The 72,089-nt window shown below is 30.7% G+C and overlaps 3 protein-coding genes and 1 long non-coding RNA gene across 4 annotated transcripts in view; 1 reads left to right on the top strand and 3 right to left on the bottom strand.

Moving 5' to 3' along the window:
• Positions 1-35,028: 35,028 nt before the first annotated feature.
• LOC145329540 (uncharacterized) lies at positions 35,029-36,674 on the bottom strand. Its single transcript, XR_013882959.1, has 3 exons — positions 36,601-36,674; positions 35,723-35,848; positions 35,029-35,166 (listed from the first exon to the last, which is right to left on the bottom strand). It is a non-coding gene; the product is annotated as an uncharacterized LOC145329540 (long non-coding RNA).
• Positions 36,675-46,920: 10,246 nt separating this feature from the next.
• LOC145330495 (uncharacterized) lies at positions 46,921-53,946 on the top strand. The gene is made up of 12 exons (XM_080175123.1): positions 46,921-47,092; positions 47,676-47,819; positions 48,410-48,502; positions 49,260-49,433; positions 49,592-49,725; positions 50,374-50,566; positions 51,643-51,746; positions 51,962-52,061; positions 52,382-52,449; positions 52,808-52,883; positions 53,334-53,441; positions 53,792-53,946. The coding sequence occupies exons 1-12, from the start codon at positions 47,045-47,047 to the stop codon at positions 53,891-53,893; spliced, it is 1,344 nt and encodes a 447-aa protein (XP_080031249.1). The 5' UTR covers positions 46,921-47,044; the 3' UTR covers positions 53,894-53,946.
• A 5,200-nt stretch (positions 53,947-59,146) lies between these two features.
• Positions 59,147-63,120, bottom strand: LOC145330494 (uncharacterized). Its single transcript, XM_080175122.1, has 3 exons — positions 60,601-63,120; positions 60,247-60,413; positions 59,147-59,979 (listed from the first exon to the last, which is right to left on the bottom strand). Exons 1-3 carry the CDS (start codon positions 61,201-61,203, stop codon positions 59,721-59,723), a joined length of 1,029 nt encoding a protein of 342 aa, XP_080031248.1. The 5' UTR covers positions 61,204-63,120; the 3' UTR covers positions 59,147-59,720.
• A 7,803-nt stretch (positions 63,121-70,923) lies between these two features.
• LOC145330493 (uncharacterized) overlaps positions 70,924-72,089 on the bottom strand; it is a 6,878-nt gene continuing 5,712 nt past the window's right edge. Inside the window, exons 11-12 of the mRNA XM_080175121.1 lie at positions 71,665-71,772; positions 70,924-71,078 (exon numbers count right to left, since the gene is read on the bottom strand). Coding sequence (XP_080031247.1) covers positions 70,977-71,078; positions 71,665-71,772 — 210 coding nt within the window. The 3' untranslated portion in view covers positions 70,924-70,976. The remainder of the gene's footprint in view (positions 71,079-71,664; positions 71,773-72,089) is intronic.

Genomic DNA, 72,089 nt, shown 5'->3' with positions numbered 1-72,089 from the left:
TAATAGCTTTATTCATTATAGTATTACATTTGGGTAGAAAAAGGGATAGTTAAATTATGCTTTAAATTTAAATACTTAAAATATTCAACAACAAAAAATTATATTAATTAAGATGCTAACAAGCCTTAATATATCATTTGGCTAATCTGCATCAAAATCAAGTAATCATTAACTGTTTTATCAAAAATTTATTATTTTATTTATCCCATTATTTAAAAACCTAAGTTTTATTACTTTAAAATATCAAAAATAACATGTGAAATATTTGGTTTCACTATTTTAGATACAGACATGTTTATTAGATATTTTAATTATATGATAATTTAAATATCCATTTTAAAGACATTTTTATGTGACCATATAGAATTTGAATTGATATAATCTTATAAATATCTTCATTTCCCTTTCCGCGGTCTATAAAAATGTAAGTTTTAAATTAATAAGAGGATTTTAACATACCTTGTGTTACGAAAAGTTCTATCCGTTAAAGCTTCTCATCTAGAATTCCGTTAATTAATGTAAAAAAATAAATGAAAATAATTATAAAAATCAGCATGATATTCTACAATAAATAAAAGATTCGATACATAAAACACTATTAATATTATTATTGAAAACTATTAAAAAGAAAAAAAACTAAAACTATTTAATCATAACTTTATATTTATATTAAAGATTTCAAATCAAGGTAAAAATTTAAAATTTATTTATAAAACTGAAAATAATCTTTTGAATTAACAAAGGAACTTATTAAGTTAATGATATTTCATAAATCATTTTCATGACATTTTTCCATTTTTGTTCATTAGTTTCCATTACAATTTACGCTGTTGGTCAAATGGTGTTTTCTGAAACTCGCACAAAATTCTTAATAAAAAAGCGAATATTCATGTCAGCCGTAGCCTCTCAGAGTGGAGGGGGACAGTGGGGAAATAGCTTAAAACCACCTGATTTCTTGTATTTTCTATATAATAAATGTTCTCTTGTGTTTGTGTCATATTAAGATCTCTACAATTGCAATGATAAGACTGACAATTTTTATTTTTTTTCGAAAAGCTTTAAGGTCTGGTCATGCATTAAAAGTTAGAAGAGCAGACAATAACTTTGTAATAAAGTGAAATATATTTATTTGGCGGATTGGGAAAATGTTTTGAATTAGGTTTTAAAAAGGGAAGCACAAATTGGCATACCAATTTCATTACCATAGACATATATTTTCTAAAAAATAATACAATACATTCAAATATCTTTATTAATTTAAATATGATACATTTGTTCAGATTTTTAATTTGTATTTGTATATTGGGCTTTTTAAGGAAGCTTAATCATTTTATGACAACAAATATTCTTTTTTGTTAAAATTATAAATCAAACACCCACCCAAAAAATAATAAATAGAAATTTTTTTTAACAAATATAAAACATTAACAACTATTAAATAGTAAACTTCCCGTTATGAAAGAAAGTTTTTTTTATAATAAAAAACTTTACCATCATATTTTTCTTTATAATGATCCCTTTTACAACTAATAAATTTGTCGTAAAAGACCCTTTATCCAGTTGTGAATAAATGGATAATTAAATACAGTAAACATGGACAATTACGTCCAGTATTAAAGTAAAAGAATAGAGGGGATACGAGCTATATGTAACTCTACCAACAAGGTGGGGACCCTGTCCAGATTTTGATTGGGGTCTTTGAAATCATCGTTGGAAACATAAACACAGACTAGTCCTTACAAAAGAACAGAAAGCAATTTGCTAGCAGACGTAAAGGGTATTCGCGACTTGGGCCAGGCAGTTGTCTGGATTTTAAATCTATAATTACAACGTATTAATAAACAGATGAAATGGTCAAAAATATTAAATATAATCAGAAAATCCATGATTAATATTTAAGAGCAGGAAGGGAAGGGATGGAGAACTTGCACAAAACAAAAAAAAGGTGAGAGAAAGGGATATTTAATAACATAAAAAAAATAAAAAATAAAGGAGGAAATGAATTTGAATGAATAGAATAATTATGAAAAGACATGATATACAATAGCTATTACAGACAGACTGACAAACACAGTTGAATTGTATTAAAGATTTGCATTCCAATTTATTTTTATTTTTGAAACTAATTTTATCTTTTTTACTTTGAACTTAATTCCTGTGTTCAACTATAAAACCGTGGACTGAAAAAAATAAAGTAATGAAAAGCTCGTTATGTTTGTAATTAAAATTGATAAAATCTAGTGTAGTTCATTTAGTAAGTATATAAATAAGTATTAAGTAATATTTATGTTTTATTCGTCATTGGAAAATAAAATTTATTTTGTATTTTGTACAGTTTAATTTCAGGAGCAGATATAAAGCGATTTGAATCGGGGATCTAAAGGAATACGACAATGGTCAATAAATTAATGTGCAAGCCGCGCACTCTTCCCGCACTCTTTGGTTACTGGATATATTTTTCAGAAAATTTGTAGGCCTTCTTATGGCGGTAGCATATACTTTCAGCGTTTAGTCGCCATACTATAGGCTTTTAAAAATTACTCGTTCTTATAATATTTTTTTTGCCATCTGCAGTAATCGAATAATGAATTTGATTTTTTAAATTTTATCTTATATTGACGTTGATAAAACGTCCAACATTATTTTTTTCTATGAAACTAAAGCTATAATATTGTGCTGTTTAAAAGACTGCAAATAATCTATAATACAAAGTAGCTTGATGTCTGTCTGTCCGTCCGTCCGTCCGTCTGAAGCTTAAGATCTCGGTAAACACTAAACCGATCGGATTCTACTCTTCAGGGTAAATACCTATTGGTCCTGTGGTGGTTTTAAGCAAAAACAAGAAAATCCCCCCCCCCCCATTTTTTTTCTGAAGATTTCCTTGTTCCTTTATGTTTTGTAGAATCTTTTCTTGGTCCTTTAACGAATTTCGCCTTAATTTTTTTATCACCTCTTAAGGCAAAGCCCCTTGAGGCTAGGGGCGAAGCCGCTAGTATTACTATAAACAATAAGAAAATCAAGTAATATTTTACCATGTTTCTCGTATTAATGATAAACTAGCTTTGTCAGTTTAAAAGTTTTTTATTATTATTTGTATGTTACCATTACTTTTTCTTAACAAAGATTTTACACTCAAAGTTTAGATAATTTTAATAAATATGATAATTATGAATATCCTAAAATATAATTCTAGTTACAATAGATACTATAAGTAGGTAATCTTCATAACAAAAATAAATATTGTTATTTTAATTTAAGGATTTAGTGTTTTTAAAATACAGTCAGTAATATGATTAGCAAATGGTTGCTTTTTAAAATAAAATTAAAAAAACAGGCTATATTTTAGGAACATTAATAGTAAAACAAAAGGAATAAGTAAACAGACTAAAGGATCTTGGCCAAGGCATTCCCCCTACTCTTAACGCAATTTAGGCAGAGATTAAAACCCGACGCCAAACGGCCAAACGCCGACTCCAGTCCCGTTTCATAATGAAATTATTTGTATTATTTGGCTCTCAGGCTACCCCAATGTTTAACTTCATTGTAAAAACGTTAATATATTTTTTAAAATTGTGGAACAAGAGCGGGTTCAATCAAAGAAAGGATGATAATGAGTAATAAATCATTTTGGGAGACTTTAACACAAAATGAGGTAAAAAGAGGAGGGGATAAGGACATTAGTGTTTTTAAAAAACAACTAAATATAATGCTATATGAAACATTTATTAGTTATTTTTGTTATTTGTTGCTTCAAGGAGAACTTTTTTCTTATCCATTTTTAACTTTTACCTTTTGTCTAAAATCTGGCTACGACTCATACTAGGCTTCCCACAGTTGTTATTATTCTTTTTTAGATCTTGTAATGAATTTTATGATAAACGGCTTTTATGTAAACGAGGGGTTGAGGGGTATAAAATTATTCTAAAACAATCCCAAGAATTAAATATTTGTAAAATTGACAATTCAAGAACCGATGAGAATCAGATCATTAAAGGAATCCAAAAAATACTACTTTTTTAATAGAAAGATAACCTAAATTATTGACAAAAAAACTTACTACTTTACATAATAGGAGACATAAACAAACACTTTTAAACGCCATAAAATCGGAAAACATAGATGTTAACAAGCATAAATTTTCAAAATTTTACTGTTTTTAAGTACTTAAATTTAAATATTAATAAACATAATAAAAAAAAGGTAAGAAGAGGGAAATAGGTAAGCTTAAATGGGAGAAGAGAGGTTGGACCCAGATAAAAGGGGTAGGTAATGATGGGGAAGGGGAAAGATGACCGCTGGGTTGATAAAAAGATGGCTATATCTACTATTTTAAACATTCATACAATTCTGTAATTTTAATTTTATAACAGGTTAAAATTTGTTATTAGAATCAAATTGTTGTAAAACAACGCTTTCTTATTTCAATAAAGTTTTTAAAAAATACCTTAATTAAGAAAGATATTCAAGATTTTTTAATTTAAAAGATTTTAGTAAGAAAAAAGCATTATACAGATAAACATATATGATGTTATTATTACTAGTAACTCTTGTAAATGGTTTGTTTTAATATAGCTATATTTCAATAGAAAAAAAATATTTATAACGTAAATGAACTTGATATCATCTAAATCTAGACACCAATCAATCAGAATTGTCAAAACCTGACTCCAGATGACAAAATTAAATTGGTTGTGACTTCAATACCGCGTATCATCACATTATCGCATTTTAAAGACAGCTTTCCGCGGATATTCAATTAAAAAAGATTAAAATTTGTATTAATTTTATGCTGTTTATTTCAATATTCGTGGAAAATTGTCTGTAATACGACTTTTTAGTATGCCTGAGAACCAGTTTTAATCTATCGGATATTGATCAGTTTTAAAGCAATACTGGAAAATAAATTGCAGGTGCTATTTAATTATAAAATTAAAGTAAACTTGCGCGAAGAGGTAGTTCTTGCTGGAAGAAAATGCGATTCTGATGATTGAATAAAGTGAAACAAGTGCGGAATTAGAAACACACCATTTACAAATATACTTAAATAGAGTAGCTGCGCTATTAAACTGTAGAAACTATCAGGGAGGGAGGGGACATTGGGCTGTTTATTAAACTAGTCCCCAAAGTTTTATATTAATGTTTTCTAATTCATTAGCTTAACAACTTTGGTGACTTTTATTTTTATTGGTTGGTTCATTAAAATAAAGTGTCCCAACGTTTCAACCACCAATTGTAATTTAAAGAAGGGATTAATTTGTTTTTCATCATTCGGGATGTACATAAATTTATGAACAATCGTCTTATCCCTTTAGATCCCAGAGAAACTATTTATAACTTGACCATGAAGATTGAATTTAAAATCTCTCAATCAGTGTCATAGTGTTATCCCCCCCCCCCCCATCCTCATACAGAAAACAAGGATGAAAACATCTTACCTAATTGTTATTAGAATCATCATGCGAAGTTTAAAATCGATTTTACAATTCTAACCTGTTTAAAATAACTAAAAGAGCTAACCGTTCCACGAAAAAAGCTGAGTGTCCGTGACGAACGGACCGACCCTTGTTAAATAAAAGCTTCGCTTGTAAAACATCGGAGAAAAAGAATGCGTGGTTCCAATTCCCCCTCCTAATTTTTTTTTCTTTTTTAGCAGAGGGAGGGGGGGATGTATTTACCTTCATTACGGACGACATTGGACGTTATGAGATAGTTTGTTAAATTCAAAATTAAGTAAGTCTTTAATATTTTGATTAGCGAATACAGAAAGTAAGGGAGGAGACATTTACCTACAGTTTATAAACACGTTCTCTCATTCGTTGGTTTCAATTCAAAACTTTTCCTTTAATACTTTTAATCTAAAGAAGGTTATATTTTGTTTTATCGTAATTGGTTATGAGCATTAATTTATCCTCCTTTGTCTTATCCCTGTAGATCCCGGAATATTGACTCACTGTTTATAACTCTAGAAAAGTTTTGCTTTTGACAGTTTGAACTCTAAAATAAACAAGGATGACAACATCCATAAAAGCGAAGCTCTGAAACGGTAGGATAAACGGACATTAACACTTGTATAATGTCAGAACTGAATAATCAGAATGCGAATGTATAAGAGTCAAAGCAAAATTGTAAGTAAAGTTGTTGAAAAACTGCTTGATACAGGATAATGATTAAGGACATACTTACATTTTAGGACTTGATTAAAGAGTTGCTTTGCTTATTACATTATACTTTGTTGTCCTAGGAATCAACATATCAAAAATCAGATCAATCGGATGATAAGATCACATAAAAATTTGTTGTTAAAAAAAGTAAAAAAATCAACATGTTTAAAATGGACGTACGGACATTTTGGTGATGATTATAGAGTTGCTACGCTTTTTACATCGTACCTTACTACTAAAGAAATCGCCATGCAAAATTTGAAATCGATAGGACAATTATAACATGCCTAAATTAACGAAAAAAGCTATCCGTTACGGACGGAAGTACGGACGGACCGACCCTAATTATAGAAAAGCTTCGCTTTTAAAAATGTATGAGGTGAAGAGGTTTCGCGTTTTTATATCAATTAATTAATTCTACATTTTGATATCTATAAATAGTTACAATTAATAGCTAAGCAGTAAGTAACACAGTATTTAAGCAGTCTATGCAGTTTTCTGTGTATGCTTTTTTACACTCTCATTAAGACATTATACTACACGTTATATATATGATGTTAGGAGAAATCCCTATCCTACACCTAACTAATTTTTATTTAATAAAAAGTTCATATTATTACTAAATTAAAGTTTATATAGGAATCAGGGTAACGTTGTTTTTTTATTTAAAACTTGCAGCTGCGCCCCTATTCGAAAGGGTAGATGTTAGGAGAAATCCTTATCTTACACCTAACTAAATTTTATTTAATAAAAAGTTCATATTATTACTGAATTAAAGTTTATATAGGTATCAGGTTAACGTTGTTTTTTTAATTAAAACTTGCGGATGCGCCCCTATTCGAAGGGGTACAGAGGAACTAGAAAAATAGCTTAAAACAATCCCAAGACTTAAATCTGAAAATAAGACAGCCTAAAACTATCACAGGACCTATGATAAACCTTCCTAAAATAGATAACACTATCGGGTTTGTGACAATTACAAAAAACCTTACTACTTTATATAATAGAATTGTTGTTGAGTTTACAATTGAATGAATATTGGCGTTCTTGTTAAATTATTGATTACAAAAAGGTAGATGAATAATTTGTCCGCGGTAAAGGAAGCACCTGGCCTATAAGTGTAAAATAATAGGATGTGTGCATGCATGTGTGTTCATACAATACACAAACTAGAAAAATCTATATAAAAAAAAACAGCATAGCTTTGAAAACGATTAGAATCCGCACCCATACTGAAAATCATTTATAGAATCGTAAAAATGGCAAATTTCCACAGATATAAAAATAAAGATCCTTGGTTCTAACAGAACTGGTTTTGATCTTTCATTTTAATATCCGCGGAAGCTGTCTATAATACGAAGTGATGAATAACTATTATAGATAAAAAGGACATTAAGTTTAGGTTATAAGGTACATATCAATTACAGATCAGATTTTGTATTAAGATATCAATAAAAAGGAAAAGACATAAATCAACAACAATTTTAAGAAAAAAACTATAAAACGTTATACAATCAAGAAAGCTATCAAAGATTTGTTTACATTGTGCTAATGTTTTAAATTTTGTTTGTTTTGCATAAACAAGCACAAGTGTAATAAAGGAAGGATGAATAGGGCAAAGGTATTAATCATTTAATACTTTGTTGTTTTTATATAAAATCATAATTTCATTAGGAAGTTATCTATCTATCCAGTGGTATGCACAGGGTTTTCGCTAGGGGTCATTTGATAGGATAAATTTTTCACACACATTTAAATTTCAGGGAAGAATGACTTTTTAAACTCTGTCAAGGGGGTATAGAGGGGTGTAGTGCTTCTGTGTCTATCTAACTATCAATCTAATAGTAGATAAAAGATAACAGTAAACTGTATTACAGGAAAATGTCGGAAATCTAATGGTAGATTCACATAATCAAGAAAATGACCCTATTAACTTCCTAAAACCTTGAAAAAAACAATGTACTAATTTTTTGACATGAATAAATATTCTTTATGAATTTTAGGTAAATGTAACAAAATATAAATACAATATGTTAACACACAAACAAAAATAGTTAAAATCCACCCATTATATGTTTATACAATGTTACAAATTATCATATACCCGATAAAGTTTTATAAAACATATAAAATTGCTAAGTATAACCATGCCTGACCGCTAATGTAAAGCTTAATATCTTCATTTGACTTGTAAGGGGATACCTTATTAATACCCCTCTCTCCCCCTAATACTTTAATTTTATGCAGATCTCAAAAGATATTAGAAAAAGAAAATTAAAATAGTTGGTTAAAAAACTGAATCAACCAATCAATAATTTCAAAATTACCCGAAGTTTTTAAAACAGCTAATTAATTTATAAAACTTTGGGTACCAGTGTAATTTCAAGTAAAATGTCCCCTGACCACTTTACAACTTTTCCTAAAATTACAGGTTTAAATTGCAGTGAACGAGTCTGATTGTTATTTTGTATGGACGCCCCAAGAACTCTGTCCTAATTAACCTTGAGAAAGCCTTTCAGACATTAGGGGATTGGAAATGGTAACTTTACTAATATCTAACATACTCGCGCCCCTAGATACTTTTGAGAATGCCTGAATAAATATGGATGGAAGTTATTGATATATTAGCACTTGAAATAATTAAATATTTTATTTCTATAAATTCAAAATAGATAAAAAAAATCTTCTAAGGACATATATAAAGTTTACCCTTTAAGGAGAACCTAATCTTCTTAGGGATAACTTTAGGTAGAAACACTATATACAAAAATAAACTTATAGACATTCTATTACTTTGTATATAAGATTAAAAGCTGTGCATCCTTTTTTTATAGTGACTTTGCACATCTGTCTGTCAGTCTGCCTTAATACTATGATAGCAATGGAATTTCTTCAACATGAAAACCCATAAACTGTATGCAATGCATATATTGCATTGTTGCTCCGCTTTTTTGATTATACCTAATTGTTACTGGTAAAGCAAGGATTGAAAATTACAGGACAATTCTGTAAAAATCCAAGTAGACAGATTTACAGTCAACATTCTACTTTTTGTAGCACAAAACAGGAAAGTAAGCAAGTGATTATTATCTTTTTAGTTGTAAGGATATGGAAATTGCATGATGTTTCTATTATTATCAGGAAGGGAGGGGACATTAGACTCAAAATTAGACAAAATATTCTTCGTTGGCTTAAGAATTTTGGGTACTCTTATTCAATCTTGATTAGTTGGCTTATAATACCAGTGATCAAATTTTATAATTCTAATCTACAGAAGGGGTAATATTGTTTCTTATCATTAGAGAGTAAATAAAGGAATCGTTCATTAACTTGTCACTTAAAATCCTTGATCAAAACTATAACTTTTAAGAATAAAGGAAATAATAAAATTTTAAAATATTCAAAAAATGATATAAAAAAAATTCCCGATAGGCAATTTATACCCCTCAAATTGGAACATATAGCAAATTCAGTTTCTCAATTTTTAAATCCATTCATTAACAAGGAGGATTTAGGCCATTTTCATAACATGCCCAATCGTAGAGATGATAAAGGATAAACAAAGAATTAATGATGATATTTTTTCAAAAATGTAAATATTTGAGAGAAAAAATTCAAGCCTAAGCCCTAAGATTTAATAAAGAATAAAGAAAAAGTGACGCCTGAAGATGGGTTTTATGTTTGTACAATACAGTTACTTTTTAATGTCCGACCGACTTACCTTTAACCGATACGTTAGGTAATATATTTATATGGTGATTATTTCAGGGAGAAAGGGGACATTGGGCTGTTTATTACATTTGTCCCCAAAGTGTTATTATACCGTTTTCTTATTCGTTGGCATAACAAGTTTGGGGACTTTTATTATTAAGTTGAGTTTCCAAACAATTCAACCGCTCATTGTAATGTACAGGGGTAATGTAATGTAAAGGGGTAATTTTTAAAATCATCATTGGCGATGAACATCAATATATCTGCCTTATCTGCCCATTGATGTTATAGCTGTGTTTATATTACTACTTTTTTATTGATAGGTTCTGTCCTACGTTTATTTCGAACATGCTGATTTCCAACTTTTTTACATCTATTTTTTGTATGATATAATTATCCTATTTTCTCAATTTTGGAACTATAATTCCTCGGACAACAAGGTACAATATTATAATTGAAGTCATAAAAATGTAAGTAAGTCCTTAAACAGAATTCTGTATTTACGGACTATATGTTGTCATCCTTGTTTTTATACTTTTACTATTTATCATTATTAGTAGTTTTGTAAGATATAACAAATGAATAAGGGGAGGAGAAAAGGTGAATAAATTATGTAAATAAGACATTTTTTAGTAATATCATATTGTATTTTAACTAAGTTTTAAACAGCTACTAGTATTAAACAAGCCTTTAATACATTAAAAAAATAACATCCAGAGGCGTGCAATACTAAGAGTGGAGAAGGGGGGGGGGGGGGTTAAGATGGTTGAAGACAATATCCAATAGATCGACACTTATTACAAAATAAATACTTTGATTAAAGCTACTTTGTAAGATACTATCGGCTGCGCTCCTAGCATCTAAGAGGTCTATATTCAAAGGTGTTTAGTAAGAAGGAGGCTTAAATCTAGAAATGAAAAGCCTAAAACCATTCCTTACTTTGCTATGTCAGGTAGCTCTCACGCAGACCTGTGTGGTGGAAAGTGGGAAAGAAAAAGAGATGGATTTTGACGGATTTTTCATGACGTCACAATGATACTTTAAGTATCTCCATACTATATCGAGTAAAAAATGAATGTAATTGTAAATAAATAATAAAAAAGGTCCAAAAGTTGTTTCCATTGATTTATATATAATTGTTATAAATGATTATAATTCATATTTATTGTTTCTAGCACAAACAGAACAATGAAACGTTTATTTGTTGTTTTGTTAATTTTGTTTAATGTACTATGAAGGCTTATCATTTCAACGTACATAATACTATTGTATGATTTTTCTCGTGTTTAAAGACAATTATTATGACTATCAAAAATTGTGTATGTTAGTCCATTTAGATCTACCCTCTAAAAAAGCTAAGAAGGGGGTCAAATTATAAAAGTCACACCTTCCTTAAAAATAAGACTGTGCAATCAATGGGTTGCTTGTCTGTTAAGCCTTACCTTACCTTATAACCCGGTTGTATGCAAAAAAAAAGAGAGACATTGCCCCCCTTAGTTATTCTTGGTTGCTGGACCTGACGTTACAGTAAATAACACACTGTACAAAACCCAACTATGACTATAGACAATCATGAGAAAGGAAGCAAAAATAATATATTATATTTTGCCCAATTTAATCTTTCTTTCTACAATACAGTCGATGTTTGAAACCAACCAATCAAAATTTATTAACAGTACCCAAAAATTTTTATCTAATGAATGTGGTTTTAAAAAAATTTGGGTATTAGAGCAATTCACAGTCATTCGACTTTAGGATCATTAAAGGGCTATAATTTTACATGACGTTGTCATGTCTTCTAGCACCTGGGCCTACTAGATAAATGTGTGTACGTCCAGTAAAATCTCTAAAAGAAAACAATAAGTTATTGGCGCCGCTACTATTTGTATAAACACTAAATATCAGTAAATTTTGCTGGGCAATTTCTTTTCTATGGCAAAGATGGCTATAAAATAACAAGAACAATTACTAGTTACTGTTTATGAGTAGCGAAGCTTTTTAAAACGTTAAACATGGTTTTCAATCATTGTAAATTATAAAATACAATGCAATTTCTTGGCTTTTAAACAGGTCCAAAAAATCTGGCTTGATATCAAGCACGTCTAGTAAAAGATTTAGATTATGAAACTGGTAATTGATTTAACTTGTTAACTGGGGGTGTAATATTAACCTGAATACAAAGTAATTGTAAATAGAGTTGCTGCGCTGATGTCAATAAAATAGTGCTTAATGTTATTGTTGTGGTTTAACTATAATAAATGACCAATTAATCAATAAGACTCCGTGGTTTTAACACAAGAAAGTTGGTATTTTCCATGAGTAATAAATAAAGAGGCTGCTTGCACTCACCTTTAATTTTTAGTCCCCTTACGCCAATGATGCATGATCAGTGACCTAAATTATACAGGTATCCAAAGTTTTATACACATTCTCAAATCTTTGACTTTAAAAATATAGTAACTCTTATTAGTTGGTTTTATCCATGAGTAATAAGTACAAGAGCTTATTTACTCCAATGAGGATTAGAAAAGGAAAAGCGTTTGAACTGTAATTTATACTGGTACCCTAAGTTTTACAGACAACTTTTAAAATTCTTTGGCTTATATAACGTGGTACAAACTAGCAGTGTCCAAACTTTTTAACTCTTAGGATCCCTAAGAATAATTCAAAATGTAGTTGGTTCAATAGCTGGTAGTATTTTCCCCCAGTTTTGCTCAGCCACAAGCTTCAAGAATGCATTACCTACCTACTTTAATTTCTCTGTGGCATTGTCCTTTAAATTTATTTTATCAAAATTAATGATTTCTAAAATTGCAAGTTGATAAAAGTTACATTTTGCATCGTATTTTAAACAGCTTTCCGCGGATATAAAATGTACAATTATAAGATTAAAACCTTTGTTTTGAGCCCCGAGATGCCGAAGGCACAGGCCAAAAAACTGGTTTTAATCTTATAATTGTACATTTTTATATTTGTATAAAACTGGATATAATACGATGCTAGACATAACTTTTTCGTATGGATGAGAACCGGTTGTGATCCACCGGATAGTAATCGGTTTCGAATAAATATGAAATTCTTTAATATCATAGCTTTATTGTTTGGTTGATAATAGGCCCTTGGTTGTATCCATACAAAGTAAACATTACTTATAGTTATTTATTGCATCAAATTATAGACTGCTTTCCGCAGATAATAAAATAAAAAAAACTATAGGCTCACATGAAGTAGACTAGCACCGAAATCGAAGAATGAAGAAAGCTAGCACCAAATGTCTTAAAGTGAAGAAAGCTAGCACCTAATGTTTTGACCCTTCTTAATTGTATTATGAATTAATCCTATTATATAAAGTATTATTATATGTATAAACACTTTTAATTTTTTAACTATTTATTGGTGGAATACATATGTTTCTCTATAAAAATAGATCATCAGTTCCAATTAAGATGTATAAAAAATAAGAGTTAAAAAGATATATGTCCATGCATTTTGAATCCTTTTTAAAGACTAAATGAGAAAGAAGTGTTAGAAAATTGTGCCCCCTGCGGGTTTTTTTACTGCCTATATCCTCTTGGGGTTGGGGGGGAATTAGCATCTTTATATAAAAAGGGGGAGGTGTTTAAAGGGAATCTTTAAATAGACAAAAATAGGTCATATTTATCATTTGCAGTTTTACAAATTAATACATATTATATAAAAAAAATACTGCTTTGAATATGTTTCACGTCATGCACTTTGAAAGAAGGAACTTTTCTCTGGCGTTTATTGTCTGTCTCGAAGGATCTCGCTAACCGCTGAACCGATATTGTTCTCCTTTACAGTAAAGCTTCTTATAGGTCCTGGGAAGGGTTTAAACTATTTTTCGAGAGGGTGTCTTAACCCCCCTCTCCCCCAAAAAATAATTTTTATAACTCTTTGGAAACTCAAATTTAAACTAGGATGAGGTTGACTTTTCCTTCTCCTACCAGTGCAGTGCCCCTAGAGGCTTCTAGGGGCGTAACCGCTAGTAATGCATAAATTGCTCCTCCCTCTTTCTCACACAAAATATGTCCTGGCCCTTTTACACCTAAAATCTTGTAAATCTTAAGGATGAAGAACGCTAGCACCAAATGGTGTAGAATGAAGGAAACTAGCACCGGTGCTAGTCTCCTTCATGTGAGCCAAACTATAAAATCAGTTTTTAATTTAAGTGGCTGTAGGCCTGGCCGGGCCAACTAAACTACTATTGATTTTATTATTTTTATTTATTAGTAGTTGAAAAATGTCTATAATACGATACATGATGCTCAGAGCCGGTTCTAATCCAGTGGATACTAATCGGTTTCGGAGCCATGCTGGAAATTTATGTTATTGTATTTATATAAACATTTGTTGACTGGTTTTAGATGAAATTAGGTTTTGAGTAGATAATCATTTTCTGTTTCAACTGAGACATCGGATATGAATACAGAAAACAAGGATGACAACATTCATAAGTAGCGAAGCACGCAAGAATCAGTGCACGACTTTTGTATAGAAGTCCTAACTGTGCATGGTTTTGAATTTTGCAGCAACCCAATATACAATCAACACTTTGATTGCACGACTTTTGCCTGTGCACGTAATGCGTTGCGCCTGTTTATTCTAAACTCCTACTATTAGTTCATGCTGCGCAGTAGTTACCATTTTTAACGTCTCTAGTATGAGGCGCCACAGAATCAAACCTGAAACCTGCCCAAAGACAAGTAGGCACGCTACCATTTAATCTACTGCTAAAAGTTAATAATTCCTAAGAATGTTTGATCCTGCTTGTGTGCTTTGAAATTGACAAACAGGAAATACACATGAAAACTTGGGAAATGAACCATTCCTCACAGAGTATTTGTTTCAAGAGCATCTATTTATAATCATTAGGTTTGATTCTTTGTTTGTATATTACTTTAGGTAATTTAGGTTAGGTTATATTGGGTAAAGGGTAGTAATTTGACATTACTAACATTCTAGTATAAGATAAAACTCATTAAAATGATTTTTAAAAGAAAACGTCTGTATTATGCTTATGAAGCTTAAGATATCTCTAACTGCCAGGTTGATTGGTATATTCTTTTCATGGAACATACCAGCTGGTCACACGAACGTTTTAGGCTATTTTCATGGGGCAGGAGTCATCTAAATAAAGTTTACTTTCTTCTGTGGAAAAATAGGATAGTTTTGTATAACAATAGTTTCCATTACTGAGTTTAATCATTAATTTAATAATTTTATAATATTGTCTACTCTTCAAGACATTAATTCTTTTGGTAAAACTTTATTTCTACTAAATTTATTTCTCATATATGATAGATGAATTACTAACTTATATCTAACTTACTTGATATATAATTTGCTATAGTCTACCTACAAATAAGCAAAACAATCAGAATTAAAAAGCAAAATTAAGAAACACTAATATTTTATAGATATAAATCTGAAAGAATAAAAGCATCTATTGAAGAAAACTTATCTTAGTGAAAATATTTGTAACAAAACAGAATTGTTCTTAAAACTTATTGATTTTAAATTATTATTATTATCTAGTTATGTTATGATATTGTTTAATTTTTATTTAATGATATAAACTTTATTCTATACAAAAGTAACCAATGAGTTTTTTTCTGCAAAAAGAGGAATGAAATGAAGAAGAGGACTGGATAATATTCTTATATGTCACAAAGTCACTTTATTATGAGCAGGTTGTCTGTAATGTCTGAACACCCCCAATTTGTAACAAACAGGATGTCAGATGTTGGGGAGGGGGGGGGGGAGTTGAATCAATAATAAATATCAAGAAAATATATCTTTAGATAAGTTAGGGGTTTGAAAAACTTTATGGTAAAAGTTAAAAAATATAAGTCATAATGGAAATAAAATTCCTACATTTTAATTTACTATCAAGCAGCTAAAAAGGCGACTGGAAGTTTTTTTTATATTAATTTAAAAAATCTACTAAAAAGTCAGTCATAGCCTTGACTAGATAAATGTTATTCACAATCAAAATATGATCTTTATATCATCTGTTATTTATTATTTCATACTAAATAATAACATCATTATTTGTATAGCACAAAATAAGTTAATCACTATTTAGAAAGTAAAAATCTAACATTAAAAAGGATGACAACATCCATAAAAACGAAGCTCTAAAATGGAAAGAAACAAACATTAATACTTGTGGTAGAACTATATAAGCAGAATATAAATTTATAAGTAGAAACAAAATTGTAAGTAAATTTGTTGCAAAACTGCTTAAATACGGGATAATGTTTAAGGACAAACTAACTTTTTTAGGACTTGATACCATGTTGTAATAGGAATTTTTCATCCAAAATATTCTAATGGACGTACAGACATTCTGATAACGATTATAGTACCTAAATGTTAAAGAAATCATAATGCAAAGTTTGAAATCGATAAGACAATTCGAACATGTCTAATTTTGCGAAAATTGCTAACCGTATAGAAACTAAATTATAGAAAAACCTTAGCTATCAAAAAGTATGACAATATCCATAATCCTCTAGGACTGACAAACGAACATTGATATTTATAGGCAAGTAATGTATGATGGTAATGTGGAAATGCTACCATTAAAATATTTGTTCATATTCATTAAAAGCTTTATCGCATCATATTATAGACAGCTTTTCGCGGATAATAAAAAGTTTGGCTAAGAACCTGTTCTGATCTAGCGGATATTTATAAGTTTCAAAGCCATGCTGAAACTATACGGACGGACACGCCCTAACTATAAGTAAAAGCTAAAGTGTGTGTACTGTAAAATCTTTGCAAAATCAATATTTAGAATGCAAAAAAATCATATTAAGTGTCTACTTTAGGTTTCCTTTTATGATCCAAAATGTTTATACAATACAAACAAAATTTTATGGAAAATACAGCTTCTTTAAATTCTATAAATCAGTCAATTAATAAGTAGTGTAGATTTATTTATATAACAGATTCTACAGTAAAGTAGTTAGGAGAATGATGTACATGAGGACAAACAGAATAATAGAGTAGATGCAAAGAAAATAATCCAAATTTTCAATGTTTAAATATAATTATTGATATTTTTGCTAATTTTCGAGATTTGTAAATATTTAGGAACCTATTTATGGTAAATTGGTCGGAAATTGTAAAAGTGGCTTACATTGAAAAATAAAGAAAGGTAATATAAGAAAATGGAAGAGAGAGAGAGGGAGATAGAGAGAGAGATAGAGAGAGAGAGAGAGAGAGAGAGAGAGAGAGAGAGAGAGAGAGAGAGAGAGAGAGAGAGAGAGAGATAGAAAGTGAGAGAGAGGATGAGAGAGAGAGAGAGATAGAAAGTGAGAGAGAGAGAGAGAGAGAGAGAAGGTAAGAATGAGAGGAAATTGGGTAGTAAAAATCTTTTTTGAAGCAACTTTCTAGCAATTGCGTCACAAGGCCTGTCCATTTGAAAATTCTTGATGTTTTAAAACTAGATGAGATTTTTTAAATTTTGTGAGCCAACGAATGAGAGAACGTATCCATAAAACCATTAAAGAAAGTTCTTTAAAAGGTATAATGTAAATGTTTATATTAATATCGAACTTTGGTTAAAATCTATTAGGGCAGTCCTTCCAAAGGGCCTATGAATGATCTATGATTGTTTTGCTTTAAAAAGATACTAGTCGGTTCGCCCTTACCCTATAGGGAGGCACGGGGCTGTTTAGAAAAATAGCATAAAACCAACCGCAATACAATTTTAGGAGTATAACCAAATCGGACCGGGAATTAAGTTTCAAACAAATTTATCATGATTACAAAAAAATGGGTTTGTATCAGAACCATTTTCAAAAGCAGATTTTTTTATGAATCTTCTAGTTTGTATGCTATAGTCATTTATAACAAAGTTATCAAATTCTAGTTGGTTTAGATAATATATTCAGGGAAACATTTTATTTGAATAAAGCTAGAGTACAAGTTCACTATGTTGGTCTGTCTGTCGGTAGGTAAGTCGTTCATGCTTTTCTCACGAAGTGATTGTATGTTTTGTGGTGTAATAGTTTCCTTATTTTCATTAAAAACAACGATGATTACATTCATAAAAGCGAAGCACAATAGGCCAAAATGAGCATAATCCCTCTCTTTCACCAAAAATCAGTCTTTCTTTCTAAATGTTTTCATCATTTTCTTATCTTTCTCTCTTTCTTTTCCTTTACTTTCACTTTCTCTTTCTCTCTCTCTCCCTCTCTCTCTCTTTCTCTCTCTCTCTCTCGCTTTCTCTCTCTCTCTCTCTATCTATCTATCTATTTATCTATCTATGTATCTCTTTATCTCTCTATCTTTCTTTCTCTCTCTCTCTCTCTCTCTCTCTCTCTCTCTCTCTCTCTCTCTCTCTCTCTCTCTCTCTCTCTCTCTCTCTCTCTCTCTCTCTCTCTCTCTCTCTCTCTCTCTCTCTCTCTCTCTCTCTCTCTCTCTCTCTCTCTCTCTCTCCCTCTATCTATCTATGTATCTCTTTATCTTTCTTTCTCTTTCTCTCACCTACTCCCTCTCTCTCTCTCTCTCTCACACACACACACACACACACACTCACTCACTTAATCTCTTTCTTAATCTTGGTGAAAATCTTTCTTCCTTTCCAAATGTTTATCAAATGTTATCTTTTCTTTCCATATAACATTCTTGAATCTATTCCCATTCACTGGAAAAGTGTTCTTGCAATATAGTTAAACTATTGGCTTTGCTTTTAGCCTTACAGCCCAACTTTAACATCACAAAAACTTTATATTTTTAATTTAAACCTAAATTTGTGACAACTTTTACAACACATAAACTGTAAATTTTTAACAATTACAAAAGTTCCAATAATTATTTTGTAAAGAGTAGAGCCCAATCGGTTCAGCGGTTACCGAGATCTTAAGCTTCAGACAGGCGAAAAGATGAACAGACATCATCTACTTTGTATTATAGGTTTTTGTTTATTGTTGCTCAAGGATTTACCAAAAAAAATTATAGGTCTCTAGCTGTAATAGAAGCCACGATATTCATGATATATGTCTATAGTAAAAGCCGGACAAAAAAAATCGGTCATAAAGTCGGTCAGGGAGCGGTCAAACACCACTTTTCTCAGAAGGTCATTGATATTTAAGTATTCACCAAAAAAAATTTCGGTTTCTACCTTATACACAAAAGTCATAATGTAGAAATTAATATTTATTTAGAATGTTTTCTAATTTTGGTGCTACCCAACCGACTTTGACCGGACACAACGACCGACACAGACCAGATATCCTAATAAAATCAACTCTTGCCGACGTATAACTACTAAACTTAAAATGTCATGAAGTCACAGCTCTCCATCTTACCTACCAAAAAAAATGAGATTAAAAAACTAGAGGGGGGGGGGGGCCGATCTGTAAGGGTTAAGATCTCGCCAACCACTGAACAGGTCGAGTTCTTAATATAAGAAAGGTTTCACGTGGCTCCAAGGATGGTTCTAGGCCACCTTTGGAACTTTGGGAATTTTATCTGACAGTAAAATCTCGCTAAGTACTGAACTTTTTAAGCTCTCCATTTAATAGAACCTTTGCATAACCGGGATGGTTTTATGCTATTTATCTGCCACCTTCCTTAACCTTTGAATACATAGCATCGTGAAATGCTATGCTAGTGGCTAAGTCTAAAAATAAAATTATATTTTTAATGGTTTTAAGAAATACTAAATACTTTTACTTTCTCACTGAAGAAAGTAAAGGATATGTATTATATGTAGGCTCAGATTAAAATTAGATAAACAGATTTAACATGTTTATACAATACTGTCAAAAATATAATTACTTACATTAGCAACAGATATATAAATCTGGAATCATAATATTACCTACCCTATATTAAGAGTAAGTCCGTCTTTCAATCCTTTAATCTGTCTAGCTAAAGCCTTTTGGCTCTAACTTGCATTAAGAATTCATGCACCCTTAAGGGGCTCTAAAACCAGACGATGGAAAAATAGCCTAAAACTTTCTTAAGAAGCTTACCTGTAAAGGAAGAAATATAGTCAGTCAATTAGGAGATCATTTAAAAAAAGAATCTTACTACTTAATATTACATTAGAAGCTGCGGCTCTACAATCTAGACACTCTGAAAGGGGGCAGAAAATAGCCTAAAATCATCCCAAGGCTTAAATCTAAGATTTAAATAGCCTAAAACATCCCTAAACCTATGTGGAGGTGCCCTGTAAAGGAGAACCAATCAGTTCAGCAGTTATCAAAATCTTACGCTTTAGACAAAGAAAACTTACTTCTTTATACAAAAGGATACCGCCTTCGCTCCTAGCCTTTTGCCTAACTGTTCTAGTGAGATTTTAAAAAAAAATCTTGATTGCCAGACAGACGGACAAACATCGTTCTATTTTGTATTATAGATGATGTAAGTGTATATGATTATGCTAAAGATTTTATTTGCTGGTTTTATGAAACGTCTCCTTAGATATGACAAACGATTAGTTTGATAGGACAAATCATTGGTTTTCACAACAAGACTGAGAGGCTCAACACACAAAATTTTACCGGGAAGAAAAGGGACATTCGGCTGTTTATTACACTAGTCTCAAAAGTTTTATAATAACGTTTTTTTATTCGATGGCTTTACAACTTTGGGGACATTAGTGAATTTTGATTGATGTTTCATTAAGTTGAGAGTTCAAACGTTTTATCCACTAATTTTAATCTACAGTTGTGGAAGTTTTGTGTTTCATCATTGGGATATACATCAATTGGCATCGACCTTCCATTCTAAATTTTAGTTGTTATTTATTCAACGGGCTATTTCTCTTATGATAATGGGGTTTACCTCCCTAAAATTTTTTAAACCTTCCTGGGACCTAATAGAATCTTCAATAAGGTCCATATCAGTTGAGCAGTTGGCGAGATAGTTCGGCACAAACACACAGACAGAATCATAGACAAACACCCATCCTAATACGGTTACAATTCTGTTTGTAACTAGAGCTCTGATGTTCTTGATTTTTACTTTACACATTTTTGCATTGATTGCTGTGCTACGTATGGGTATTATTGTCCTTGCATTATTTGTAACCAGGTGGTCGCATTTAAGAATTTTTATCAAATTTGGTTCAGTAATGAATAAAAGCTTCTCACGGCTTACTTTCACATAAAGATAACTCAAAGATAACCAAACCAATATGAACCCATACTTTTCACTTATCAATCCATCCACATATCTATCTATCCAAATATCTATCTATCCAAATATCTATATATCCATATATCTATCTATCCACATATCTATATATCCACATATTAATCTATCCACATCATATTTATCTATCCACATATCTATCTATCCACATATCTACCTATCCGCATATCTATCTATCCATATATCTATCTATCCACATATCTATCTATCCACATATCTATCTATCCACATATTTATCTATCCACATATTTATCTATCCACATATTTATCTATCCACACATATATCTATCCACATATCTATCTATCCACATATCTATATATCAACATATCTATCTATCCATATATCTATCTATCCACATATTTATCTATCCACATATCTATCAGGGATAAGGGATAGGAAACCTGGCCATTAATTAGGTCCTGGCCTAGATTCTAAAGGGATATTGCAACTATTACAAATTACTATCAAACTGGCGGACGCTCCCAATTAGATATTGCTCTAAACCAATAAGAATCGGCCTGTCTTTAACAACCAATCACCAATTGGCAAAAATTTTAGAAGCAGACAATTCTGGAAAAAATAATGATTTCGTCTGCTACGAAAAAATAAATATAAATGGTGTTAGATCACATTAGCTTAATTATTAAATCTGCTTAGAGTTAAACATTAAAAAAGGGCCATACAGAAAAAAACAAAAATAACGGGATTAGTTTTTGGAAAGAAGGTAGCTACGAATTTTCATTTGGTAGTTTATAAATTAGATGTTGTATTTTAAATTTTAAAAATTTAATACGGAATTGATAAAACACCTAAACCCTAATATATGTACAATACAACACAGTACAAATCTATCACTAATTAATAGTATCCAAAGAACTTGATAGAATGTTACCCAAGTGCATATTAATTTATTTATTTTGAATTTTAATTAGCAATGAAATTTTCAAATAAAATTTTTACTCATTAATAAAAATGCAAATAATACAAACTAAAATCTGTCTGAGGGAAACCCAACGATAGCTTTCTGACAGTTCAAATTACCAAAGTAAAAGATAAAAAAATTTTGGGAGAGAAAAAACTTCATTTTAACAAAAGCCATTAATATATAGGTTTATAAAAAGTTATGTTTTTTACTTTAAACTAGCTACCTGAATTTGATTCTATACTTTATCTACACACAGCTTTTTTATTAGCGTTTTATACGAACCAATGCGCCATCCCAAAACTGGTTTATTAGGCTAGAAATAGGCCTAGGCTTGAAATAGGCCTGAATTAATATTTTCCTACGTTTCCCATCCCTTATCCCTGATATCTATCTATCCATATATCTATCTATCCACATATTTATCTATCCACATATCTATCTATCCACATATCTATCTATCCACTTATCAATCTATCCACATCATATTTATCTATCCACATATCTATCTATCTATTGTATTGGGGGAAATTATTGTAAATATTTAATTGGGGTTTCTTTTATAATTTAATTGTACAATTTTCTGAGAAACCAATACACTTTCTACTCACTTTACTCTCTCTTTTTTATTACATGTATTATCTCTTTTATTCTCTATCTCTCCCTATCTCTCTCTTCCTCTCTGTTTTTCTCTTTACCAATAAGAGCGACTAAAAATTAGCAGTATAACGTTATTGAAAACAAAAACTTTCAAAAAATAATCTATTAAAAGGACAATGCATTAATAGCGTGTAGAACGATGTAGGTCTGTCCATCTAAAGCTAAATATTTGGGTAACCCGCTAAAGCAATTAAAATGTGCTTTAAACTTAAATGTAAACGGTTTTAAGCTATTTATCTGTGGTTGGGACATCCCTTCTATTAATAAAGTTGTAAGGTTATTGTTTGTCTGTAAAGATATCGCTGATACTTTTCGTCAGTCTTCTCTAAGACAAAGAACGTCCAAGCTTTTATTTTAAGACGGTAAAATGAGGGGTTTCAAAGTTTGAGGGTACACCACATTAGCCCCAACCTTCGACGTCTATGTCTTAGTTTTTTAACAGTTGCCAATTTTTAGAAGCTCCCCTGAAAAGATGATAGGCACAATAAAAAGTTTTCTTGATCAATAAAATGTAATTGCTAAATTGCAACTCATTTTACGGAATAGGAACATAATTTCTAAAAAATAAACTTGAAATTTTATTTAATTTTTAAAATCACTCTCCCCCCCCCCCTTGGCTAATACTTTAGAATGCTGTTTCTTTAACCAAGACAAAGCTTTCCTGTCTAGCAGAGTTTAGAGAGCTTGAGACATAGAGCGACATCGTAAATATTTTCTAGGATCATTTTTGAATAAAAGTTGTCATTGCTGACATAATATCGACATTCTAATAACAATATAACGACATAATTAGTTTAATACAACTACAGATTTGACAGAGGAAGAATAGTTGTATCCAACAAGTAGCAGGTAACTGCCATACGGTTGATACCATAGGCTTTATACCCCATAGCTTAGCAAATTATTTTATTGATATGTTCTTAAAAAACAGTAAATTAAATCTTTGAATAACTTTAAATTAAAGTCCTAACTGTAATGTCACTATTAAACGTAACGCGCCTGATATTGCAGTAATTGGTATAGTAACGTTTCATTATCATATGTTTGGCGTGTACTAGACCTAACATTCTAAAAACTTTTCAAAATATCAAACATAATGTTTGCTATTTTGTAATATTCTCTGTATTACATAAACCTTTTAATTTTATTATATTGTTTGTCATTAAAGATCAGCCAAGAGTTATTTTACAATCACCTTTAACAATTGGAAAGTTGAAATATAACAGTTATTTATCGCATCGTATTATAGACAGCTTTCCGATGATATTAAAATAATAAGGCCCGTACTAAGAAAAGTGGTTTTAATTTTATGATTTTTATTTAGATATTCGTAGAAAATTGAAAAAAATGCGATAGTATGACTGAAAACTGCTTCTAATCCAGCAGATATTCATCGGTTCCCAAGCTCAAGTCTTCGTAAATATTGTAAATATTGCCACAACAACTTTTTATCAAAGCCTTGATCGATAAATTGATGTAAATCCCTTCTGTATATTACAATTAATGGACCAACCCATCAAAAGTCAACGAATGAGAAAACGTTTTTATAAAATTTTGGGGGCCAGTGTAATAAACATTCCAATTAGAGTGGTATATAGACTCGTGTAAAGGGTTGTGTAAAGGGGTGGTCTACAAGGAGGACATATCACCCCCACTCCGGTAAGTTTGCCATGGGATTAAATAAATCCTATTTTGCACGCCTCTGGGAGCACTTACTATTCATATACTTTATTGTATAAACATATATTTTACGACGGAGACACACACATATACAGATTATTTGGTTTTATAATGGTATTTATACAATAAACAAAAAAAGGGTGCTTTACATCAAAGAGCCTTTCGAGCAAAGAATTCTCATTATTCTAAGAAATTGAAAATAAGGAAGAGGGAGCCATAGCCCTGAGCCCAATATAACTAATCTAAAATAAAAGGAAAACTGTCAAAAAGCTATTTAAAACCAAACTGATTTTAAAATATAGTCTATAAAAGTCTATAATTAAATATAAATGAAATTGTTTCACTAATTATGCTTAAAAAACATACACAAACAAATGATGAATATCTGAAAATATCTTGTAGTTTTGAAAGGACACTATTTTTATTAGCTTGTTTGCAGGGGAAATATATAATCATCTTATTGTCCAGGGGTTACCTAACCTTTTAGGGTTGCCACATAAACATTTAATATTAAGATATATGAGAAAATATTTATTTGGAGAACCCTATTTTTCACTTCCCTGTAAAATTTACTTTTTTAACATTTATGGCACGCTTAAATAAGCTATAATCTTGGACTCTACAATTTTATTAGAAACAGTGCTACCATTTAAACTTGTTGATATCTAATATTTTTGAGAAGACAAATTTGGATATTTTAGAATCATCCTATTTAAAAATATACTTTAATATCAGAAAATAAATGTTGTTGTTTGACTTTGCTGAGGTTTGCTTCGTGGATATTGTTATTCTTGTTTCCATTGGATGAAATTTTATCAAACCTTCAACTTTGGCATCTCTGAATTAAGAAGTATTAAGGCCTTATGCTTTTATATTGTGGTGAGTCTTCAATGACGTAATATTATTACAACAACACTTTTAACAAAATCTCATCATTAAACAACCCCTCTTGCATTTGCTATAACCCGCGACTTTCAATGGATCTGCTCATTCATTAACATTCACACTTTCTAACAAATGTCGTGTAATCAAAGTGTTAGTTGTCTGTGGGGCATCATAATTTAGCTCATTTTAAGACTCGCCATTGTGAATTACATGCGGACATAATGTTATGCGGAATGTAGGACTCACCTTATATTAGACACATCGACAATCATATATTCGTTAATTAACGGATGAAAAAACAGTTTAGTAAAAGGCATATCAAGGCTAAATCTTTACTGTGACACCATTGCAGACAGTTTTCACAGGAATCGTATTTTACCTGTTGTTAAAAACTGTCAATTGTAAAATAGAGATATAAAATAATTTAAGACATTCATGGACGAGGGATACTGGTATTAAATATACAGTGGTCATGGCTGACATATCTTTAACATAGGGATTTTCTAATGACCACTGGAAATTGAATAAAGCTCCAGTCCAAGCCATTTTTTGGATGGAAAGATGGGGGTTTAAAAGTCTCAATAGAAGGGCAAAAATCTTCCCCTCTACCTCTCCCCCCCCTCCATATTTTCTTTTTTTCGGAATATAATTTATAGAAGGGGTATATTTATTACCCCGATAAATTTATTTATTTTTTTGGGAGGGGGGGGGGGAGGAAATTGTATAAATCAAAATTATGATTAATTAAATGTCTTTAATGAACCTGATTTGTAAAAACTAAAGGCATTGAGCCATAGTCGAGGCGTTTACAATATTGACGAATTATCCTATATTATTTGTGCCTTAATCAGATGGATTGAATTAAAAAGGTAGAGTAAAAGTTAAGGGTCTCTTGTCCCTGATTTTGTGGACATCAGATGGCATATACAGATTATGTGTGTCTTTAAAACTAAAATTTAATAAAACTAAAACTAACTAGTATCCTTTGTTCTAACTAATACGAGATTAAAGTAATTTTTTAGAGTTTAGCTCTATGGTTATGAATATTGAGTTAACCAAATACAAAAATTATAATTATGACAAACCTGATGTACTGCCTCTAAATAAGAAATCATTTGCTTTAACTGCTACAAATTTTATAATTATTTGCAACTTTTATGAAAAATGATATTCATTTATTTTATATTTACATTTAAATTTAATCCTTAACATATTTAAAATCTTCCCCCCTATTCAAAAATTGTAAATAAAAGAAACTTTTTTTCTCCCTTTCAAATGTTTGATCTATTTCTCCGGCAGGATACAGGGATATGTCAATGCAATATAAATTTAACTCAACCACAATAAATTTAAGAAAAATGCCTTGGCATTGCTATATCATATCATTTTTGTTATTTTGAATTCAATGAACTACCAGTACAACTGTGGCCTAAAAAAGCGCAAAAAAAATTTCAAAACATTAAAGCAGCGAACGAAAAACTGCAATCCTAAAATACCAATCCTTATTTAAAAGTAACAGGATGTCTTTTGATGGAACTGTTTGTACCGTAGGATCTAGCTAACCGCTGAACTAATTGATTCGTCTTTAAAGTGTTTGTTGTCATAGGTCCTGAAAAGGTTTATACTATTTTGGGGCAGGGTATCTAGGGGCTGATGTTTAACGTTAATCTTCGCTATGAATTTGGTATTTTTGAATTGCCTTTTTACCTAACGTACTCTAACGCATTCTCTATGTAATTCCATACTGACATATGGGTACACCATAGATATAAAGTTGCTGCGCTAAAAAATGAAATATTTGTTTATCTGCATTAATCTAACCCTATATCCCTGCTAAACCCGCAAGAGTCTATTCAACAAGGTATTTTATAAAAATTTTGTAAAGAAACAGGGAGATATCTTCTGAGAATAAAAATGCAATTTTAACACAAAAGGCAAAATGATTACCTAGTAGATTCAATTTCTGTATTTTATTAATCATTTTTAGTTTTATATAACAAAAAATTATGAATTTTATAGCGCATAAGCTACTAACTATGTTTGGCATAATGTCTTACATTTTCTCATATTCATATACTTAAAATGTTTGTTAAAAGAAAAGTAATTCTTATAATAAAGTAACAGGATGTCTGTCTATTTGTTTGTATTGAAGGATCTCGCTAACCGCTGAACCGCTATGGTTCCTTTACCCCACCCTTCTCCAAATTTGTATTTTTTTATTCTTTTTATTTTTAAATCTAAAATAAAAAATTGGGTTATCAATTTCACCTCCCCCTTCTTAAGTGCACCTAGAGGCATCTAGGGGCATAGCCGCTAGTTTATACATAATATACAACATTTTATATAAAACTTTTAAGTATCTATGTTGGAAGGTTTCGTGATTTTATTGAAAATTTAATATAATTTGTTTTCTTCAGCTTAAGCGACCCTTCGCAACTATTATCAATTGCGCAACTTTTAAGGAGAGACAGCAGCATCAACACGCAGCCGCGCGGTTTAGAGAAAATATAAGGCACTTTTTATGTGAAGTTGCTGAAGACCTAACTTTTCTGACGCTTCAAATGATTCAGTACTTTTGATGGTCCATCTAATACAACAAGGATGACAACATCCATAAAAGCGAAGCATTGAAACCGTAGGACAAACGGACATTAACACTTATATAGTGTCAGAAATTAATAATCAGAATATAAATGTATGAGAGTCGAAGCAAAATTGTAAGTAAATTTGTTGAAAAACTGTTTGATACAGGATAATGTTTATGGACATACTTACATTTTTAGGACTTGATTATAAAGTTGCTTCGCTTATAACATTATACTTTGTTGTCTCAGAAATCAACATACCAAAAATCAGATTAATCGAATGATTAGATCACATAGAAATTTGTTGCTAAAAAAGTAAAAGAAATCAACATGTTTAACATGTAAGTAAATTTGTTGAAAAACTGCTTGATAGAGGATAATGTTTATGGACATACTTACATTTTCAGGACTGATTATAGAGTTGCTTCGCTTATAACATTATACTTTGTTGTCCCAGAAATCAACATACCAAAAATCAGATCAATCGGATGATTAGATCACATAGAAATTTGTTGTGAAACAAGTAAAAAAAATCAACATGTTTAAAATGGACCTACGGACATCCTTGTAATGATTATAGAGTTGCTACGCTTTCTAAAACTACTAAAGGAATCACCATGCAAAGTTTGAAATCGATAGGACAATTCTAACATGCCTAAACTAACGAAAAAAGCTATCTCTCTGTGACGGACGGACGGACCGACCCTAATTATAGAAAAGCTTCGCTTTTAAACAGGAACATCTAATAGACAAAGTTTTTTTATGTTTAGTCACATATAATTCTTTACAATAATATGTCCCAAAAAAATTAACAAATGGATAAAATGGAAAAAATATTGCCCTTTCGTACCAAAAAAAAAATTTAATAACAATGTGGTTGAATTGTTAATTCATCGTGATCCTTATTGGTCTAATTAAGAAATTTATAATCTATTTTTTTCTAGATCTATTACATAACCCTAAAATAAAAAAAATCATCCAACAAAAAAAAATGTATAGATCAAATAAAATTATATTAAATGAATCATCAATTTTTTTAGATGAATAATTGGATAGATATCAATAAATCAAAATTAGGAATTTAAAAAAAAATATAAAAATGTTCATATCATTGTAAATTTAAATTTTTAACATGAAATATAAGGCTTAAATATTAAGAATTGCTTTTGATTAGAAAATAATAATATTCTATTAATTTAAACATATTTGTAGTTCTCTGATCTTCATGTTTTGCATTATTATATCTTCAAACTGAGGTGGATTCATAAGAAAATAGAATCTAAATAATAAATTTATCGAACAATTAATGACTTGGAATTTATGCTAAATTTTGTAGTAAATTTATTAATTATATATTCTACACAGACTTTATGTGATATTAAATAGTATTCTTTTTCTTCATGGTCTTTATATATACTATTGAAATATTCCGCGGCATGACACGCATTTTGTATCAAATTGGCGGGAACGGTGTTTATACAATAATATACCAAAATAGAACATCATGGCTAAACCTAAATTATTGTTGAATAAAAATTGTTTGTTTGGTGTTTGATATGAAAAAGACTTACACTGAGAGGACTTGTACCTGTTTAAGAGTCAAAGCATTTTTTATATCAAAATTTAAATGGCTAAATTAATTAAAAAGAAGTATAATGCATCGAAATTGTATATCTTATATTTAATGATTAATTTGAGAGGTTTATAATGCTGCTTTTTAGAATATTTGTAGTCACATTTTCATATGAATGGCTGGAACATATGGATGCTCCAAGAGGTATTTATACAATATTGATAGCAAAATATCTAATGATAAAAACAATCAATATCCAAAACTAGGGCAGCAATAACAAACAAATAGGATTAGATTTTTTGAAATCGGTCAATTTACAAAACTTCACGAAATAATCCTAAAAAGGATGATATTAAGCTTATGTAAAACATTTGAAATTTTAAAGTAATACTCTTCTTAATAGATAAAGGAAATTTCTAAGGATACAACAATCATTATTATATCAGCTTTTACTAAATATAACAGAATATAAATTTATAGTTATACCACTACATATATTTTTTAAGAAACCAACTAATTTCTATCAGATGATTTAGCAGTATTTATATTTTCTATCAATTACAATTAATGAATTTTATTATCCTTACAAAATGCTGGATATTTTATTTTGTGGGGGGTCGTTTGTTTGATTTGATCAAAGAATTTTTTAGTATCTACAATTCTCTTTTTTTCGTAAGTCCGTCAGTCTGTCTTTACGTCAGAAACGTTTTAAGATAAATTCAGAGATCTTAAGGTCAGTGGCGTGCAAACCTATTAACAAGGGAGGTGTGAAACCGTTGAGGCCAAAAAAGGAAAAGGTAGGCCTTAAAAATTTTAATTTTAAGGGGGGTTTAACACCCACCTAAACCCCTCTACTGCACGCAATCAAGATTTTTTAAAAGCCAAACCCAACAAATGGCAAAACTAGTTTATGATTTTTTAGGACAAGAAAAATTTGAAGTGGAGAAATAAGCATCATGTGGCTGCTATTTTGAGAGAAAATTATGAGGGTTACCATAACAAGAACAAGAACAAAGCAACTCTTATATTTGTAAATGTGCTTTAGCTGGGATAAGAAAAGCACGATTTGTTACTAGAATGATTGCCACTTGTTACTACACAGTGTTAAAAATTTGAAATGGGTTATTATTTATTATTATAAATGGGTATTTATCGCATCGTATTATACACAGCTTTTTTTCTCTTTTAATTCTCTTTCTTTGCTTATAGTTTGACGTTTACATCATTGGTAACTATGAAACATGTTGGCAAATAAAAATTTTATATAAAAAAACTAAATGGTCTAATGAAAATTATGTCTTATTATGGCATTTTATAATATTATTAATAATTTATTCTTCTTCTATAAATATATAATATATGAATAAAATTATGTTTTCCTTTACAATAATTTTCCCTCGAAAAACAAGTTACAACCACCCCTTATTAGGTTTGTATTTATACATTATAGACAATTCTACACATAAGTAAAATTAGTAAAAAAAATCAATTATGAAGTATCTTACATTAGAGAGTGTGTTTGATATTATAAAAATTTAGATCTTTTTCAATTTTAAAACTGCAGTTATCCTTTAAAAAATCAGGACAATGGATGTAAAATATACATGGAAATTATGACTAGGGGGAAAAAACGTCTTCAATTTAGGTTGCTATTTCCCATGTCATTTTTTAATTGACATTTAAAAAAAACTTTTTGTTACTTTTGATAACCCTTAAAACCTTTGGTGTGTTTTGCTATTTTTGGAACTTTATAATAAAACAACCCATTATTAGATTTAAAATGCACTGTGATTATGATTTATAAAAGGTATTTGGAAATGCTCAAGTGTTATTTTGATGTGTAATTAACACGTGTGGAATATTCATTAATAAATCATTACATACACACAATAGGAAATTTAGGAATACATATATTAGTCAAAAATGATGCTGTGAGTATTGGTGCAAAAAATATGACGTAACAAAAAAAATTAGCCAATGAGAGGCCACTATACATTTTACCATTGGTCAATAACGGCCTCTCATTGGCTAATTTATTTTGTTACGTCATATTTTTTGCACCAATACTCACAGCATCGTCAAAAATTGTTTATTTTGTTTTTGTTATGGAAAGAAACGTCAAATTTTTCATCTAGTCCTATTTAATTCTTTTCTAAAAATAAAATTAAAATATGGAAGCAGAAATGCAAATTTTTTTATTAAAAATATGTTGCTTTTTATTTAAAAAACAAAGTAAATTACCAAAATATTTTTTGTTTTGTTTCTAGCATTTTTAATGGTCCCATGTTTCATTAATATGAGCGGATTTAAGTATGGTTTACCAAAATTATAAAAAAGAATATAAATTAAGGTTTTTTGTAGTAATACGGTGTTTGGTCAAAATAGTTAAAAGTATTTGTAACAATATCGTTTTTTTTTAAACTTTTAATTGTGTTAAACCTTTTTTTTATTAAAGAGGTAGATGAATATTACATTGAATAAAACAGTAAAATCTTAGAATACCACCTAAAATATCCTTTATACCAAAGCAACGGCTTGTATTTATGTCTCTAAGTTTAGTATGATCTCTTAAACGGTTGAGACAAATTTCAGGGGAGCTTAATGGTTTCATACAGGTTTTAGACTATTTGGTGGGTTAATAACTCGAGTATACCTAATTCCTAAGCTAAAAGACAATCTCATTTAACAAAATTAAATGGAGTTTTAGCACCATTCTAAGGGTAGTTGCGGATCCTGAAGTTTATAATCAACAATGTAATATTTCCATCTACGCCCTTTCAGAATAGAACCTAATTATTATAACTGAGCTTTGATTACATGTTATAAGAACCATATTTCTCTATACTATTATACATAAATAATAACATTTATATGTACTGTAATATTTTTATACATGTAATTGTAAGCATATTTTTCATTACAAATAAGGGAATAAATTAACAAATATATTACATGAAAACACAAAATAACAGCAAAATGAGTTAAACACTTTGATAATATCAAAAGTGCATTAATTAGACAAAATTAGTTATTTAAATAAAACAATTAAATTAAATTATGTACACAATGATAATACACAAAATTACCCCTTCTGTAGATTACAATTAATTGTTGACACGTTTGGACACCCAACTTAATGAACCAACCGATAAAAGCCCCTAAAGTCAAGCAACGAATAAGAACTCCTTATTATAAAACTTTGGAAACTAGTATGATAAACAGCCAAATGACCTCTCCCTCTCTGAAATTATGCCGAATCATTGCATTTGAAATAAATCAGTAAAAATTTATCCCAGTTGTAAAAAACAAATAAACTTCACATATAATAATGATAAAATAAAACTAGAACATTTATATCCCAAAGAAGCACAGCTTTAATTATCTTAACAAAGAATGGACTAGGTTAACAGTCTTCTTAAATATCTAATTCATATTCCTAAAACCTGAAGGTGTGAAGACACACAGGCTGACGGAATTTCTTAGTTATAGAGTAGATATGTCATTAACAATATTTTAAAATCAAAAACATTTAAAAACTAACTAAAAGAAATATTTAAATTTTTCTGAAATTTTCAATGACTTTAATATATCTAATAATGTATAATAAGTAAACCATGATTTAAGAATTTTTGTTTTTTCAATAAAGCATTTTCTAAAATTAAAATTTGATTTGCATGCAATTATTTCACTTGGCTGGTTATTATTATCAGAACTAACTGTTTCATTCTTATTAATATTATTGTCTGTTTTACAATCAACTTTGTGATGATCTGGTTTTATTTCCTCAAGTTTTGGCTCAATATTGTTCATTTCTGGGGTTTTTTCTTTCGTTGCCTTTTCAAAGGCCCAATCAAGAAATGAGTTTCCATTGTTAATGCACAGGAGTTCAATGATTGACAAAATTGCTGAAATAGCCAGTGCCATAAGTATGTAATATTCTAAAATCTGCATGGTTTCAAGAGCTTCAGCCGTAGAATATTCAGTTCTAAATCCAAACCAAATGTTTCTGGCACGGTAGAACCCAACCGCAGTCATCACTGTTAAAATATTAATAACCAAATGAAGTCGTCTGTAGAAGTGAAACTGAGATAAACTTTCACATTTTCTATAGCAGGATGATATGTAAATAGGGAAAAACTTTAACATGTAAGGTTCCGTATCTGTTGGAAATTTCATCTTTCTTAACAATATGTTTAAACCTTTTGGAATAGTTATGATAAGCACTAAATATAATATAATTATTCCAAAAAAAGCTTGAAAATAAATATAAGACAGTACAATAAAGCAGTAAAATAATCTAACTTGTACAAAAAATATTGGATATGAGAAGAATAGCTCTATGAACATAAATTTGCATAGCTCAAGAATCAAGGGTTCACGGTTCAAAATATTTTTTAGGTTAAAGGTAGAAACTCCATAGAGTAATAAAACTACAGTGACTGCCATCCCAAATATTGGGAAACTATATTTGACAGAATTGAAAGGTTCTATGTACATTTGGAACAGCACTTGGCACTGCAATACTCCTTGTGGCCAGGATTCCCACATCAATTCAGATACCTGAAATTTTAAATAATATTAATACAATTTTGGTGCTTTCCCTCAAAGTATTACCGAGCACACACACTCTAAAAAAATTCAAAATGAAGCCTGGGTTAACAATGCCTAACCCCTATGGAGAACCATAACCCTGTGGGGCTATCCTGTACCCAATATCACTTAACCTAAAGAAAATACAAAAAGAAATAATGGGGGGGGGGGGGATTTGTTTGACTAGGCACTTTAAAAGAAATCACAAAAAAGTAATTGACAGGACCTTAATTACAGCCCAATTCCATAAGTAAGAAACTTTGTTCATTGTAAAAAAAGTAAGTTGATAAGTCAAAAAGATGATAGAGCCAAAACAAAAAAAATAACAAAATTAGTCTTGTTGTACATTGTACAATTTAAAATTTTGTTGAAAAAAAAATCCATGAATGTTGTTACCTTGAGCTCCCAATGTTTATTTTTAATATTTGTGTTGTCAGGATTTTGAATACTTTGATATCCTTGATACGGGATATAAATCTTTTATACGGTAAACCATTATTTTTTATAAGATTTGGCCCAAGTGAAAAAGGTATTCTTTGTGATTGTATCCTAATAGAAAAAAACGGAGAGCTACATGATACTAAAAAGGTTTCAATAAAATATGTCATTCTATAAAATAGTAAAGTTTTCCTTATTGTATGTTAAAACCTCACAAACTGCTAAACCGATTTATTTCTCCATTCGTGGAAGCTTAAATCAGATGCCATAGTGGTATTAAGCAATTTTTCTGCCTCTTTCCTAATATAAAAAAAAAATAATTAACCCAACCATTGTTATTATTTTATTTAAAACTATCGGCTTCATTCCTAGTATCTAGGGGCTATGTATTTAAAGAGCATAAAAATGCCACACCTAAAGCCTATATCTAAAAAAATAGCCTAAAACCACCTCGGTACAGATGTGAGGCTTCACTAAAATGGAGAACTCAATGGGTTTAGTGGTTATCGAAATTTTAATTACAGAAAGAAAGAAAAAAATATCAATTAATATAATAGGATAGTGGGTGCTTGAAAGGTACTTTAAGATAAAAAAAAAAGCTATTTTTTTAAGAACCCATCGGAGACCAAAATGTCAGCTGAAACTCTTAATAAAATATGGTTCCTGGTTTAGAATGGCTATCAAATGTTCCTTGGGTATCCTCCTCTTTTCAGGGCACATCACAACTGATATCCAATTTGACAAAATCGGCAGTAAAAGTATCATAACTAAATTAGTATATAACTATTACATTGACATTTTATGGATTTAACGTAATTGGAAATTATGTACTAATGTTAACACAACTAAAGTTAAAGACAGGGATATAATTTCAATTGCGTTTTGTAGACAGTAAGTAGGAATATAAAATATGTTGATATATAGATCTACTAGTTTTACTATAATGGGATGAGGAAAAAAAACTCTTATTTGTCGATGTTTTTATGGCTTCTGTCCGTTGATTTTTAAAAAATGCGACAGATTTTTTATTCATTTATCATTACTCACTAAAAAAAAGATAAAATTTACTTGAAGATCATGCTTTTGCAAAAACATGCTGTAAATTTGATTTTTGGTTATGTCTGTCTGTTCAAATATCCATTATGATAAAGCTTGCTTAATGATCTGATTATTTATTTATTAAATCTATGAAATGGATATTTCTTAGACGATTGGGCAAACGGCATTAACATATCGTCTTAAAATATAATAAGCAATTTTACGACATAATAACATTAAGTTCTAATTATCAATTTTCCTTTCCAAGATATTATTTAAGTTTACCTGCTAATATAAATATGATACTATCGCCAGCTTCATTCTCAGTACCATAATAATCCCTGACATATCGGCGCAGCTGAAAATCTCCTTTTCTTGAATACATATCAATACAAAATTTTATGTCTGTTCCTAAATAGATAAAAGGAATGATGATGAACTTTTGGGGTCTTGGTGACGCCTCAGGTACAAGTCCTCTCCACGACACCTTGAACATACTCTGCATTTTGAATTCCAGTGTTATGCGCTCAATCACAAAGGATATTAAATAAGTTCACACCCATTAGACAACCAATTCTTTGATTGCACGACCTTTGTCTAAATCTTTCTACTGTGCATGGCAATGAGTTGTGCCTGTTTTGGGCAATTCATGTCGTGCACCTGACATAGCAATAGTAGTCATGACGTGGTGTCAGGCCGAGATTTGAACTTATCATCTGCCCGAGTACAAGCAGATGCGCTACGTGTTGCGCCACAGTCGTGGGTCGAGAAACAATTAATACTCTGAAAGCTCAAGATGCCAGAAAAAGTGTTGAACATTTTTTTGATTCAATAGAATTCATATGTAATTGATAAAATTCATAGAATTTTACATTAAACGATTTTTAAAAACGAGTATCAAGATTGCATATTTTATCCTTATATAAAAGCAACAAGGTGTCTTTCTGTGTGTTTTTCTTTAGAGATAAGGTTATTCTTTACAGTAAAGCTTCTTATTGTATTTTTAGGACAGGGTGTTTCCACTCATAAGAGAGAAATCAATATTTGTATATTTGAATATCTGAGAAAAAAGAGGCCAATGACAAAGTACAAATGGCAGAATTTTACGAATGCAAATGGGATGGAGATTAATTTAACGTTCGTTAGTTCATTCTTGTCATTACCTAAATCTACAAAGGGCAAAACGACATAAAAGAGGCCCTTTACATACAATCTTATTTTTTCCATTCTTTAATCTGAAAAAGAAATTCAAAGTTGGTAAATCGCCTGTTTAAGGGTCAATGCATTTCTCACAGAAAATTTACCAAACATCATTGTGTGTGTTAGCCTGATGTCACTTTTTCTTAATTAAATAAAAATCAAATTTTATATTCGCGCATTTGTTGCTCATAAATGTCCCTAAAATTATTAGTATTCACAATATGACAATCAAATAGAAACTATAAAGTAAAAATGGGCTTGGTAAATATATTTGTATTTCAGGGATCTAAAGAGATAAGACAGTGACTAATTATTTGATGTACATACCCGATGATGATACACAAAATTCCCTTTTCTGTGGATTATCATCAGTGGTTGAAACGTTTGGGCACTCAACTTAATAAAGCAATCAATCAAATTTCATTCATCAAAATTCCCCAAAGTTTTTAAGTAAACGAATAAGAAAACGTTTTAAAAAACTTTTGGGACTAGTGTAATTAACAGCCTATTGTCCATTTCCTTCATTTTTGTATTTACTTTATAATTTACAATTTCAAATGCTTATATGGATAACTATGAGTAAGATTCGATTTAAGCATACTTTTATGATTTTTTAAAATTTAAAATACATTTTTTAAACCACATTTTAAATAGTAAAAGTAAGGATTAAATCTGTCTTTTTCCAGTTTATAATTATTAACGCTTGGCAGCTGCGTGTCAGCCGCGTGTTAGCTTTAGTGAAAAGGTTATTATAACTTTAAAATACTGGATGTCCAAACCTTTTCCTAAACAGAAAATCTATCTTTTCAGATTTTTTTTTGCACACAACCGGGTTAAATTTGAGGATTATATTTCAAATAATAACTACTCCGGGGAGGGTGGTCGCATTATGCCCCCCCCCCCCCCAATTATTTGAAAAATAATTGAAGACACTTAAAAGCAAAGTTGTTAGATTTTAAGCATAAAATACTATGGTTAGGTATTGAAAACAGAAAAAAGAAATTTAAAAAATAAATATTTTAAATCTTAAGACATTAAAAGGATTTGAGTATCATTCATGATTCATTCTTTTTAAATAAATATTTATCTTTTAATTTCACCACTGGGGCATATACAGGACTTTCAGAAATGGGGGAAGAGATATTACATTGGATGATTAACAAGGTGACTTTAAAGAATTTAACAGTTAATTTCAATTAGTTCTAATTATAAAATAAATCTTTTTAGATGTTCAATTCAGCACTCGGGAGCCGCACGTCAGCCTCCTGTAGAATCAGCTGGAATGGTAAACATGACCTAAATATGACAATTCCTCCATTCAAAAATTTTAATTTGAGGCTTGCTCGCGGCTAACGCGCGGCTGCCGTGCACTGGTTTGATTATACACCACCTATGGCTTAAAATCAGAATCTTAGTGTAATTTAAGCATTATTTTCTTAAACCTTATGCACGCATACAAAAATTAAGAGATATGATGACAATGCATTATTTCACGACATTTAAGGAAAAAGAAATTATATCACTTTAAAGACTTAAATATTTTGTCTGAATATTTTATAATTATATTTTCAAGCACAAAGAGTTAAAGTAACCCACTATACTCCCCTCCATCCCCCCCCCCCCTAATATCATATGATTTGGATGCTACATCTCATCATTTGGACACAGCATCTCAAATTCTAATACCTTAAGAAAATGAACGACTTCAACAAGTTAGGTCTCACCATAGGAATATGTGGTTTTAGAAGCTGATATTAATTATAATGTCAGGAAGGAAAAATTTTAATCCATGCTCAAAATTAATAAGGAGCATTTCTTAGATTGCTAAAATTCACTAAAATCTTTTTTAAACACAGCATAACACTAAAACAAAATTGTTACTAAACGAATTTGCAAAGAAGAAGTATTAGAATACTAACATATAGAAATAAAGAAAATTTGTTTTTTTCCAAGTGCCCTGGGGGGGGGGGGGGAGGGGAGTGTTTTCCTCTATGCCAAACCACTTCGGAGGGTATATACCTGCGATGCACTAACCCTATGGGGTTACCCAGTAGCCTATACAACCTAACCTAACCTTAAACCTCAAGTATTGAACATATAAATATGAGGAACCATGGCAAAAATATAGTTTTATTAGTTTCTTGCTTGTGAAAATGTATTTCTAATCTACTCCTTACTAAACAAAAAATACAGGAAAACAGTGAAAAGGGTTGTTTTATTATTACTTAGGTATTCATACGATTCAGCCAGTACAGTTTTACACAATTGTATTTTCAATATCTAACAGCTATTTCTGTAGCAAATTTTTAAAAAAAAATTAAAGCATACGATCAAAGAGTTGGTTGACGGCACGTTATAGATAAAGAGCCTTAACTAGATTAACCCACTAGTCAAATTTAATCAAATAGCAAATCGTTCCAGACATTTATGGGCTTCAAACAAATGGATAGTTATAGCAATCCAATAAAAATAGCCTAAAACAATACAATCAGGATAAAATTTTAACGAAAAGCACAACTCTTTTCATTCGATGATATTTTTGTTGTTTTAAAAAGAAACTTATTACATGATTTTCTCAGTAGCAAGTCAAGATGATAAATTAGTATTACTCAACCAACACCCAACCCTTGATATTATATTAGGGTGCTTCAATTTTTAGAAGAATAAACTTTACTTGATATTAGATTAGGGTGCTTCAATTTTTAGAAGCATAAACTTTACTTGATATTATATTAGGGTGCTTCAATTTTTAGAAGCATAAACTTTACTTGAGCTGAAATAATAGAGGGGGGTAGGCCCGGTAGGGCGATGAACACAAGGACGACCGTTCTAGGATGGTTTCATTTACGGTTTCAAACCGGTTTGTTATTGTTAGAAAAGGATATTAAAAAGTCTGAAGAAAAAAATCTTCTAAGCACCCTAGAGAATTAAATGAAAAAGATCTCTCTTAACTCAGCGGGCGGTCCAATTTTACTATTTCACGCGACCCCAGCTAATGACCTTTCTTTCTGGTTACACAATACAGACAATATTATTCAGTAGCAAAGCAATAAAAATGGTTTTAGGCTATTCCGAATACATAACATATAGCATAGGATCTATAAAATTGTTTGTTGTAAACTATAATACTTGAAAATATTTTCATTTTTATTAAGAAAGTTTTTTTTCAGATTGCAGACGACAAAATACAAATTACCTATGAAAACGAAAGAAAATTTTTATTTGGTTTGAGTAGTTTTAATTCTCCTTGGTAAAAACAAGAGACATTTTTTATTTCAAATATTGTCTGTATTAAAGAAACATATACCCCAAGTTAATAACTTAAATTGTATATCAACTATACAAAATTATGAAATAATATAAAACCAAACCAAATCATTTAAAATATCCACCAGTCCAAACAGATCTCTGACACTGCTGGATTGATAAAGCTGTTATTTTATGCTACTTACTAGCAGTTACGTCCCTAGACGCCTTAAGGGACACTTTAATTAATTAAGGGAAGCGTTAGGGGAGTTGGGGTAAGTCGATCATCCACTTTCAATTTTAGTATTAAAAGAAAGCTATAAAAATCTATATTGGGATTTTTTCTTGTGCGATTCCTCTTTGCGGGGTAATACTACCCTCCCCAAATATAGTTATAAACCTTCCCTCGGCCTACAAGAAGCTTCACTGCAAAGGAGGACCATTTTGGTCCAGCGGAGCGAGATATTAAGACAAAAGATATAATTGAAAATATTACAGTCCGAACGACAAGAGTGGATCTAAGGAAGCTTCGCTACTAAAATGGAATTAATATACGTGGATATTGTGACAGTGGAATTTTAAATTCAATGTAGGTGGCTAATTTAGTCCTAGATATTACTCCATGGTTATATTATCCAACTGGAATAAACATTTTATCAAGGGTGTCTCACAATATCCACGTAATACATATCCATTGCTGCTGAAAAAAAGAACCCCAAATTGTAAGGTGTCCATTTTCATGATATTACTTCATCAATTGTGAATTAAAGAAAAAATGAGTGTTCCTTTGATGCAACGGCTAATTCTTTCGATTGTAAATAACTTTTTTGGTCGTTTAGATATTTCCCAAGAATAAATGTAATAGTATATGTACATGTATGTATAACCCAGACAACTGTTTGGTCCCAGTAGTGGTGACCCTTTTCGCCGGCTAGCAAATTGCTTTCTGCTCTTTTGTAGCGACTTTGCTGTTTTAATATTTCCGACGCTATTGGCTGATATTTAAAGACCCAATTAAAATTTGTCACAGGGTCTCCTCCCCGTAAACATACAGTTACTTAACCCCTGTCACTTCTATTCTTTATATTTTAATGTACGAAGAATAGTGAATCTAATGCAGTGTGGCAAAAAAAGATCGTTTGATTGCATAACTTTTTTCTAGAATTTTGAAGTTTGCGATGTATACACCTGTTTAATTGCTATTACATTTCCCCCACCCTTTTATTGTGCTTACTAATTTTTCTTATAGGGTTGTAAGAGCGTTTCTATAATTTCTTTTTACATGGTTGGGTAACTTTATATTTAAGTGCCATGTCATTTATTTTCTTACCGAAGGATATAATTTTCTTAAAAACTACTTTGTATTCTTACACGGAGAAATTCATAGGTAAATAAACTTATTGTTACTTGTCCTTGTTTCAATTGGAGAAAGATATATTGTAAACGTGGTGCTATTCTTTGCCCGTCACCAAAGATCTCAGTAATTTCTGGGTTGATTTTGTTATATATAGAGAACAACAAACATTTCTTACCCTTTATTCCTTACTTATAATATTGCTTTATTATTCAGAATGACTAGAACATTTTTATGAATTATTCTGTATTTTGAAGCAGCCACCTGTAAACCCAAGTGTCGTCGAAGTAAAACTTTAAAAGGAGCTACAACACTTCTGTTAGCTTTAAACCAAGGGAGGGAGGGAACATTGTTATATAATGATGTTTCTTATTCGTTAGCTTAACAACTTTGTGATCCTTTATTGTGTTTTATTGGTTGGTTTTAAAGTTGAGTGTTTGAACGTTTTAACCATTCATTGTAATATACAGCAGGGGTAAATTTGTGTATTATCATTGGAGATGTATATCAATTTATCGGTTTTTTCTCTATCCTTTTGGATCCCTGTTTAAACCTGTCCTTGCAGGACAAACATGAAGATTATTAAAGGGGGCGGGGGGGGGGGAGGTGAAGTGCTATACATTCAAAATAAGAGATATTGCTAAATTTTTATCATATCTATTTTGAATAGAATATAATTGCTTTCATTTTATTTTCGTTTCAATTTTATTAATCATAATTTATTCATATTTTTCAATATTGTAGTTATTTTATTAAATTTCTACCCTTTAAAGAGACGTCGCAGAAAAAAAATACAAAATGGCGGATGGGCGAAAAATGCCGGTAAATGAACACAAAATTATTTTTGTTTTACTTTTGTGTACCAAAATTGTGGCTACGGGAGTCGTGAAACGTTTCCGGGATACCTTGAAGATCTAAACCTGCAAAATTATACCTGATACCTATAACTGTTTGAAATGTCCACAATTTGTATTGTTTCCCGTAAAAAAATACATTTACTCCAGAGCATTTCAGATAGACTAATGTACTAAGATTATTATAGAGCAGATGCATGAGTTTGATTTTTAAAATATGCAGATAAAATATTTAAATTGTTAATGTAAAACAAATAAGTTTGAATATTTTCACTGTTTTTGCAATGTTTACTAAATTGTTACTCATGTTTACACTGGTAAAGACATAAGTTTTCTTTAAAACTAGTTGTTGAAAAGATTTTAAAATCATTAAACGAGCAGAAATTTCGACCCCCTTATGCACCTCCAAAATACAGCCCCTTAAATTTAAGAGGGGCAATAAAGAAAATTTTAAAACAATTTTGGGACGCTTGTTTGACTTGTTATCTGTAATGTAATACACCCCTCCAAAGCTCATACCTCCTCTCCATTCGGGTTTCAACTGGGTGTTAAAAATCGTAAGAGAGGTGTTGGAATTTTCAGGTACGCTTCCTATATACCCCTGGCAAAACCCAGTGCACGTCACTACATTAAAGTGTCATCCAATGTTGTTTTTCTAATAATTCATTAATGTTAACAGACTATAATTTTTAGAAGAGTAGAAATTCGTATTTGAAAATTAGATTAGCTGTTTACATGATCTTAATGGATATATTTATATATTTTGTATCTCTGTTTATGTTTTATTCAAATTTGAAGCGCAATTCAATTTGTTCCTATAATTTATTTATACATCGTTGCATGCACAGAAATGTTAAGTCATTTTATGTAGCGTGGCTACTTTATAACTCTGTTTGTCCTTCAGAAAAGTTAATTTTCAGTTAATATTTAATTCTATGAAGGACATTGTATATTTCCTTATAACTTCATAACTCTATTTGTCCTTCAGAACAGTTAATTTTCAGTTAATATTTAATTCTATTAAGGACATTGTATATTTCCTTATGAAATTTTGATTTACTTGGCTGCTATTTTAGATAGAAGATTGATTTTCCCAGGCCAAAACTCACTTGGACCATCAGCGCGTCTATAATGTTTTAGGTGACATTATAATTCTGTGTTATTAATCTTATATCTTAATTTTTCAAACGTATTTCTTTAAAACTCTTATTTGTAGAAAAACTTTAAATTCGCCAAAATTAAAATATGCATCTTTCTATTGATAATTTTATCTATAATGAATATAAGCATTAATTTGCATTAATACCCTCCAAAGTATTCACTTATAAGTAGTGATTATAAAAACAGAAATATAATAAAAGTTGCGAAGCACAAAGAAATATGGATTGCCAAACGGACAAAGTGCTGCTTTGCCCATAGACTGGCAGACAAAGTAAGTTGTATACTGGAAGAGAAACAGCAGAGAAAATAAAAAAAAGTGAAAATTGAAAATAATGCTACTTGTCCTTTCATCTTTAATTATTTTCAAAATTTAAAACGTCGGGGAAAAATTTTTATAATAGGACAAAAAATTACCAACGATACTTGAAAAACTATTAGAAGAAATTAAAGCGTTACGGACAGACTGACTGACAGACAGACAAAGTGAATCATAGAGTAGCTTCTCTTCTAAATGCACCCCCATGTGTACAAAAGTTTTATAATCTGATTGCTATTGTATTTTTATTTCGCATAGTTTTGAAGATATAGCCCTCGAAAAGTGTATAGATAAAAATTATAAGCTTTGTTTTTTTTTCTTAAAAAAGAATAATCATACTTCTGATTTCAAACTTTGTTGGTAAGTCCCTGTGCTGAATATTTCACGTAATTTGGCGGAAGAAATTGGCATGGTTTGCCAAAATTTTGCAGTTATGGAGATAATGGGGATAAACCTTATTTCTCTCACTCATCTTTTACTCTTTCTTATTTTCTTTTTTTTACCTATCTTCTCATCTTATTAATCATTTTTAAAAATGAGTAATAACTTTTTTGGCGACCCCAAGGAGCCGATCGCCTTTGAAAAAATTCATATTTATACTTCCTTTTTCTTGGAATGTAGGTTTTAAAAATAAATAGGTTTTCATGATTTTTTTGCATGGAATCGTACTTACTTAAATATTTTAGTTTTTTTTTTCAAAAGAAATGAAGAAAAATATAAAAATATATTGAGTATTATAGTAGGAAATGTGAAAAGATAAAAGTGTTAAAAATGTTAGATTGGCAGCCATTACAAACCTATTGAGTAAACTATCCAAACAATCGATTTCTATACGCCAATACTATTCTTTTCTATTTGTTTATTTTACTTCTTAATAGCGAAGCTTTCCTATAATTCGAAATTTCCATCAACTCAGTTCGTCCGTCTGTCTGGCTGTACAGAAACAAAAAAATTGCAAAGGGATAATGTGTTTTAGTCTTTTAGTACTGTTTAGAAAAACATTTTTTGTAAGAAATATTTGTCTTATATATCTATATCTTAGTTGTTCAAAGAAATAATGTTAAAATTTACCGACTGATAAATGTCTGTTTTTTGATTTGCTGATCTTAAATTAAAATTTTTGAGATTTGCTATTTTTAGAAATTGTAATCCTTTTATTTTTGGTTATTTTTCTTAAGATTTTTTTTCAAACTGCTTAGCTTTATTCAGCTTATACTATTCTTTTGATTAACCCTCAAAGATCAGGCCTTAGCCGCACTCCAATAGATTGTAAGGAAAAGGAGAATACAGTCGCCCTACTATCTCGTCTACTAGAAGTCTTAATTTTGCTATTGCTATCTCGTCTCCTATTTAGTTAGAAGTCTTAATTTTGCTATTGCTATCTCGTCTCCTATTTAGCTAGAAGTCTAAATTTTGCTATTGCTTTACAATAATGCAGAAAATATGTCATGCTTTGCTCACTGATCTGATCTGAACCCGTTTATCTAGCAACCTTTGGTTTTAAGTTCCTTTTTTACTTAAAAACTTAAAACGACTGCTTAGAAGTATTTTTAATGAACAAGAGACTTGAAATAAAAATACTTTTTTCGTGTTACGAATGCGGTAATTCTTGCTGTGTGTACATTTTTCCAATCCTTATTTACCCTATTTTACAATAGTAAAAGGATAGATTTAAGGTCAAAAAAAATAAATTAGGGATTGAGAGGACAATAGACTGTAAATCATGCCGGTACCCAATGTTTTATGAACAATTTCTTTCATGCGTGGGCTTACAAACTTTGGAAACTTTTATGAAATCTAGATTGGTTAGAAAAATTCATATAATAGAAACCAATAATTTTAATTCACAGAAGGGGTAATTTTTTTTAGCATCATTAAAACCATATTAGACCGTATTAGACCTAATATTTTCAGGTTTTACTGCAAATTCAGCAAAGATTTATTAACTATTTTGTCTAAATATATGATATCATTGGGTAAGAATTATTGTAAAACTTGTCCATTTCTGCCTGCAATGTAAAGGCATTGATGACATGGCAAAAAAGTTTTGGCCCTTCCTCTATACTTTCCACACAAAGTTATCAATTTCTTTACTAAATATGTAAATACAGCCATCTCAATCTTGTAAAGACAAGGATTATAACAACCATATGTTACACTTTGGGAGCAGGGCATTTCTACCTTTTACAAGGGTTTTGAAAACAAAAGATTTCTAGTTTTCTAGAGTTAATATCTAGCTAATCTCTAAGAAAGAATTTGGGGGAATAAGGTAGATTTACTTAGAATAAGGAAGAATATCTTAGAATAAGGTAGAATGTAGGGGAACAAGGTAGATTTTCTTAGCATAAGGAAGAATATCTTAGAATAAGGTAGAATGTGGGGGAACAAGGTAGATTTTCTTAGAATAAGGAAGAATATCTTAGAATTAGGTAGAATGTGGGGGAACAAGGTAGATTTTCTTAGAATAAGGAAGAATTTCTTAGAATAAGGTAGAATTTCTTAGAATAAGAGAGAATTTGGGGGAATAAGGTATATTTACTTAGAATAAGGAAGAATATCTTAGAATAAGGTAGAATGTGGGGGAACAAGGTAGATTTACTTAGAATAAGGAAGAATATCTTAGAATAAGGTAGAATGAGTGGGAACAAGGTAGATTTTCTTAGAATAAGGAAGAATTTCTTAGAATAAGGTAGAATTTCTTAGAATAAGAAAGAATTTGGGGGAGTAAGGTAGATTTATTAAACATAATTGTAATAGTGAGGAAAAGAAAGAATTTCTAAGAACTAGGAAGAATTTGTAAGATGGTGGACAGAGGTCACCTTCCTTTAGTGAGAATTTGTGAGATAGTGGACAGAAATCACCTTCCTTACTGAGAATTTGTAAGAAAAAGGAAAGGAAATACCCTTCCTATACCCAAGGAAGTCTGTCCTTTTAAGGAATGACTTCATTTCCTTCATATGATCTTTTTTTTCTTAATATTACTATTAAATGATCATAGCTAAAGTTCAACCAAAAACCGAGATATTGATTTTAAACAAATAAATTGAAAGAAATTCTCGCCTGTATGATATGTTTTATGTTTTAATATATGTATCTTTTCCCTTTTTTTAATACCTCAAATATATTTGGTTGATCCATCTAAAATACAGTAAACCAAATACAGACCTTTCCAACTATTAGCTTTTTAGTAGCGAAGCTAATCTACAAATTGTAACGTCGGTCATGAATTTTCTGTTTGTTTTCTGAAATATACAAAATATATTTATTATATTCTTTATCAGTCATCGTTAAAGGGTTAACTACAAAATATCAAAAAAAGTATAATTGTTTAGAAAATATACAAAAAAAGCTCGTATTAATGTTAATTAAAAAGTTGATATATAAACAATAATTGTACACAAAAAAGTGTACGACGAATTATATTTTGTTTTTTTTTAAAACTGGTTTTTCTCTGATATTGTAGGTTATATAAATGGATGCAAGTATGTGTTTGTTGTATAGTTCAGTTACTCGTCATGATTAAGGTAATTGTTCAATTTATAAATTTGATAGGTTCTTTAAAGTTTTTTATAGCCTTGATACCGATTAATACATACTGGATTATAATTGGTTCTTAGCTATACTGTAAAATTATGTTTAGCATTGTATTTTAAGCTATTTTATAGATAAGTTAGGTAGCAAATTTGAAGATTTAAATCTTTGGTCCCATTGGTGACCTTACTGCTTTTCTTACGTTTATTATTTTAATGACTAATTCTAAGTTTCTTTTCTTTTCTATCACAGCTACTCTACAATTCTAAATTCCGCCCTGTAGGGTCAGAGCCTTCCGCAGTGTCTACAAATAATAGAAAAGTTGGGTCATGTGAAGGAAACAAGGTTGCAGGTTAAATTTTCACAGTAGCTTTTCTCCTATTTATAGCACCTGCGGTGGTCTCTAACCTTGCGGGACAACCACCTAACTTCACCTAACTTAATCTGACCTAACATAACCTTCCAAAAGTTAATGTGAAAATACAACGAAACTCTCAACTTAGTTTCCTTTAAATGACTCTAAAATACTTTCCATGGTCCAAAACTGACAGATATTTATGAAAATTTATTTTACAGGTACTTTGTCTTGTGGTGTTGTGTGGTGGTGTAGCCCTGGCGGGTGTCCCGTCCTGTCAGACTATCTGGGAGGAGAAATGCTGGGATGAACCCAGACAACAGTGTGATACCATTCAGAAACCTCATCAGACTACTTCTTACAGGGTTAGTTTTAATAGATTATTATTACTTTGATCGTACATTACATTTATGTTTTTAAATAACATGAACTTTGTAGCATGTTAATTACCATCTCTCCCATCCCCCTCCTACTGGATAAACAGCCCGACTTACAAATGCGAGGGGATATTGCAACCTAAATTGACTACAATCTTTCTCTTTACAATATCCACTTATATACTGCATCCATCTAGTCTGCAGATTTAGGTTAAGCTTTATGAAAGCCTTTGTTTTGAGTTCGATAATTTATATTTTTAACTTCTTTTAGTTAAGCATAATTTAGTTTAAAATTTTCTGAACTCAATTGATTAAGTTTTGTTGAGTAATATTTATTCTGACACTAAAATATCCCCTAGGTAAATATTAACTTTACTCTAGTAAAATCGTTTGTATAAAAATTTAAGATGGAATAAACCATATAAATAAGAACTTTCATAAATACATATAAAATAACTTTGTTTCATAAAAAGTAAAGAGAAAATTTTTAATAAATTTTTGAAACTGTCTATCACTTATTGCCTTAATATCGCATATGTGACCTTTTTTCGTTTTATTCTAATTACCTTTATTTATAGGAGCAATGTGAAACTGCTTATGACCACAAGTGTAATACTGTTTATGATACCCAGATTGACCTAGTACCCAGACAAGAGTGCAACACTATTCAGGTAAAATTTTGGATTCGTAGATATACCTACTAAATAAAGATAAGTTTATTTCAAGTAAAGTGATATTTGATTTGTCTTGCAATCTTAAGTTTCTTAAAATTTCATTTGATTTAGAGATTCTTTTTATGTATTTCCTTTTATGCGGGGAATCTTAAATAAAATATATGTTAGTCAAGGGGTAGTTGCAAGAAGTGGTTTTAAACTCTAATTTAATGAACTGCATATTTTTTTTCATTTCAATGGTTTGAACTACATCTTTAGAACATATATTTGAAGGAATTTCAATTTTCTACCAGCTAGTTATCCTCTTGACTTGAAAATCATATTTTTTGGATATATGCAACACAAATGGCTGTTTTATTTCACAATATCCTCAAGATTGATATTTTGGTGGTGCCAAATTTATTGATATTTATTATAATGCAAAATTATTTGGTATTTTTTTAACTTTAGCTTACAATCTAAACTTTTTAAATGCACATCATGCAACTGTCTTTAACACAAAATTCGGAACATTTAATGAAAACTAACAATTTTGTTTTAACAATAGCTTCTGATAGGTTTTTTCAGGTTAGGTAAGTGTTAATGATTACCCCACTGGGTTAGAGCCCCCCGCAGTGGCTAGAAATGGGAGAAAAGCTACTTTGAATAGAAGACTAAACCTGCTTCTTTGTTTTCACTATATATACCGAATTTTTCAAGTTTTATAAGAATTTGTGTTTATGATCTTCTTTTCTTATAAATTCTTCCTGTATAGGTGCCAAGAACCGAGTCTCTGCCAGAGCAGAAGTGCCAGAATGTTCCAGAGCAGAAGTGCCACACAGAATACGAGGAGAAGTGCCACACCGAGTATGAGCAGGAGTGCAACACAAAGTATGAGAAGGAATGCCACACTGAGTATCAGGAGGTCTGCAATACAGTCAATGAACAGGTTGGCAATTAATATTACTGTTATGGAGGTTTATTTGTTGGATATTTCTAATATCTTAAAATTTTTAATAATCTTGTTAAGTTCCAAACATTAATAACCTTAAGAATTTTCAATATATAAGCAAAGAAAAGTCTAATATTAAAAATTGAATTTTTCAGGTATGTGATACTGTAAGTGAGACTAAGGTTGATTATGTGAAGCACACTGTTTGCAACCTGGAGACTGAGGAACAGTGCCATGATGCCCCTGAACAGAGCTGCAGGACTGTACAGAAGCCAGTTACTAAATACAGGTAAAAATTATCCATTTCAGATTGAATGGTTAAAGATCTACCATTGTACCTTGCTCCCTCAACTTTTTAATTCGTGCAGGGGTACAACTTTTCTAATATATCCACCTGGTACAAAATTTGTAGGACACTAAACACCTACTGAACAACGAGCATTAAAATAATACAAAATTTTGTCTAGCTGCATTATGAGGGTAATTTTAGTTTTATTATGGAATAAATCTTTTCCTTGTGTTCTAATATTCACACTAGTTTAACCCTTAACTTTTAAGAGAAGGTTAGGGTATTCAGAAAGGGCCAAAAACATTTATAAAGCTTTCCCAAAAATTACAGCCTATTCAGACTAGCAATTTTTGAGAATTTAGCTTACAACTAAGAAAGCCTTTCTACTTTATATAATCAGATTGGAAAAGTATACAATTTTTAAAGTTATATATTTTATAGTATTTCTGCTATAATATATGCTAGCGGCTCTGTATTTCAAGAGCTCTGATTTTGCAAAAAGGCCTAAAACCATCCCAAGACTTAATCTGTAAATAAAAAAGCCTAAAACCATACTTTAAGATTCCTTGAAAAGGATAACTAAATCAATTTATCGGTTAGTGAGATCCTTCGTTACAGAGAAAAAAAAGCTTATTGATATATTTTCAGAGATGAGCAAAAGTGCTCCACCGTCACCACCCAGGAATGTTCTACCGTATATGAGGAGGTGTGCACTACCACTACAGAGAGACAGTGTACCACAGTAGTTGAGAAGGAGTGTACCTTTGTCAATGGAGAACAGAAATGTTGGGATGAGCCCAGAGAGAAGTGCTGGGACGAGCCTAGGCAAGTCTGCAACCAGGTAAATAATCTATAATACAAAGTAGCTTGATGTCTGTCTGTCTGTCTGTCCGTCCGTCCCTTAAGATCTCTGTAACCACTGAACCGATTGGATTCTACTCTTCAGGGTATATACCTATTGGTCCTGTGGTGGTTTTAAGCTATTTTCTTGGGGGGTGGGACACCCGCAACCCCCCAAAAAACAAAAAAAATCCCCCCCTTTTTTTTTTTTTTTGTAAGAAATATCCTTGGTCCTTTGTAGAAGATTTCCTTTGTGGAATATTTTTTTTTACAAATTTCACATTACACTTTTTTTACCATCTCTTGGGGCAAAGCCCCTAGAGGCTAGGGGCGAAGCTGCTAGTTTCGAATATAAAGTATTAAGAATTTAAAGATTATTGAAATAACTGAAGGAAGGTCTTTTATTTCTCTTCACTTTTCAACTCTCTGCTAGGGGAGAAATTAAGGGGGGGGGGGGAGTTTAATGCAACCATCTCTTAATCAGTTAGCAAATGGCACTTAGAATTCAAATTTTGACCTGGAATTTTGCATGATTAATCCTTGGTAGGTCTATTTTCCCTAAATTGAACAAAAAGTTGGAAAAGTATAGTTAACGGCTGACGGCTCAGCAGTTTAGCTATTTTTAAAACTATTTCAAGGGAAATCATCACGAAACCTATCTCCACATAATACTCTATGCTGCTCCAAAACGTTTTCAAACTGTTCTAGCTGCTAGTTGCTGGTACTAGAAATCTAAAAATTATTTTTTTGTATCATTTCACATGATTTAAAGCAAAAATATGTTTCAAAAAGTTTATTTCTACAAAATTTATGGCAGATTTGCTCTAAAAATAGACAAAAAACGGCTAGCCGTTAGCCGTTACTTTTTCAACTTTTTGTTCGATTTAGGAAAAATAGACTTACCAAGGAATACTCCTGCAAAATTTCAGATAGAAATTCGATTTGCTCACTGATAACGAGATACTTGCATTAAACCCCCCCCCCCTTATTTGAAAATGTTACTTTCGAAAGCTTATTTTTACAAGAAATATTTCACACAATCCTCCTTTTATGTTAAAATTTCGATATTTTTGTAAGGTTCCCAAGCAGAACTGTGTAGATGTACCCAAGCAGGACTGCCAGACTATCCAGGTTCCATACACTGACTACGTTGCTGACCAGGAATGCACCACTGTTAACAAGTAAATTTTGCTTACAATATATTAAATCTTTATTGTTAATTTATTAATTTCTGTATTCTCTTTTTTTTTTATATTTAGATATCTAAAGGATCCAACCCTACGGCCCAATTTTCTTTTTTTTCAAAAAGAAAAAAGTCTAACACCATTGTTTCCTAATTTTCTATTTTAGTGGTTTAGAATTAAAAACTTGCAGAATATAAAATTTCTTTATCTAGGCCTGTCTGCCGTCCGGTTCCAGTATCTAAGTGTCATGAGGTTGAGGAGCCAGTTATAACTGTAGTGCCCGTCCAGAAGTGCTATAATAAGCCCAGACAGGTATATTTAATTTTTTTAACAAAATATAGTACGGGTTTTTATTTTTAGAGTATCTTTTGATTGGTAATCTTAGGTTAGGTAAATGTCATTATTGTCCCCCAGGGTTAGAGACTTTAGAGCTAGAAATGGGAGAAAAACTACTGTGAAAATACAGCTAAGACATGCAATATTATTAAAAAAAATATTCTGCTGCAATTTTAAATAAAAAACTTCCTATATGTCCTCAACTCTTAAATTTTGTCTGAAGTTTAATTTTTTATAATTTAGTTTTCTCTCCTATCCCCTGTTATCAGTCTTGATTATGGATTTACTATTTTTAGGTTTGTGAGAAGGTTCCCAAAGAGCAGTGCCAGGATGTGCCCAGACAAGACTGCAAGAATGTTCCCAGGTAAAATATTTACTTACTCTGCTGCTATTAAAGCTATATTGTTATTTTGGTTGCAAAGAATGTTTCAGTGAGCATTTTCTTTAATTTACTTTGTCTTGCTTGTCACTTGTGTTACAAAAATGTTTTATATGTACTTTTGATACTTGTATAGGTAGAAACATTATACATAATTATGATCCAAGCATATTTTCAGTTATTTCAGCTTTTTATTCAATTTATACTAGCTTTCTAGTTTTATGATTTTGCTTTAGTCTGGGTTGGATTTTAAGTAGCTGGTAATTTTCCATTTTTTCCTATGGAAAAAGATTATTTTGTCTAATGAAATTTTTACTTAGAAGTTTATTATAATCTTTTTTAGACAAAAGTGCGCCCAGGTGCCCAAGGAAGTTTGCAACACTGAATACAGACAAGAATGCAAGACAGAGTACAAGCAGGTGGTAATTTTTATCTTTAGTTACCCATTAACATTTGTTGAGGGATTTCTCTATTTTTATCAAAAGTTTGGGTTTAATTTTTTATAAATTGGTTCGAAGACTGCTGTTTATTTATTTTCCAATTTTTATTTAAAGGGTATTTTTTATCAAAAACTTCATTATGTATATAAGGGGGGGGGGGGGGTAGGTTGTGCTAAAATTCCGTAAATGTGTCTGTATTAAGGAACCGTAGCGATAATATTCAAATAAAATAAATGTATATTTTTTTATCTATGGTTTTATTCAATAAGGAATACACCTATTATCATTGTTCTACTACAGTTTTTAAGCCTTAAAACTCTCACCTTTACGGAATTTTAGCACAATCTACAGATCTCTCTTTATCTTAGATTGTCATTTTAAGGTTTCTACTTTGTTTTAAAATGTATATTAACAATTTCCCATATTTAGGTGACCAAGTACGACTCTAAGGAAGAATGCAAGACTGTCCAGGACAAGATTGAGAGACAGGTCCCCAGAGAAGTCTGCAACAAGGTCCCCAGGAAGGATTGTAAGCAGGTATACAATTTTTTGTCATGCCTAAATTTTTTTTGAGATTGAATTGAAAATTTTTAGTTAAAGATTTAAACTATCAAATTGGATTTTTTTAGAAAAGCTTTAAATTATTTTAGGCTATTTTTAATCACTTTTTCTAATAGATAAATTATGGCCGTAGCCTTTAGTCTTCATACAATAGATTCATTAAGATGCTATGGAATTTTCCCTAGTTATAAGAAGTTGAGTGTTGAATTACTGCATCCTCAGATGTATCTACATAGGATTCATTTTTAGTTTGTGTAATACAGTTTTATTGTTAAAGATTAGAATCCATATAGTTTAAAATAAGCTAACACCTTTTATATCTTCAGGTACCAGTTACTCAGACTGAATACAGACCCGAGACTGTTTGCAAGACTGTGACTCAACAACAATGTACCAAAATCTCTAGAAAGACTTGTAACTATCACTAAGTCATGTTTTAACAATTTTATGTTTTTAATAAATAATGCAACAAGCTTACAAATGCATTTATTTGTTTAACTTATTAAAATTAGTAGCAACTCATTTCTGTCCATAGGGTTTTTGAGTCTTAATTTTTAAAATACCCTTATATCTTTATCATGAGCTGAACCTTATAAGGTCAAGGGAAGGTTTTTAAACTAGTAACTTCTGTTAAAAATTTCCCACCAAAAAATAATTTTTTGTTTTATAACTCAAATTTAATTTTATTTCTCCTATTATAAACAGATTTCTGCGGATATAGAATGTACAAATATAAGAATAAAACTAGTATTTTAGCCTGGAGGTGCCGAATTGTGGGGGGGTGGGTGTGATTACTCCATTCTAAATGGTTGTAGGTGCCTACAGCTAGCCTTAATAGGCACTGGTCGCTGGAAGGGAAAAGCAGTTTTTTGAAACCGGCTCTCTGTGATTATTATAGATTCTGATATATACATACAGGGCGTTTAAAAAAAAACTGCGTTTTTCAAATTTGGGAAACAACCATTAGGAGTACAAAAAAAAATAATTATGTCAATATTCTCTATAAAAATATGCATCGAAATTGTTACAGGTGTATTTAATATCTCTGAAAATAACAGCGCATTTTAAAGCATAAATATTTCAAAAGATGCGTATGATTCTTTTTTCTGGTGCCTTATGGTTGGTTTTCAAAAATTTATTAACTCGAAAACAACATCTTAATACGGCCAATACAATTTTCTACCAATTACACTAAAAATTTCATTTAAAATTCCCTCACTGAAAAAAAATATTCAGTTTTTCTTTTTGTATACTTGAGAAACATGACCTTAAAAATTGCTCATGTTCGTGAATCCCCACCCCTCATTTAATCTTATAATTTTAATTTGATTGACAGGTTAAGATATAAACTCATAATTTAAGCATAATTTGTAATTAAATGCTTTAATAAAAAAAATTCAAACTTCAATAACTTTTTTGTCTTTAGAGATTTTTTTTGTCAAATAAAAAGGAGTTTTTTTCTTTTTACTATAACCTACGTTATTAAAGAAGATTCTTTTACTGCAAATGCATCACAATCAAGAAATGTGAAAAAATGACAAATTGCAGTTTCTTAAATGCTTTTGTGAGGAACTAAAAAGCATTTCGCCTTTAAAACTCATTAAGGTACTTTTCTTATACCTTTTTCTAAATTAATATTAAAATTCTACAATTTTTTTATACAAAATAGAAGAGTTATTTTAATTTTTCTTGCACAACATTTTTCACATAAAGCATTTTTGGAAACTATGTACCTATCATAGAGGCCGTATTTTTAGAGATAATGAAAAACACCTGTTATAAATTTGATGTACTTTTTACAGAGAATAAGGACATATAATTGTTTTTTCTGTATTCCTTCTGGTTGTGTCAGAAAAACGGAAAACGCAGTTTTTTCTGAAACACTGTGTATATACAGGGTGTTTAAAAAAAACTGAGTTTTCCAAAGAAGGTGTATCAACGTTTTTGCTTTTTATTTAAGATAGCTAGCCGGTTCTTTCAGTAAGTAGTAGATGTAAAATTTTTCATAGAATTCAGATATGCAATCGTTTTTTTTTGTAGACCTCTTATTTTTTAAGTAATTTAAGTTTTATTAAAATCTATTTTTTTAACCTCGGTTTAATAAAAACTTTAGACCTAAATATTTTCTCAAACAGACATAAAAAACATGGGTTCATATATACCTTTAGAATCGGAAAAATATTACGAATCCATTCTAAGCGAAATTGAAAAAGTTTTAAAAAATTGTAATAAAAAATAAAAAAAATAAAAAGTTTATTTTAAGAATTGTAACTACTAAACTAGCCAATCACAAATCGCGAAAATTGACGAATCACGAAGATTAACCTATAAAGTTAACCAATAGAATTGCCAAAAAAAAAGGAGAACGTTCATACAATATATACAATAGATACTACAATAAATATAGTGATATTACAGAACATGTAAAGAATGAAAAATTATGAACAAATATGCATCAGTCTGTTTATAAACTTCAAAACAATGCAGTTAAAAATACATTATTGCTTCTTGTGTTTAAAAAATATCTGCTACATTGCTTTGTCTTTTGTTTAGGTTTTGTTCAGGTTTTATTCAAGCTAACCCTTTAAAGCTGAAAATCATGATTCTTAAAATAAACTTATATTTTTAATTTTAATTTTATAGAAGTTTTTCAATTTTGCTTAGAATGAATTTGTATTATTTTTCTCATTCTAAAAGTATATATGAACACATACTTTTTATGCCTGTGAGAGGATATTTTTAATTTCAAAGTTTTGATTAATCCAAGGTTAACAAAATAGATTTTTTCAATAATTACTTAACAGAATTTTAAAAGTAAGGTGTCAAATTAAAGATCTTACTATTTTTGTTCATACTGGCCATTTTCTTCTTTTATTTTGTTGCATTTTAGTACCTTAAACCGACTTAATTTTTTTTTTTTTAAACTTAAATTACTTAAAAAATAAGAGGTCTACAAAAAAAACCGATTGCATATCTGAATTCTATGAAAAATTTTACATCTACTACTTACTGAAAGAACTGGCTAGCTATCTTAAATAAAGAGCAAAAAAGTTGATACGCCTTCAATAGAAATAGAAGAATAGAAGCATATTCTGAACCCTTTTTTCGTCAAATCTAAGAAGGAACATTTCTAGCAGACAAAAGTATTGTTAACTTTCGACTCAAGCTGATGTGGATTCTTAAGAAATTATAGACTCGCTACTCGATAGTGAGGCAAAATTATTTTTGTGAAAAATCATCCAAAAGCACATTAAAAATCTACAAAAATTAAATAAAATCATATGTTAATAACCCTTTAAGATTTTACTTAATTTTTGTAAATTTTTTTATTCGATTTTGGAGGATTTTCCACAAAAATAATTTTGCCTCACCAGCGAGTAGCCAGCCTAACTTTTTTTTAAGAATCCACCTCGTTACTAAGCTTTCAAATTTAAACGAAATTTTTGGGCAATTAATTCTGATTCCGCAAAGCTTTCTACTAAGAAAATATACTGTTTACAGCTGACTTTTATGTATGTATGAAATGAAAAAAAACATGCCTTTGTAGCAAAATGTGTACACAATTTCAACCAATGAGATCCAATGTAAATTCCGATGCGATTCTCCTATTGGCTCAATCAGACATTCCCTCTCTTTCTTAGTACCTTTATTACGCCTTCTTTGGGAAACTACCATTAGGAGTACAAAAAAAATAATTATGTCCATATTCTCTATAAAAATATGCATTGAAATTGTTACAGGTGTTTTTTAATATCTTTGAAAATAATGGCGCACTTTAAAGCATAAATATTTCAAAAGATGCGTATGATGTTTTTTTCTGGTGCCTTATGGTTGGTTTTCAAAAATTTATTAACTTGAAAACAACATCTTAATACGGCCAATACAATTTTTTACCAATTGCATTAAAAATTTCATTAAAATTCCCTCACTGAAAACAAATTTTCAGTTTTTCTTTTTGTATACTTAAGAAACATGACCTTAAAAATTGCTCATCTCTGTAAATCCCCACCCCTCATTTATTCCTATAATCCTTTAATTTGATTGACGGGTTAAGATATAAACTCATAATTTATCCATAATTTGTAATTAAATGCTTTATTAAAAAAAATTCAAACTTCAATAACTTTTTTGTCTTTAGAGATTTTTTTATCAAATTAAAAGGAGTTTTCTTTTTACTATAACCTACGTTATTAAAGAAGATTCTTTTACTGCAAATGCATCACAATCAAGAAATGTGTAAAAATGACAAATTGCAGTTTCTTAAAAATGCTTTTGTAAGGAGCTGAAAAGCATTTCACCTTTAAAACTCATTCAGGTACTTTTCTTATACCTAATTTTTCTAAATTAATATTAAATTTCTACGATTCTTTTATACATAATAAAAGAGTTATTTTAATTTTTCTTGCACAACATTTTTCACATAAAGCATTTTTGGAAACTATGTACCTATCATAGAGGCCGTATTTTTAGAGATAATGAAAAACACCTGTTATAAATTTAATGTATTTATTTTTTTAGAGAATAAGGACATATAATCTTTTTTTCTGTATTCCTTCTGGTTGTGTCAGAAAAACAGAAAACGCAGTTTTTTCTGAAACACTGTGTAGACTAATGAAAAATGCAAAAAACAAAATCAAAAGCATTCCTTCTTGGGAGAAAATGCGAGAAAAGATTTTAGCTATTTTTACCCTAAAAATCACATTAGCAAGCCTGTAAAAAAATATACACACATTTTAAACATGTCTTTGCTCAGCACCTAGAAGTGGTAGAAAAATGCTACACATATCATTGTAAAGCTCATAACCTCTAGTTTTCATATTGGTATATAACGTTTTTGTACTATTATTAGTTTTTCAGCTATCCTCTGATGTATACACAAGTTTTAAAAATGCAGTTTTTTCTTTAATTTTAAGTTTGATGCTTGTTACACAAACCTTTTTCAAATTATATTACTTAGCACCTAGGAGTTATTATTATTAGTTATATAATTATTTTTGAAATGTAAACCAACAGACACGAATTAAATGATAGAGTAGATTCGGGTACCTAATTCAAATTTAAAATATATCTTTTTAAGTATTTATTTAACTAAGATTAAATAGCAGTTTTGATTAAATAGGTTATTATATTTAGGATTGAATACGAATACTTTATTAGCAAATAAATATAGATTTAAATGATTCAAACTGTTGATCAATTATGTAGAAATGCTTCTGAAGTAATAGGATATCTGTTTGTGTGTAGAAACACCAAAGCAGCAGGATGACTGTCTGTCTAATTTTGTAACTTTATTATATTTCGTTAAAAACGGTTTATTTCGTTTTCTTACAATACAATCATTATATTTTATTGATCGATATTCCATAAATTACTAAGAATTCCCGAAAAATAAGCTAAAAAGAGTTAGAATATTGGGAAAGACGAGAATTCGAAGAATATTTAGGAACAAAATCAAAATGAAACGAAAAAATTATCCGAAATATTCGAAAAAATTCATAAAGTATTTCGAAATCCGAAAAGAGCGGAAAAAACCAAAAATTAAGATTCAAAAAAGTAGGTAGTTAATTTTCATAGTATCTAAAAAACATTTTTTAAAGAAATTTTATCTGAAATAATCAATAAGAAAAAACTAAAAAATTAAATGAGGTTGGATTTATTAAAACAACTCAAAAAAAATATTTTTAAATGTGACATAAATGGATTAATTAGGTAAGGTCACAATGAAAGATTGACTAGATTCAATAGCTAACAAGTCTTCTCCGTCGGTTCTAACCTCCAGCACTTCTTGTGGTACAGGGTAGCCATCAGAGTTGAGTGGACATCCTTGGGGCCACAGATAACCCGAAGCTTACAGAATGTGGTAGATAAGTGCTCGGTTCAAAGGAGCTGAATGGGTTGAAGACCAAGAGGGTGTTGTCTGTGAAACAATGGAACTGGAGGACTGGTCTGTTAGAGAAGCTAGAGATCTGGGAACTGCGGTACTCGAGGATTTAAGAATTATTCGTGAAAATATTTCAAGTAAAGTAGTGTCATCAATGGCACGATAGTGCTGAGCTGTAGAAATGGAGCGCCAACAGCCTAAAACGCGAATATGATCATCGCTCATGCCTAATTTAAAGGCCGTTGACACTCCTAAGCTTTTTACGGATTTAGACGTAATATTATAATACGAGTCCTAGATTGCGGTAAATTAGGTTCACATCCTTCATTAGGGTAGTGGCTGAAATAGCGTAACGACCGTCTGCTACAAGGATTCTAAAAAACAAAATAATTGCCGTAAGTAAAAGAAATGTGAGAGGGTTTAAAAGGGAAAAAACGTTGAAATATTGACTTAAATACTCGCCTAGAGGATTTTGACGTTGCTCCATTACTGGTCCGCGGCAGGGGAAAGCTGGTATCTAGACAGGATGAATCTGATGAAAACAGTCTGAGACGATTATAGTACAGGACTAGCAGTGAGTATAAACAGTAGTCTGATCCATTGAAAATGACGTAACTGGTGGAACCTTGAAATCTAAAAAACAAAAAGATTTCTTAATAAAAAATCGAATTGGGAAAAAAACAGATAATATGTCTTATATAAAGAAACTCAAGTAGGTACTTTTTTAAAAATAAAACAAAGAAATTTATCACGTAGGTATTTATTTGAAATTAAGAAGAAAAAGTTTTCTTTAAGAACAAAATTTATTAAGTAGGTATTTATTAGGAATCTGAAAAACGATTTCGTAATCATGAAGTAGGTACTTAAAAAATTTAAGAAGGAAAAAAAAACATTATGTACCTAGGATCTGTGTTTGAAGATCTGAATGTGATTGCCATCGCCGGAGTATCTCCAAGGGTGGTGACCGCGATACCACAAGCTCTGAGGCGTAAAAGATCGGATATTCTTGCACACAAAAAATACTGAAGGTGCTGGGCAACTATAGCTCTTAAAGTCACGATAGGAATCTGAATAGAAAAATAAAATGACTGCAAAATATGATAGGTACTTATTGACTTTAAACAGAAGAGTTTTTTTTTTTAAATATTTTTTTGTGTGGAAGTAAAAGAAAATCAGAAAGAAAAAATTTGTGCGACAAAAATTTGAAATACGTGGTTGAAGAAGCACAGGTATTCAAAAAATAATATATTTCACCTGATCTGGGTCTTTCAAAAAAGGAGTCACATGTTTGTCAATCGCCATAGTCAAGTATTGTGTGGGCAATTTGGGGGCTTTCTTCGTCAATGGCTGCTCTGCTGATGCTCTTCGGACTATTGCCTGGTACATTCTTTCAATGTGAGGAGTCCAGGGTGATTTTACGTCTAGCGCTGATGATAGGAAGTCTATTGCGCCTGCTAAGCCTACAACTGCGGATTTTTTTGCTGCGGAATTTTCCAAATACTCAATATACGAGGCTAAATCTTTCTTAGAAAAAGTAAGCAGAGTCTTATTTTTGGTGTTGCAAAACTTTTTGAAATGCTTCAATGTTCTGTTGTGAATCAATTGTGTAGATTTAGTTTGTGAGGAAGCGGTTAGTTTAATGTGACGCTTCATTTTATCTGAGAAATTATATTTCTCTAGAACTGAAGGAAAATAAAGAGGACCTCTTTTCTCTAAAGGTCTGTTGTTGTGAGAAGTTTGCATGGATGCATTGAATTTGTGAAAGTTTACCCTGGAATGTTTAGGCAGAGTTCTCATTTTAAAATATATGCTGAAAAATAAAAATTTGAAAATTTCATGAGAAAAAAATATCAACATCTTTTTTTAAAAAATAGGCAAAGGAATGGCATATTCTTTGCCTGTATGAATCAATAAGGCAAGAGTTTTGAAAGGTTTATGACCATTGAAAAAATTTTTAGGTGTAGAGGCAATATAAAAAGGATCCCAAAGAAGAAAATCTTTAATGAAAGGACTAAAACAAGATCCTTTAATAATACTATTCCAAAAGGGATAGGTCGGCCACACAGGCAAAATAACCACTGCTGTTATATCATCATACAATCTTAACTTATTAAAAACACGAGAAAGCACAGATATTGGAGGGTGAATAAAATAATATTCTGAACTAGTCAGAGAACATGTGAAAAAATCTATGTCGTAACAGTTTAATTGTGGGAAAGGAGAAATAAATTTTTCTACTTTGTTATTTTTTGATGTAGCAAAACAGTCAATTGTAAATTTGATAGAAAAATGGTCTTGAAGAAAATTAAAATCATTTAAACTAATTCCAAATTCATTGGAAGATTTAAAAAGTTTGGAGCCACAATCTGCTAAAGTAATTAAAGAGCTGTCTCGAGGTAGCCATTTTGGAATTATTTTTAAAGAATATTTGAATTCTAAAATCTTTAATTGAATCAGAAGTTTTTGAATTACTAAATTACGGCTTCCAATGCGAAGAAATAAATATAAACACATGCTATCAGTAATCCAAATAACAATTTGACCTTTGAGAGTTGAAAAATAATTACTATAATGTTCAAATGCTTTGATAATACTGAGTAACTCTCTATGGCCTGAAGACAATTCAGTTTCTTGGGGGGTGAATAAATAATCAGAAACTATTTTACAATCTCCTGCTTTAAATGAATAAGCCATATGGTCGGAAGCGTCCGACACAAAAACGTTGTAAAATTTGTCAAAATCTTTAGGATCAATATTGTCAATTAGAAATGAAACTTGGAGGGGGGATATGACTTTGATTGATTTGGATTCTGTACAGATAGGTTGTCCGTTCAAAGGAACAAAGTGTTCCTTGCAAAGAGATAATTCTTGAAACATATCTAAATTGACAAAAAGAGATCCTTCCCAACCATATTGTGTGGTGTACACACCTAATGCGTGGTTAGAATTTCTGGCAATTACACGAATGAAATCACCATGACTAAAATAAGCATGACATAATTTGCCTAATAAAGAGGCTAAAATTTTAACAGAAACAGGATCGTTTGAATCAAAGGCTGACAATATGTTATCAATTAAAATTAAAACTTTTTGAATTTTAACGACTGGAAGAGAAATTATCATGGTACTGCTATTCAATATAAATCCTAAATACTGGATGCGTCTGACTGGTTCTAATTGACATTTCGAAAGTTGAAGATGCCAGCCAGAACATAGTAGAACAGACATTACGAAATAAGTGCTAAGAAGACATTTAAAATAATTAATCTCTACTGTCAGCCCGTCATCAATGTAGATGGAAACATCTACATTGTGACGGTGACAAAAATGTTTGATAGGACGGATTAAACAATCTGTTAAATAAACTGCTGAGGCTACCCCGAAGGGTAGCCTTAAATATTTATAAAAAGAAAGAGAGCCATCTGGGTTCTTGTATGAAAATCCAAATAATTCAGTGACTGAAGGATCCAGAAAAACCTGATGGTACATACCCCTCAAATCCCAGGATGTAAAATATACATCCTGGGAAATGCGAGGTAGAACCGTTTTAATATCGTTAAGGCTCACATTCTCAGGTTGAAGAAGTAAATTTACGTGAAGGGAGAGATCAATACACAATCTAAAATTAAGAAAAATTTCAAATAAAATGTAGAAACAAAACAAAAACATAAAAAAGTAAGAAATAAGAATCGAAAGAAAAAAAGGGAGGGGGGGGAATAAGGTTTTTAGAGGGATTTAGGAAGAAAATATGATGTAAAAAAGAAAAATGAAAAAAAGAAAAAAAGAGGGGAAATGATAAAAAAAATTGAATATTTGAAATTTTTCCTAAGTTTAGTTGTGTTTGTTAAGCTACAGGTTCTACTTGCTACAGTTAGAGGAGAACAACAGTAGGGCTGATGATCTATTTGTTCGATAATACCCTTGTCTAACAAAGATTGAATTTCTTGATGAACAAATTCAGGGTTGCGAACAGCACTACTGTTATTTTTCTCAAAATACGGTGTCAATGGTGATGTAAAAACTTAAGAAAAAATTGGATAGATTATATTTTGTAAAATAATATGCTGCTGAGAATTGTAAATAAAAAATAAAAAATTACTCTATAATCTACCTGGGCGATATCCATAAGTAAGAGTATTTAAAACAAAAGGAGGTGCTTTTAAAATAACATCGTAAAAGTTTATAGCTGTGAGAGAATGAATAGAATATGCAGGAGCGTATTTTGACAAAAAACTAGATTGAATATCATATAAATGTTTATAATGTGGATAATTATCTGAGAAGCAATAATTAGTAAGAGAAGATATATCAAAAGGTGGAATATCTGTAGCGGGTATAGACACATTTAAATCTAATAATATATGTAACGGGTTATAATTATGACTTAGATTTGTTGGAGGGGCATTCGTCAACTTTGTGACCCTCGCCATTGCAGCCGTGGCAGCGCAGTCCTCCTCTTCCTCGTCCCCTAGATCCTCTGCCTCGTTGAGCGTTAGAAGCCCCATTTGAGTTGAATCTGCCATTATTAGAGAATCCTCCGCGTGAATTTCGCCCAAACTCTCTAAACTCCTGCAAGGAGTCCGAGACGCGTTGCTGTTGAGAGGTGAGATAACGACGGTTGCCAGCTAGTGCTACTCTGTTGGCGTGCTCGATATTTTTGGAGAAGGCTAGCTCCATGTAGCCGATCGAACTCTCTGCTACCTAGATAATAAGAGTCTTTAGTAATAAAATTATTACTATATGAGGAAAAAAACTTTCTCTATGAAAAACTAAAAATGAAAATATTATGACTCTTGCGGCCGTGAGAAAAAAATAAGCAGAGTTTATTAATGTTTTTAAGCCGTTCATGATATTCAGATACTGATTTAACATGTTTAAAGAATCCAAAAATCTGAAATTTAGTTGAAATGATAAGAAAATAATTCTAAAATATTAAAAAAGAAAAGTTAAAAAATTTAAATTCTTGCCTTAATAGCCTGATAACAAGCTTGCAACGCTTGCTGTAGATCATATAAAAGACTTTTAGGGGCTTTCAAAGCTACTAGTCTTTTTGCTGCGTCTTCTGCGAAATTCTTACTACGACAGATGTCCCGCAGAACGCATTTGAGGAATGTAAGAGAATTGTTGTTCCTCTCGTCCAATGACTAAAAGAAAAAATATTTTCTGTGTGTGGTTGACAACTTAGTTTCCAAAAAATAAGTAGGAAAAAATGTGGCGAGTGATAGAAAAGATTAGATTGAAAATAAAGGTTTGTGAAGATTTTTTAAAAAAACTATGGTTAGAAAAAAATATTTTTTCTAGTAATGAAATTTATAAGTTATGTAAGCGGAAAAAAAAATAAGATTTTGTGTCATAAACATAAAAATCCCGTAACCCTGATAAAGAACTACCCTTTTTAGAAAAAAAATTTGATGAAAAACAACCCCTTCATATACTAAAAAGTATATGAAACGAAATTAATAAAAAGCTTACATTCAAATGTTCAAACAGACGCTCACGTTCAGCGTGGATATCAGCATTAGTCATTCCGATCCAGGGAGGAGGATCAGACAAAATCTCGGCTGCTTGTCGAAGGCGGCGGCGTGCTTTCCTGCCGCCCACTAATTGGCTGCCGCCATCTGAACCGGAAGAATTACGTTTACTCTTCCTTTTCTTCTTTTTCTTTCCTACAAAGAAGAAAGATGAGAAAAAGGTGGTAAAAAAAAACAAATTTTTGTCAAAAAAAAAAAAAAAAATATTCAAAAAAAACAATTTATTTTAATATTCTGTTATGAAACAACAAACAATTCTCAAGCAATGAGTAATTTATATATGAAAAGATTAAAAATTAACTAAAATTTAGGTAAAAATAATTCTGAGAATTTGAAACACAACTTATGAAATTAAAAAATTTCATTATCAAATTTCTTATTTTTACCTTTCCTCCTTTTTTTCGGCTCATCTGATTCTGAAGAACTCGACATTGAGCTGGATGAACTAGATGAAGAGGAGCTGCTCGAAGGATATCGCTTTTTCTTCTTTGGTTTCTTTCTTTTTGGGGAGAAATTGTCTAGTAAAAAAAGAGAGTGTAAATTCAAATGTAGAATAAAAAGGGAGAAATAAAAGAAAAAAAAATATTGGCGGGGGGGTTAAAGAAATAATTAAAATTGAAGAAAAATGAGGAAAAGAAAAAGAAGAAACAAAGTTTTGAAAAAATCCTTTAAGAAAAAACTAAAAAGCCCAGGACAAATAAACAAGATAATAATATGATTTACCTGAAGACACAGAATCGCGTCTGGCAGGCATCTTGATATTTTCCGGCTCTATAGGAGGAGCTGCAGACCCTGATGGTCGCGCTGGAGCTGCAGACCCCGAAGACCGCGCTTGAGCTGCTGACTCTTGAAGTCGCGCTGTCATGATAGGTGGTTTGTTCATCTGCGGAACATAACCATACCCCGGTAAAAACGACCCGGCGGGGGGAAGTGTATTTAGACCCAAAGGATCTTTAGGGTCATTGGGAATTTTGGTCTGGGATATAGAACTTGAAGGTCCTGGAGCTTCAACCTGCACGGGAGCTGAGGATGTCGTGAGGACCAAAGAGGTCCTAGGAGGATTAGAAACCGTTGATATGGCAGGGGGTATAGGGGGTGGGTTAATAACGTCATCATCAGAAAAATCGTTTCGATGAGAAGGTCCTGTAGGAACAGGCATGTTTTATCTGAAGTGAAAGAAAATTCATTTTAAGAATTTTAAAGAAGGAAAAAAATTTTTAAAATATACAATTTTTTGAAAAAAATATACATGAAAAAAGAAAACATGAATTACAATTTAAGTAGTAAGACGATTGATGTCCTCATTAAGTTCGGCCTCGAATTCTTTCAGCTTGGACCAGAATTTATTATACAGTGTCCTGTATTTTGAAAGAGAATCATAAGGATCAGGTCTTAATGCGTCCAGTGTTTGACGAAACATGTTAATTCGACGGAGTAGTTCTCGAATTATAATGTCCGCCGCTGGGTTCTTGCTGATGGCAACACAATAGTGTTGAAACAACGTTTGACCGACATAAAAAAGTCGATCGTTGTAAAAAAGCCATGTGTTCATAAACTCAACGCATTCGGAAGGAGTCATGGCAAGAAAAATTCAAAATAACGATATCTGAAAGAAATAAAGTGTAAAAAAAAATTTTACAAAATATTTTTGTAAAAAGACATTTAAATACAAATATTTAAAAAATTTCAAAGTAAAGCAAAAAACAGAAAGAAAATATATACTAAAAATAAAGAAATAAAGAAAAAATTACGATTAACAAAAAAAAGGGAAAGGGAGGGAGGGTGAAAAAACGTTTTTTAAATGTGGAGAGAGAGGACTTACTCTCCCGGTAAATCGAAAACGAATGATAATACAAAAAACGTTTAATATTAAAGTAACTTTTTCAGAGATGTTAACTCGTGTGGGGCCAGCTGTCTAACGTGGTAAATGCGCAATTTTTACGAGAATGCTCCGTAATTTTATTGCAGTAATCAATCAATAAAATTATAAGTAATTTCCTTTTTAATTCAACAAAAAATGGCCATTTTGTAACTTCATTATATTTCGTTAAAAACGGTTTATTTCGTTTTCTTACAATACAATCATTATATTTTATTGATCGATATTCCATAAATTACTAAGAATTCCTGAAAAATAAGCTAAAAAGAGTTAGAATATTGGGAAAGACGAGAATTCGAAGAATATTTAGGAACAAAATCTCCATTTACTATTAAAATTCTTCCAAATGGTATCCCAAATGATAATAAGAAATCCCAAATGAAAATAGTAAATGTAACAAAAAACGTTTTTCAAAAATATAGCGAAAATAATAAGTAAAAAATACAATAAAGACTTATGATTCACTGTTGAAAAAACGTTTTTTAAATGTGGAGAGAGAGGACTTACTCTCCCGGTAAATCGAAAACGAATGATAATACAAAAAACATTTAATATTAAAGTAACTTTTTCAGAGATGTTAACTCGTGTGGGGCCAGCTGTCTAACGTGGTAAATGCGCAATTTTTACGAGAATACTCCGTAATTTTATTGCAGTAATCAATCAATAAAATTATAAGTAATTTCCTTTTTAATTCAACAAAAAATGGCCATTAAACAGAAGTATTAATTAGCGGTATAACTTTGAAGGCATTGTAGAGGTGGAATATTTGTCTGTAATCAAACTCGTTGAAGTAGTAGGATGACTTTCTGTAGCTGAATTGGCCTGAAGGAGGCTCGACTCCAAACCAGAATGTTCTGTATATGGACTCTCAATTACAACTGAATCTAATAAATGTTCTCTTAACTTTTTCCAGAGTAATTGAGAGTAAATGAGTATGTTTCTCCTTTTAAGCCAAAAACTTAAACTTAATTATACTACATTTTATATAGTTAAAATTGTATATTTTGGATACTTTCAATTTTAGCTAATTTAAAAAATGTGTATAGTTTGTAGTAAGAACCAAGGAGGGAAGGGGGAAGTTTATACACTTATAAGAAATGAAATTCAGTATAAATTTTTGCCCTGGATGTTAAAGTTATTATCCTTTATGTAAAATCTCTTATATGATTAAATTTACCAATAAAACTTTAAAAATTGAATCTTGGCACTTTTCTTCTAGGTGCTAGTAGGTTAAAACAGCCCCCAAAACACTAAAATTTAAGGTCTGAGCTTATTTTTAGAGATAACTAGCCAATTTTTTTAATGTAACTGAGCTAAGTAGCCATTAAAGATTTCATTTTGGCACTTTCTTTCTTAGGGTTAGTGAGGTATAACAACCCCCAAAACAATAAAATTTAAGGCTTAAGCTTATTTTTAGAGATATCAAAATGATTTTTTTGGCATTATCCTCTTAGAAAATTTTTTTTTCAATTTTTTTCAATTTTGTACCCCTGGGCTCCTTCCCCTCGACTACTGACGAATAACTATTTTAGGTTAGGTTTTATGCTAGGGAGCTGAGCGCTGCGGCTAGGCAGGCAAGGGGGCCAAGCGCTGCGGCTTGGCAGGCAAGGGGGCTGAGCGCTGCGGCTAGGCAGGTAGGGGGCCGAGCGCTATGGCTAGGCAGGCAAGGGGGCCAAGCGCTGCGGCTAGGCAGGCAAGGGGGCCGAGCGCTGCGGCTAGGCAGGTTAGGGAGCCAAGCACTGCGGCCAGAGTTCATAGTTTGATGTTGGGGGGGGGTACTTAAATTTTCAATATTGAAAAAAAAATTTCTATAAGGATAATACTGATTTTTTTAATGTAATTTTTCTTTGCATAATTGAGATAAGTAGCCACTAAAGATTTCATTTTGGCACTTTCCTTCTATGGCTAGTGGGATAAAACAACCACTTTAACATTAAAATTATGTCTCAGTATCATATTTTGCCCTGGCTGTTTGGACTTATTGTTATAGTTATCAAATGATTCTTTCTAAATATTTTCTTATATGATTGGATCTACCTTTAAAGCTTTAAAAATTGAATTTTGGCACTTTTCTTTAGGGGCTTTTGGGGTAAAAAAGCCCCTAAAACACTAAAATTGTAAGTAGTGAGATTATTTTTAAAGATATCAAGCTAATTTTTTAATGTAAACATTTTTCACATAATTGAACAAAGTAGTCACTAAAGATTTCATATTGGCACTTTCCTTCTAGAGTCTAGTGGAGTAAACACCCCCCAAAATGCAAATGTTATGAGTTCTGAGCTTATTTTTAAAGATATCATGTTGAATTTTAATGAAAACTTATTTCACTGAAAAAAAATAATTTAGTCCTTGAAAGAGAGTGCCTAATTGAAATCTATAGTGATTTGAGAAAAAAAGTATTCATTAACAAAATCAGCCCAATATTTTTAAAAATAAGCCCGGAACTTGAAGTTTTAGTAGTTTTGGGGGCAGTGAAGGAAAGTGCAAGACTTAAGTTTTACTGGTAGATTTAATCATTAAAAGATCTTACAATGATCAGGTTTATAACTATAACAACAAGCCAAAACATCCAGAGTAAAATTTTATACTGAATTTCATTGCCTATAAGTGTATAAACTCTCCTTCTCACCTTGGACCTTCTAAGTTTACAATTGGGGGGAGGGGGGGTTCACCTCACTATCCCCTAGAAAGAAAGTTTACATTAAAAATCAGCTTATTATCTCTAAAAATAAGCTCAAGCCTTAAATTTTATTGTTTTGGGGGGTGTTATAACCCACTAACCCCAAGAAGGAAAGTGCCAAATTGAAATCTTTATTGGCTACTTAGCTCAGTTATGCAAAAAAAAGTTTACATTAAAAAAATTGGCTCAATATCTCAAAAAATAAGCTCAGATTTTAGTGTTTTGGGGGCTGTTTTAACCCACTAGCACCTAGAAGAAAAGTGCCAAAATAAAATTTTAAAAGTTTTACTGGTAGATTTAATCATATAAGAGATTTTACAAAAAGGTTACTAACTAACAACAAGGCCAAAAACATCCAGGGCAAAAATTTATACTGAATTTCATTTCCTATAAGTGTATAAACTCCCTTCCTCCCTCCTTGTATCTTACTAGAAACTATACACAGTTTAAAGAAAATTTTTGATTAAGCTAAAATTGAAAGTACCCAAAATATACAATTTTACCTATATAACTAATAATAATTATAACTTCTAGGTGCTAAGTAATATAATTTGAAAAATGAGAGAAATAACTATTAATAAATCATTCTGTTGTGCACTATACTCAACTATGATATCTTTATCATAAGCTGAACAAGGTCAAGGAAAGGTTTTTAAACTATCAACTACTTATAAAAAATTAACCACAAAAAAAAATATTTCCACAGTGCCTTCGAAGGTGCTTTGACTTTAGTGTCAGAACCTAAATTGAGACATAGTGCATTTCATTACCCTAGGTTAGGTTACTTCATTTCACTTTTAAATAAAATCTAAAATGCAGCGGTTTTTGAGAAAATTAGATTTCAAAATTTCAAGTTAAATTTTTACCCACTAGGAGTTACCACATAATCAGGACAAGAAAAGCAAAGATTATTTATTTAAAATTTTGAACAACTTAGCTTTTATAAATTCAGTCATAAATCCTCTCCATATATGATTTATTTAAGGCTGAATATACGTGACCTTAGCAAAGCAATTGATAAAAATGGCCATTAATTATCTCACTTCAGGAGTGGTTTTATGAAGAACTTTATAAAAGCAAAGTTGTTCAAAATTTTAAATAAATAATCTTTGCTTTTCTTGTCATGATTATGCGGTAACTTCTAATGGGTGAAAATTGACCTTGAAATTTACAAATTTAATTTTCTGAAAAACCGCTGCATTTTAGATTTTATTGAAAAGTGAAATGAAGTTACCTAACCTAGGGTAATGATATGCACTATGTCCCAATTTAGGTTCTGACACAAAAGTCAAAGCACCTTCATTTGCACTGTGGAAATATTTTTTTTGTGGTTAATTTTTTATCAGTAGTTTATAGTTTAAAAACCTTTCCTTGACCTTGTTCAGCTTATGATAAAGATATAATGGTATTTTAAAAATTAAGACTCAAAAACCCTATGGACAGAAAGGAGTTGCTACTAATTATAATAAGTTAAACAAATAAATGCATTTGTAAGCTTGTTACATTATTTATTAAAAATATAAAATTGTTAAAACATGACTTAGTGATAGTTACAAGTCTTTCTAGAGATTTTGGTACATTGTTGTTGAGTCACAGTCTTGCAAACAGTCTCGGGTCTGTATTCAGTCTGAGTAACTGGTACCTGAAGATATAAAAGGTGTTAGCTTATTACTATATTGATTCTAATCTTTATCAATAAAACAGAGGTAGATTCTTAAAAAAAATTTGCCCCACTATGAGATTAGTGGGTCAAAATTGTTTTCGTAAGAAATCCTCCAAAATCACATCAAAAATCTACAAAATTAAACAAAATCATAGAAGGGTTATTAACATAAGATTTTATTAAATTTTTGTAGATTTTTATGTGATTGGAGGATTTTTCACGAAAACAATTTTGCCTGACTAAGCGATTAGTGGGCCAAATTTTTTTTAAGAATCCACCTCTGTATTACACAAACTAAAATTTAATCCTATGTAGATACATCTGTAGATGCAGTAATTAAACACTTCAACCTCTTATAACCAGGGAAAACTCCATAGCATCTTAATGAATCTATTGTATGAAGACTAAAGGCTACGGCCATAATTTATCAATTAGAAAGAGTGATGAAAAATAACCTAAAATAACTAAAAGCTCTATAAAAAAAACAATTTGTTAGTTAAAATCTTAAGTAAAACCTTCCAATTCAATCTAAAAAATAAATTTGGCAAGAGATAAAATTGTATACCTGCTTACAATCCTTCCTGGGGACCTTGTTGCAGACTTCTCTGGGGACCTGTCTCTCAATCTTGTCCTGGACAGTCTTGCATTCTTCCTTAGAGTCGTACTTTGTCACCTAAGTACGGAAAATTGTTAATATACATTCTGAAACAAAGTAAAAACCTTAATATGACAAAGATAAAGGGGGAGCTGTAGATTGTGCTTAAATTCCATAAAGGTGCTAGTTTTAAGGCTTAAAAACAGTAGTAGAACGACGATATTCAATAAATAGGTTTATTCCATATTGAATAAAACACTAGACATAAAAAATTATATATTTATATTTTTATGTGAATATTATCGCTACTGTTTTTAAGCCTTAAAACAGACACATTTACGGAATTTTAGCACAACCTTCCCCCCCCCCCCTTTATATACATTAATGAAGTTGTT

Source organism: Acartia tonsa, chromosome 10 (genome assembly GCF_053477335.1).
Source record: "Acartia tonsa isolate MP-2025a chromosome 10, ASM5347733v1, whole genome shotgun sequence".
NCBI classification, from domain to species: domain Eukaryota; kingdom Metazoa; phylum Arthropoda; class Copepoda; order Calanoida; family Acartiidae; genus Acartia; species Acartia tonsa.
Note: the sequence above shows the minus strand (reverse complement) of the source record. Positions and strands in the feature narration are given on the sequence as shown.

What these genes read in the sequence shown, in the direction of transcription:
- LOC145330495 (XM_080175123.1), top strand. Translation starts at nt 47,045, where the DNA reads ATGCAAGTATGTGTTTGTTGTATAGTTCAGTTACTCGTCATGATTAAG. An exon ending in AAGAGTGCAACACTATTCAG is followed by an intron (nt 48,503 to 49,259) that starts GTAAAATTTTGG and finishes CTTCCTGTATAG; the next exon opens with GTGCCAAGAACCGAGTCTCT. An exon ending in GCAAGACAGAGTACAAGCAG is followed by an intron (nt 52,884 to 53,333) that starts GTGGTAATTTTT and finishes TCCCATATTTAG; the next exon opens with GTGACCAAGTACGACTCTAA.
- LOC145330494 (XM_080175122.1), bottom strand. Translation starts at nt 61,203, where the DNA reads ATGTTGATATTTTTTTCTCATGAAATTTTCAAATTTTTATTTTTCAGC. An exon ending in TTTTGAAAGACCCAGATCAG is followed by an intron (nt 60,414 to 60,600) that starts GTGAAATATATT and finishes TTTTCTATTCAG; the next exon opens with ATTCCTATCGTGACTTTAAG. An exon ending in TCTTCAAACACAGATCCTAG is followed by an intron (nt 59,980 to 60,246) that starts GTACATAATGTT and finishes TTTGTTTTTTAG; the next exon opens with ATTTCAAGGTTCCACCAGTT.